Raw genomic sequence first — 72,089 nt, 5'->3', positions numbered from 1 at the left:
TTTTGGCGAGGGAGATGGTACTCAAAATCAAAGCAGACATCCCACTTGAAGCTTATTTAATTCACTTCAACGTCGTAACTGAAGCTTGAAATTCCCTTTACCCAACGTTCTTCTCCTTCCAGCCTCCTGCTGATAAACCACTGTACCCCTTTTGAACTGTACTCTGACTGTTTGCTTGGCAAATAAATGCTGTTCCGCCCTATTAAACCTTTTAGGTAGTTTCATCTTCGGATTTCTCAAATACAGAGCTAATAAGGAGGTGCTTTGATGCTGTCTTACTTTCAAACTATAGCCTTGAGGCGTTGAAACGCGCAAAAGGTAACCGAAAAAGTAAATTGCCACGAGCAAGGCGCACCCTCCCTTTCAAAATCGCTCCGACCCTCTGCAGTGCACCGCGTGGCAGCCGAAAATCCCCTGTTCCCGTGCAGAACTGTGTCCCGTTGGCAGCCCCTGGGGTTCTGAACCCGTGCCACTTAACCAGGAGGATGGGGAGAGGGGAAGCACTTTTAAGTTTAAAAGCCCTGGGATCCCTTGAGGGAGGGGAAAGACGGGAGGCAGAGAAGGCAAAGCTTCCCAAAAGTTGATTCTAGACAAACAAATATCAGATGGGAAGCAAGAAAGGCAACTTGCTTAAGCACGCAGTAATAAAACTTTTGCATAAGGCGTGGCGACAGTGCGCGAGAGCCTGCTCATAGGCGCGAAGGCTGATTTCAAACCTCGGACTCAGATTACACTTTGGAAGGAAGACCCCGGCGCGCACTAACGCCTCTCACACACTTGATTCCACTACACACACACACACACACACAAAAGCGTGCACATACATAGACACACAAGACCTCTTAGTTGAATATAAGCAAATGAAACAATTGAAACCATATCTTTTTCTTTAAAACTGCGATAAAAGATACTCCCGCTCAAAGGCGTCACGGTTCCTCTCACTTAGGTATCTTTTCAGAAGAAATGAAAGCCCCCGGGAGATACCTCTGCCCAGAGTCAAATGGATCCTACCTGCTTTTTAAAATGCCTGTTTTTCCATTGCTAACTCATAAAACACATTTTAAGCAGGATAGCTGAGCTCCAATCTCAGCCTCAGAGCTCCTTGTCACGTTCTGGTTCTCTTGCTTTCCCTTTCTTTCATCACAACGCTTTGGTAAAGTCGCATAAGTGATCAAAATTAACATAAATCATTATTAGTTATTAGGATTCGCTCTAAATTACACTGTGACTATCGCACCAGCCCCATCTGCCGCCCCTGCTCTAGCAGCAATAGATTGCAGATAAAATAAATGTCCTTACCCCATTAGAAGGTTCCTGTCTCTGTAGCCAAAAGCCAAACAAAAGCAATAAATACCGGGCTTTCTCTCTCCACTATTCAGCTGTGACTCTTTTCATCAGCTCTTCTTCTAGAAAAGCTCGATAGCTGCCTGAAAATATTGCATTTTATATTACCAAAGGGCGATTAATATTGCATTAACTGTATTTAACAGTTTTTTAAGCGCGAGTACTCTACAATGCGTTGGTTTCTGTTAATATGTACAGGGGGTATCAGAACTACTGCACACCACTTAAGATATTCGTATAAACATACTATTTGTCTCACACTTTGTGTATGTATATATATATATATATATATATATATATTAATGTTAGAGTGTAGCGCGCGATGTTTGAAGTGGAAGAAGACGTGCCAATGGTCTGCTTAAAGTATTCAGACACTGGCTGGAGACAGCCAGGTCCCAGCCTTCATTAAATGTTTACTGTCAACACTTGGCGGGGGCGGGGCGGGGGGAGGGAAAGACTGGTGTAATAGAATTTCCGCGGCTGGAAATTGTCAACACTTTGTTCTATTCTGATCCATGCCTACAAAAGTTTGTGTGCATTATGCTTCACTGAAGCCAGGCGTCAAGAGTTACGAAACTTTGGTTTGTAATTTGCTTTACCTAATCAATGCAAGGAGTCTGCCTCTCTTCCTTCTCCATCCCTCCTTTTGCCACTTCTCTCCACGCTTCTTTAGTTTTTCTTCTTTTTTCCCATTCTCTTCGCTTTCTAAATCGGAAAGAAGCGACCTCCGGGGCCCTCGGGCTTGGGGCAAGGGATGGGAGACGGGCGCTCCTAGCCCCACCCCAGGGGCTGCAGGAGCAGGACACTGGTCCCCTGGCTTGAGCTTTGCCAGCTTCTTTCGAAACCGAGATATTCATCCTCCGTTTTGCGATCCAGGACTCTACGGAATTCCCCGGGACTAACGCCCAGCGGCCAGCCTTCCTCCCGCGCCAGGTATAAGGTCAAATTCGTAGCAGGGCTTTGCTGGTGTGCACCCTAACAACAAAACAAAAGCCGAGACCTTATTGCTCCCATTTCTTGCCAAAAAATGTCAACCAGTTTTGTAAGTTTTGTGGTGTTTAGGACGTCTGCTGACGTGGGCAAACTGTGGGGAGGGGAGTATTTTTAACCTCTGCGAGATACTGGCCCATTCCCTTTTCTCGCAGGACGCCCTCAGAAGCCCTTACAGGGTGGGAAAGAACATTCGGGAGCACTTAATTACCAGCTGCGGAACTCCAGCTCAACTCTCCGAGGTGACGCCACACACACAACGCGCATGCGCGAGCTCGGCGCGCACTGTGCGCACTCAGAGCGCGCCCCGTCCGCGCGGCGCTCCCAGCGGTGCGCACCCCGCCGGTCACGCCTGCGCACGCGCGCCGGACGCTGGGCACTCGGGCGTTTGACCGCTCCGGTCATCCACGGCCTGGCTAAGCCCCGGCCAGGGCCGGTAGGCGGTAGCTGTCCCACCGTCCGAGAGGAGCTGAGGCCCCCCGGCAGCTGGAAGCTTCCGGGCCGCGAGTCGCGGCAGGCGGCGGAGGGTCACAGAGCCAGCGTACCTGGTCGCTGGGCCGCGGCTCGCACGCCTACGGCGCTAGGATTTCCCCGCGCGGGCTCCCAGGGTTGGGTGGGTGTTTCCAGGGGGTCAGGAACCTTGCCTGGGTCGGGGGAGGGCGGTTCCCCTCCTGACTGCAGATTCTGACCCAGTCAGCTCTGCCTGTGGTTTGAAACGGCACCCGCTCCTAAGTCTGAAGTCTAGCCTGCGAGACTGGAGGGGAAGGAGCCGCACGACGAGGCCGCCTCTGAAATCACTCCGGGAACCGGAGGAGTGTTCGGCCGCTCCAGTTTCAAGGCCCTTCCGGGCCCGCGCCCCGCCCTACGGAGCCACCGGATTTCGGGGAGGGGGAGAGGGAGGGCTGCCCAATCTCTTCACCAGGCTGACTTGACAACAATTACGAAAGTTTTTAATTAGCTTCTTGTTATCATTCATTTTATTAATTTCCAGAGTCCTCAGGCCATGAATTATACAAAGGGCAAGCCAACCCGAGCGGGGCGGCTGCGCGGCCCCGCCGCACGTGCCCGGTCCGGCTCGGGCCGAGCCGCTTGCCCGCTGCCCCCGGAGGGCGTGAGGCGGCCCGGCCCCTCCCGCCGCGGTGGCACAAAGGTTTGATCAAATATTAAATAACGTAATTATTGCGACAAGGCTTATCTCGCAGGTGGGAAAGAGGCCCCCCGTGAGACTTAGAGTTCGGCTGCTATTTTTTAAAAATCAATTAAGCTTGCGTTCTCCTCTGGAACCGCTCGCGAGGACTGGGGCTAAGACTGCAGCGGCAGTAACACCCATCAGCAAAACCACACCAGAGAACAATTGTGGTCGTCACCTTTATCACCTCGCTGGCCACCAAGGCCATTCGAATGGGGTGGGGAACGCTGCTTTCAGCCAGGTCAGAAGTCACAATTCCTACCTCACGGATTCGACTATGAAAGCCCATCCAAGTGAAAGATGGGGTACGGATGCTTCAGGCAAGGTTGGCGGAAAGACCGGGGAGACGGGGCAAGGGGCTGAGGGCGGGAGCTGGCCGGGTGAGTCCTCGGCCAAGGGCGCCCTGTCCTCTCTTGGCGCGGCCAAGTGTAGGAACCGGACCGAAGTCATCTTAATACGACAAAAAATTAAAAGTCGATACAATCACGGCAGTGGGTGCCTACGGTTTATTTATGAGGGTGTAATCGAAGTTGAGAGCAATTTCAGAACACGCATTAAACAAAAATCTATTAAGAAGTTAGTTGAAGCGTCTTGAGGACATCATTTCCTAGACCTACAGAAGTAGTGGGACCCGGAGCTAGGACTGGGGAAAAGAGAAAATTTAAAACGAATGGGTGGCTTAAACGTGGTAGATGCATTTTATGCTTACTTTTCTTTTGCCTTTCCTACTCCACCACCGCCTGCATTTCCTGAGAAGCTGAAATGCAAACAGAACACAATTTTCCCACTCCAACTTATTTTGAGATTATTTAAAAGGACCGGAGCCACGCTATTTCCACCCACTGACTAGTGCCAGAATTCACTTGAAGTTCCGTTCTTCAGAACCAGAAAACTTTGAAAGGTTAACTACCACTGAGTAGCAAGCCTTAGCACTCTCTCCAGGAGGACGTTTGTTAGCTTGTTTATTTGTTTGTTTGTTCATGAATTGACAGTTAAAGGTATCCTAGAATAGTCTTAATATTCCTTCAGGCAGTACACAGATTCAGTCACTAGATAGCAAGGCATTTCCTGTTTTGCACAGCTTCCTACTACGTAAAATAGGAAACTCTGCAAAGCATGTATTTTCATAATCTGTTTTATTAACATAATATTGTCTTCTCTTTATTTGGTAAGGATTTTACTTAATACAAAACAAATGCTTAGGTTCTTATTACATACATTAGTCATCATTATATAATACAAATATATTTGCCTGCAACATTTCCGTTCGGGGCAGATTTTTTTTAAAAAACAGCCTTTGTAAATCTGTTTATTTGTTCATTCCTGGTTCTCCAACAATGAAATCCGGTCATACTTTTCTATAAAATAACGTGGGTATTTTTTTTAAACAAATGTATTTTATTTAAAACTTTGATGACATTTCAAGTTAATAACAACAGAAACAAATCAATTTTGATGGAAGAGATCTATTTTAAAAATACCTCTAGTGCTTTTTTTTAAACATTAACAATTGTTTAAAATCACAGCTTTTTAAATGTACTCTTCTTTTTTGAACATCAAGCATTTTGTTTCACAGATTTGCCGGTGAAATTAAAAAGATTTGGCTAAAGTAGGATGACTTCAGAAGATATAATCCCAGCTATTAAGAAACTTTTTACATTTGGCATCTGATCTAGTCCCGGGTCACCAACAGAGAATCTCTGGTCCCTCTGGAGCAGTAGGTGGCACACTAAAGTTCCAAATGAACAGACGCATTTGACACCATGGCTGGACAGATCAGTGGATGGTTTTTGTTAACCTCCAAATAAAAGTCATTTAGTTACAACATTTTCTTAGAAACGTTTTTAGGCTAGAACACCACATACAAACCTCCAGATGCCTCTGCACCGAACCTTGATTTAAGTATTTTGAGAGTGCGTGGTTATTTATTACCTTCCACCACTCTGAAGCGAGGGCTGTGCTTGAAGGGTTTCTGCAGTTAAAAAAAAGAAAACTTTGATAAACACAGGCAACTAATAGAGAATTCATTTTATTCAGAGCACCGCTTTCACATGAGTTATCTGAAAGTGAATTCTGATTCAGCAGAAAAATACATCATTCTCATCCTTTCCCCTCTTTTCACCTCCCTTTCAACATCCTCCCCTTCCCAGTATTTTTGGTTGAATTGAGTCTCATTTGTTGACCGGCTCTACCAGGACTTTGGCCCAGTATAAACACAAAAATGCACCCAGATCATAAAACTGCTCTTCTTTCAGTTATGTTTTATTTGTAAGTGTACTGGGACATATCCCCCTGTTGTATTTTGGCGCACAGAAGTGGTTCTGATAGAAGTGGGGAGGAGGGAAAGATAATAGAGCAAAGACATAACCAAGGAAAGAGCTCAGCAGACATACATGGGCAGGTAGATCAATCCGTGAGGCATTTCAGTGTTAACACTGGCAGTTCGTAACCGCTGTGTGAGTGTGTGCATTAAAGAAAATATTTACAGTAATCTTCCTTTTTTCCTTTTCCTCTAAATACAAGAATATGACAAGAATGTTGTGTTTTCGGTGAAAACAGGCAGTAGACTGTGATATCACACTATCCACAAAACGGTCTATCAGAAAGCTAGCCCAGTTTAGTGCTCAGTTTCAAATGCATAGAATGTTTGCGCTGCAAACAATGATATACAATGTAATTAAATAAATAATGCCTAACCAGAGTGAGACCTAGTTGTGTTTCTTTCTGCACCTTTCAGATCATGCATGATTTCAGTCTTGTTAAATGGCAGGTTTTTTCTTTTCTCATCTGTTCTGTTTCCAATTTTTTAGTTCTTATTAAAGAATGGTAATAAACCATCTCCACCCGAGATCAAAAGAGTGTCTTGTGCACCAAGCAGGCATTTTACCTAACCACCTTCAATTTTTTTTTCTCTCTCTTTTTTAATCCATCAGTAGTTCATAAAGTACCTTGATTATTACTATGAAATACTATACATGATTTTCTATTTGGGAGACTGATAGTGCAAATTAAAGGTCTTGCTACCCAACATTTATCCCCAGCAATAAATTACTTTTGGATAATAATAATAATAATTTAATAATAATAATAATGAAACAGTTGTTCTGCTTCCCCCCGCTCCCAACATGCAGACCCTTTTGAAATAAATGGAGGGCTTTAAACCTGTCTTCCTCTCATCTGGGATTTAGTTGATTTTCTCGCAGCCAAGTCCTGCTCCAAGTGAAAGCAGAAACTTCTCAATATTTCAATGATTTCATGTTCTCCAAGAGAGAAGAAAGGGGACCTAGAAGAGCAAGATGGGTCCTGTTCTGTGGAGAAAATGGGACAGCGTATCTCTCCTACTGTCTGCCACCCCATCAATCTATTTGAATCAACAGGGGAAAAAAAGTAGATAGTTTAAAATAAGCCACTCAGAAAAATAAATGAAAGGGCAAGCAAGTTCTATGAGTGGGGGTGGGGGGGAAAGCTTATTTTGAAATGGTCTGTTTTCTAGATATTAGATATAAGAGCAAAAATGGAAAGAGTAAAAAACTGGTTAAAATTGTTCTGTTTTCCTAGAATAAAATATTTATTTCGGAGGCTCTAAATTCTGCTTTTTAGTCAGCCCAAAGACTATGCCTCTCTCTCCCTAAAGACCCCCATCTGACCTATCAGGCCACAGGAGCATAGGCTGGGTCACTGGAAAACTTGGACTTCACCTAAACAAGTAGCCACCCACCGCCCCTTTCAGCTGTGCCCCTACTCACTTTCTGGCAATGGAGAGCAGCCATCGGAGTCTCATTGGAAAAGAGAAAATAAATCAAAGAGGACTTGGATGGGGTGTAGGTGAGACTTAGAGGAAAGATTAAATTAAACACGCAAACAGAACAACTAGCTTTGCTACCCAGAATTTCACCTTCCGGTTAGTCTGGTGTTCGGTCTTTGACTCAGTTCCTGTGTGTGGGGCTGGGCGATGGTAATAATGTGGTGCCCTTTTTTCTCTTCCTTGTGGGGGGGGGGAGGGGGGAATGAAGCTGCAGAACACGACTCTCCGGAGTTAAATTTCTAAAGCATTTTTTTCTTTGCTTTTGTTCTGTTTTGTTTTCGTTTGTCTTTATTTGTCTAGTTTTTGGTGGTTGGTAGGTTTTTTTGTACATAGCTCCTTGGTCCCCAGGAGATTTTGATAAGTGTCTCTGGTCAAAAACAGTCAATTTCCCTACGCTTCCCGAGTCTCCCCCCACCCTCACCCCCAGAGCCATCCTGCTCCTCACAACCCCTCCTCCAGTCTCCGCTTTCCTTCCCCCGACTCCCCATTCTCACAAATGCTCCCTCTTCTCCCCCGCCCTTCTCTCCGGTGTCCACACCCGGCACCCCAGTCCTCTAGGCTGGGGAGGGTAAGGGCAGGGAGAGCAGAGAGGAGGTGGAGGCGAGCGCTCAAGGAGGGACTCCCCAGACGCAAGCAGGACAACGGACACTCTAAATCCGGGGGGAAACAGGCCCGGGGAAAGCCCCCCGAAATGCCCCTTCGGCTCCCCGCTCTGCCCCGCCCGGTACCTCCCATCCCCCTCAGTAAGTGGCGGAGAATTTCATCCGCTTCTGCTTCTGTCTCTGGTTGCAAAACCACACCCGCACCACGTTCTTTTTGAGGTCCAGTTTCTCGGCGATGGCGGCGATCTTCTCGGACGAGGGCCGGGGCTGTACGGCGAAGTAGGCCTCGAGCGAGCGCTTCTCGGGCGCGGCGATGGAAGTCCGCTTGCGCTTCTTCTCGCCACCGTTGAAGAGCTCGGGCTTGTTCATTTTCTCGCGCTGCGCGCCCTCGGCTTCCTCCAGCCACGCCTGCAGGATGGGCTTGAGCGCGATCATGTTGTTGTGCGAGAGCGTGAGCGACTCGAACCTGCAGATGGTGCTCTGGCTGAGCGAGCCCACGCCCGGGATCTTGAGGTTGGCCAGCGCCGAGCCCACGTCGGCCTGCGTCACACCCAGCTTGATGCGCCGCTGCTTGAAGCGCTCGGCGAACGCCTCGAGCTCGCGCGGGTCCGTGTCCGAGTCGCAGATGGACGCCAGGCCCGCCGCGCCCACCACTGCCGCCGCCGCCGACGCCGCCGCCACCTGCCCGGCCGCCGCCGCCGCCGCCGCCGCCGCTGCCGCGCCGTGGTGCGCCGCCGCCGCCACCAGCCCGGGGTGCGGCAGCCCCGACGGCATGTTCATGGCGGCCGCCGCCGCCGGGTGCGACAGGTGGCCCAGGCCGTGCATGTGCGGATGCGGATGCGCCGAGCCGCCCAGCAGCCCGCCGCCCGGGCCCCCGCCGCCGCCCCCCGGGCCGCCGCCGCCCGGGCCGCCGCCGCCCCCGGGGCCGCCACCGCCTGGGCCGCCGCCGCCCCCCGGGCCGCCTCCGCCCCCCGGGCCGTCGTGGGCGCCGCCGCCGCCGCCCGCCGCGCCCGCGCCTCCCGCGCCGGCCATGAGCGCGAGCGAGGGCGACGAGATGTGGTCCAGCAGGTCACCGGGCTCGAGCGCCTGGTGGTGATGGTGGTGGTGGTGGTGATGCGCCAGCGGCACGGTGGACGTGGACGTGCATGGCACGCTGTTCATCGTGTGGTACGTGGCATCCGGCTTGAACGGGTGGCTCTTGCCCTGGGACACGGCGATGTCCACCGCCGCCAGCGCCTCGGCCCGCGCCAGCAGCGTTTCGTCTAGGCTGGCGAAGAGGTTGCTCTGCAGCTGCAGGCGACACAAACCAAACCAAAAAAAAAAAAAAACAAACCACAAAACCAAAAAAAGCAAAAACACAGAACCACCACACACAAGCCGGAAAGCACGACAAGCAAAAGGCAAACACAAAGCAAGCAAAATAATAACGACGAGGGTGGGGATAGTGGAGACCGGGAAAGACAGAATAGGGACACATTGGGGACGAGACGGGGGGTCAGATGAGAAGGGACGGGAGTGTGAGGAGAGGGGCAGATGCGGAGGAGAGGGGGACACAGGAACACATTCCGGGGACGGGCGTGGGAGACGGAAAAGGAAGGGGAAAGAAGAAGAAGTGCAGATGTAACTCGCAGCTGGGGACCCGTGTCACGCACCCAAACACGCACAGAGACCGCCTTTCCAAGGCATGAAATTAACAGGAAAGAGTGGAGGGAAGTCGAGACTCATGGCCCCAGCGCTCCCCGCTCCGATCGCCGGCGCCCGACCCGGAGGCAGAGGCGACGGGAACACGACACTAAGCGCCACTGTACAAAGCCTGCCTCGCAGCGGGACTCTTCTAAAACTCCCTGCCCGCAAATCCCCGCACCGGGACCTGTACACACATCAGCACCCGACATGCAGCGTCTCGGAGACGGGGAGGGGGCAGGCGCGCGGGCCGGGTCGGCGGGCATGGGGCGCTTACCGGCGGCGTGGGCAGGCAGGCCCGCCGGATGGCCTCGGAGCTGGAGTGCAGCGACGGGTACTTGTGCTCAGGGAGGGTGGGATGCATGGCAAAGTGAGGCTGCTTGCTGTTCATGGACATCATCTTGATGGCTTGGCATGTAAATCCACAAACACTCCGAAAGTCCGCGGGAAAGTGCGCACGCCGGCTCCCCCGGCCTCCCTTCGGAGGCTGCAGCCGCGGTGGCTGGCGGCGCGGAGGCGGCGGACGCGCCGGGGGCCGCTGCTGCTTCTGCTGCCGCCGCTGCCGCCCGGCGCTCCTTTGACCGCGCAGACCGCCGCGCACCGGCCTCGCGATCCCACTTCTCCGAGAGCTCTAGCCCCGTGCGCCGACGGGATGCACTCCTCTTACACCTGAGCCCCAATTCTCGCGGCCGGTCCGGGGAGCTCTCGCGAGAGCTCGCGGGCCCGCCGCGCTGACAGGCATCAGCTGTCTCCGTCTATCTGACGCGCGCTCTCCCTCTCGGCGGCGCCGTGCGTCTGCGCGCGCGCGCGCGCGCTCTCCCGGCCGCGACCCGCGCGTGGGAGCCGCTCTTATACTGACCACCAGCAAGGACAGCGCAGGTGATGCACCTGTAGCTACCCGGACATGCGCACTGCACTTCTCACCTTTCCCATCGCGGGTCTGGAAAGATCAAAAGGGCCAGCTATTGTCTGAGGGTAGGCATCTTTTAGGGGAAGAAAGACAAGATGCTCGCCAGCCCCTGGGTGGTTTCCCTCCCTCCCCCACACCCTCACCCTGATCGCAAGCCCTGAATATATGCGCATTACTTAGGCACACCTCCTCTCCGGGACGTCTAACAAGCTGTTATATAATGTATACAGCTAGGCATTTGTATGTTAAATTATGCCCGCGCATTCTTCTGTATGCAGTATAAATAACACAGAAATGCAGAAGGTGCTGTCTTTTGCGGCAAGAACCTGTTTCTTTCATGGTTTATAAATAGGTTCCTGGAGAATGAATAATCGCGGTGACAGACGTTTGTTTGAAGCAGTCAGATGCTATTGATTTCCATATGATTTAATTTCCTCCGCATACTTTGTTGTTGTTGTTGTTGTTGCGACTATAAGTGTGTCAGGCACCGACAGTGACAGCCACTTAGGAGCCACAAGGAGCGTGTGCTTTCTACTAGGGAACGGCTGGTTGTTGAAATGAAGTTGTGCATTTCTCTTATTGTTTGTCTCCTTTAACCGTGTACAAACCCACATTTCAAACGAGCTCCGGGTGATCTGAGGCTTCTTGTAATCAAAAGGAAAAATAGTTAACAGGGTGTAGCTGGGATCCTTACCTCTCTTCAGCGTACAACACACACACACACACACGCTTTATGTTGGAAACTCCAGGAAAAGGAAATAGCTTCAGAGAAAAGGGAATAAGATGTTGAAGAGAACTTTATTTTCCCTTCCATCGTTTTGGCTTGTTTGCCGACCACCCGCCCCCCAGCCCCCCAGATACAGATATACATACAGATGTATAGATGTGTATATATATACACACACATATTTTTTTTTCTTCAGTAGGGAACAGAATCAAGCCAATTTATAGGAAAGCGTGATTAAAATATTAATTCAAACCAACTTAAAAGAACGGGGCGCAACTCTGGTCCAGCTTTTTTTTTTCTTATTATTGTGAAATCAAAACGTAAGAAGAATAAATCAATTAGCCAACCTGCTATGTGGCCCTTATGTGGCAGGCAGATCAAGGGCCTACCGGATAGTTCAGGTGCCCGAGTCCCCAGGGACTCAGCCCTTGCCCGGGGTGATAACAGCCCAGATGTTATCACATCTGCAGCGAGAGAGCTGGCGAACGGCAAGGGGCTGCTTATGGGAGGCAGAGATCAGATAAATAATCTTTCTGGCCTCTCCCACAGCCAGGAGGTCTGTATTTCCGCCAAAGATTAGATCTCATTTCTATAAACCTAAATTTGCGTTCGCTTGGATCTTTTCTTTGGATAAACGCGTGCGTATTTAGCGGACACGCTCCCTACTCAAATTCTAAGAGCCCAGAGGCGTCACCACGGCTTTTTCTTTTTTCTTTCTGTCTTTTCTTTTCTCTCTACCTTTCCCCCTCCCCCTACCCCCTTGCAGCCCGAGAGGGGAGTAAGAAGGATGTTCACTTGCTAGTGTGAGAAGGAGCCTCGTTTCCATCCATTACGCGGTCCCTTGGGAGTGCTAAGTGCAACTTTATCTCTACAGGGAATGAACCACGAGCAGGACATCGCTGGAGGGAGCGAATGAGTCCTACGGTCTTCGCACCGGGTGTCCAGGCTTAACTTAATCCTTCCTGACACCCACCGCGGCGGTTCCCTGAGCTCGCCTGCGTTAGGGGAGAGGGGGGTCGGGGTGGGGGGGAAGGAAGGGCCCCGCAGAGGATGAGCGCCTAGATCCTGTCTCCCCCTCCCCCCAGGGAAACGCTGGCTTTTAGGGACCCCAAAGAGTGCAGGGGAAACAAACGCAAATAGCACAGTTTTGGGGCCACATGGACTCTGAGAGAGAGAGGTGAGCCCCTGAGTACCCGAAGCTCATCTCGGTTTACCCTCCAACACTGAGAGAGCGCCAATTAACCCAGCGGGGAGGTCCCTGGCCTGAGGTCAAGACTTCACCTCCTTGTCCAGACTCCTCTCCTAGTTCACTTCTTTTTGGACAACCAGAGTCCCTGCCCAGCTTAGGGTGGGCTCAGACCTTTGCTCAGAATGTCTCACTTTCCCCCAGGGCTAGAAATAGGGCCCTGGGTACAATTCCCATCTCACTACCCCACCTCACCCCACTAATGGATTGGAAGCCCATTTAGGGCACATCTGTGTCCACCCTGGCACTTAGGAAGGGTGCTTGTCACAGAGTGAAAATACCCCATAGAACAATACACGTGTGTAGGAAGGAAGAGAAGGCAGACGGCGAGGGCCGGGAGAAAAACAAAGAGAGTTTAGCAAGCCAGGACCAATGGGGAGTGGGGGGAAAGCAGGAAGATCACCGAAGGGGTCTCCTCTCTCCCTGAAAAGGAGATGCAGATTGGAACAGAAGGGCGTGCTGTCCCCACGCGGAGCTGTCTATCTTGATTCCAGCCAGCAATTTTTCCAAAGTCATTTATCTCATCCTTCCCTCATTTACTTTCTACCCTACCTCCCTTCCTCAAATGCTTGCTGAGCACCAGTCTGGGCCAGGGCAAGACACTGGAGATAAAATGAGGTATAAAATACAGGCATCTGCCTTCGGGCGGTGGCAGTCTATGAGAGTGGGGTAGCTACAGGTGAAGGGGGTGTTTTTGTGGTACAGGTGTGACAGGTGCGGTGAGAGGGAATTGTATAGAAATACCGGGTGGGGTAGGGGATGCTGCTTGGAGAATTATCCTGTCACATCCCTGCTGGGCCTCAGCCCCAGGCTAGAAAGTGGAACACGGTGGTAGATCTGCCGGTAGTTCCTTGGACCTTATCAAGCGTTTCCCTACTCTCCCCAGGGCAGTGAAAGGGAAGGGTGGTGGACTGGGGCTCAGTCCATCAATGTCACTGCTTTGTTTTCTGGGTTTGGCAAGTGCAGTTACTAGATGGCCCCTGCCAGAGCTAGTGATGCCCACGTGGGGTCTGAGCCTTGGCATAGAATCCTGGGCAGGTTGGGGTTTGTTTTTTTCTTTTTTTCTTTTCCTTCCTGTTTAATGACCAACACAGATTCCCTCCTCACCCGATCTCATAGCTTTGCATTTTATCAAGAGGGAGATAATGAATGCACAGCTATTGATTTCCAAGGAATTTCCGCCCCCAGGGATAGGGAGTCTATCATCTGGATCAGAAACACATTTCTTTCCCTCATTAATTAATTTTCTCCTCCTTCGTTGGCAGGCCCCGCTTCACATTTCCTTTCGCAGCGCCTCTTTCCCGGGCTTAGGGAGAAGACGTTGGTAGGCAGCAGTGAAGACCCGCGGGAGAGGCGCAGCGCAAGGGCGGGACCGGCTGGGGGTGAATGCTGCTCGCCTTTAAGCACCCCGCCCCCTCCACAGCTGCCACTGGCTGGGCAGCCTTTCTTCTTCCGAAGCGACGCGGGGAAAGTTAGCTCTGGACTCAGCAGCCCCTACCTGCACGCCTCCCTCTCCCCAGCCCCACCTCTGGGCTTGAACCTGATTTATTTATCCGCATTCGGGGACGCCGGGGGGCGGGGGAGGGGGGGGAGCTGTGGTCCTGAGGAATGTGCACTGAAGTGAGTGGAGATTGTGCGAGTACAAGAGAAGGGGATCGGGCCTCACGTTCTTGCCCAAACGCGGAGATCTGGAACAACCTGCAAACCCGGGCGGCCCAAGACGAAGCTCTGCTCGTCGCAGATGCGGGGCGCCACGTTTCCTCCCGGCTGCCGCCCAGAAACTCGGCCCGTTCACCGCGCAGCCAGAGCCCTGCGCGGGGGAAGTCGCCAGAGCGTAGAGTCGGCCGGCTTCCGAGGCCGCTTGGGTTGTTTTAAGCGGTGGGAATGAACTGGCCAGCAGAGGACTAGGAGGCCTAGAATTGGGAGGGGGCGGGGGGGGTGTCGGTTCTCGGAAGAGGGGCGGCACTTGGGAGGTCCAGCTCCCTTCCGCTCAGACACCCTCTGTCCGAAGGGTGGGACAGAGGAGGGACTAGTGCCGTGCTTTCGCTTCCCCTCCTGGCGGCCTTGCCAGCGTCAAACCTGGGCAGCTTTGATCCTGGGTCTCTCTAAGCACTGACCCTTGCGCATTCCGGCCCCGTCCCTCCCGCGGTGTGGGCACTGGGCTCCTCGCCCGCCCAGCCCGCAAGGCCGTCCTGGGAGGTCGCCCTGCCATGTGCCACCGCTCAGCCCAAGGCACGAGTTCACAGCCACGCTCTCGTTGGCGAGAGCTGGGAGAGTTCCCACAGGCCACTGTCCTTCCTTTCTACCCCGCTCTGCCCGCACCCGCGGCCGCTTGTCTCCCTCGGTCCCAAAGGCCGGGGTGGGTGAGTTATTGAGGCCGGTGGTGATCAGCTCCTGTGAGGCTCCCAGCTGGGACCTGCGGAGGAGGTTCTCGAGTAAGCCGCTGGAAAACCCAGTGTTTTCGTTCTTCTAGCCGTTTAATTCAAATGCCACTTCCGTTGGGAACGTTTTCCTGGATGTCGAGCACCCCACTCCGAGATGTCCCTAATACACACACTTGGGATCCGAATGATGCGGCAGTAAAGTTCACTGCCGGTCATTATCTCTCTTGGCGTTACATCTGCAGAGATCTAGGTGAATATATATATATATATAATCTCCACCCTAACCCCTCGGTGGACTTAAACCCACCTACCTTGTGAAAGCCCTAGGGATGATGTAGGACTACGTCTCCGTCCTAACAGGCGCACGGCCTCCCTCGCCCGCTAGTTGCCAGAACAAGTTTCACTGTCCAAGTGACAATGCTGGACCGCTAACGCTTGGCCACGGGCCCCTGTGGTTTAGGTCCCAAGGGAAGCAGAGCTGCTCCCGCCCCGCCCAGGCCCTTTCCAAAAAGGGAGAGCGCGCTGGTCAGAGAAGGGGCTTCGAGGTCTCCTGGTTAAGAACAACAGCGAACAAACCAACTCTGCAACAGACACGCCCGCCCCTGACCCCACGCGACGAGATGGAAGTTGTGTCGCCTTCCTCTCCCCGGAGAGCCGCGGGCCCGCCGCTCCCACTCGGCCACACGCGCGCGTTGGAGGGAGGCAGCTCCGCTGGCGCAAAAGGACCGCAGAGGACCCCCAGGCCCCCGTGAGCGCAGTTCCGGGAACCGAGAGGCGAGCGCCCGTCGCCCTCCGCAGGCTCGGCTCGGCCTGCAGGAGCGGGATCCCCAGGAGGGTCCAGACACCCCGAGGACAGCGCGAAGCCTCGAGTCCACACGCCGAGGTGCGGGGCTGGGTCCTGTCGCCCGGCTCCGAAGCTCGCAGGCGCCGCCGCCAGCCGCCCCTCCTCCCCGCCGCCTGCACAAATCAAAGCCCCTTGCGAGGGACTGGGAAATAGTTGCCTTGTCATGTAACACATTGCCCTGATTTATTATAAAATTTTAACGAAATCATGCATATTTTAACAGCCTTTAATCACTGCATGAAAATTTAATTCATGGACTGTAGCGCGTTTAAATAAATGAAGTGTTAATTCATTAGGATTAATTAATTTGTTAAAGGATTGTGTGCAAGGTTAAGGTGGAAAGAAAACTCTTTGTTGGTTTCGCGTCTTAATCGCCAGGTTTCGCGAGTAGTAATGAAAGGAAAGGAAACCGCAGAGCTGGTCCTTTCTTTGGGCGGGGCCTTGGCGGGAGCAGCTCAGAGCGCCCTCAAGAGCGCGGGAAACTCCGACCAGAGGGGCACCGGCAGATCTGTCCTCCCGGGAGAAGGGGCAGCGGCACTGGCTTCGAGAATCCGGGAAGGAAGGGTTCGCCGGAATCAGAGGAAGGAAAGCGGGACCGTAGCCGAGGCGGGCGGGCCAGACCTCACCTCCCCACCGCCAGCACAAAGATGACCCAGTGAGTGAAGCGAGGTCGCGCCTTCCGGTCCTCGGAGCGCCAAGCCTCGGCTTAATGGACAGATGATGGGCCAGCCCTGCCACCTCCTGAGCCTTCTAGCCTTCTGGGAATCACAGTCTCGCCAGCAGGCCGCCGGTCCTGGCGGCGCGGCTGAGCCTAGAGTCTCAGGGGATGCTCAGAGAGAGGAGGCGGACCAAAGCCACACTTGCCAGCTCAGGCTGGGGCAGTCGGGAAACCTTTTCATCAGGAGCCCTGATGTTAGGGAATGGTTCCTTCAGCACCTCTTCTGAGACATCTGATGAATAGGCACCCCTTGCAAGAGAGCGGACATAGGTGCAGAAGAGATGTCCTCTTCCGCATCAAACTCTTATTCATCCTTAAAGACCCAATACAAACAGCACTTCCGTGAAGCAGCCTGGTTTCCTTTCTGCTCCACGCTATCCCGAATACAGACACGTTTCTACTCACCAGTGTTATAAGAATTAAAATGGTCCAGAACTAGGTCCTCCTTCCTCACAGAAAGTCTCAGTAAATGCCTAAGTCAAATCTTTGCCCTAGGGTACTGGATGTTCACATCCCCAAATTATGTGTCACACTAGGCGCACACCTCTACACACTTGGTTAATGCAACTAACATTTATTAGAGGGGGTCTGCTCCCTGTTAAGACACAGCAGACCTAGAAATCTACCTTGTTTCAAGAAATGGAGCTTCAATCGAACTTATTCTAGGCTGCCTCTGTCATGTCAAACTGAAGATCATCCAAGCCTAAGCTTCAGATGGGTTCTTAAAAGGAAGCTGCAGCTTCCTCCCTGAGTGGGGTTCCGAGAATTAGGCAATAAATGTTCACTATGCACTCTGAGATCACTGCTTAAAAGGTTTTCTCTCTGCCAAGTATTATTAAAAGGATCGGGTTACATCATGATAGGCAAAGACTGTTGTAGGACTCCCGAGAATAGGAATGAAAGACCTTCTTATGAGGCCTTGGGAAACCCTTCTCAATAGGCCACACTCCATGAAACTAAACTGTTCTCTACAAATATCATTCACAGGTACAAAAGTGAGGGGGGGGAAAGTCTAGTGCATGTATTACACTTTGAATTGAAAACCATTCAAGTATATAGAAACAGGTTCCTGAAACATCTTAAGAATCAAGACTGAAGTTCTTCCCTTGTTCAGGGGTACCTTTAGAGGTTTCAAACCAGCGTAAATACAAACGAACTTATAAGAAAACAGAGCAGATTTGAAATTAAGGGACTATATATCTTCAAGTCTGACATTTTCAGTTTAAGTATCAGTTGATCCATTAGAACAGGAAAAAGACTTGTCATTTTGGATGGGATGAAGATTTTAAAAATTAAAAGATAAACACTAAAGGTCATGTCAAAATAATATCTAACATCATGTCACATTCTCTTAGCCACAGCATTTTAAAAAGATGAGCAGTCAGAAGATACTGTTTTTATAAAGACATGAACTGATGTGTCTTTTCCCTTTATCACTAGCGCATCTTTTTCTAACATAGCCTTAGTGTTATTTTGAAATTCATCTAAATGTCAGAGTTAATGTGAATCTTTATCAACTTAAAAGTGGCACACACACAACTCCCATCACTGAGCTCCCACTTAGTGGTAGACTTAGATCGAGGACACAGTCAGGAATTAAATGCTACTTGAAAAGAAACATGCTAATACTTCCAAAATACGACTTTGAAAAGAATCCTTGGAAACTTCAAACCCATTCATCCTTTGGCCTATAAATGTGAACTCCCACGCATCCCATGCATGAGGGAGGAAGAGTACAAGGTCTGGAGTCAGAGGCCCAGCTCCAAGACAGGGTTCTAAACCCATTCTAGCTGTGTGACAACTAATTCTCAATTCACTTATTTGTAAACTGGGGAAAATTAATTCTTGGCTCACAGAGTTTGAAAAGAAGATTACATGAGATAGAGGTTAGCAAAGTACTTGGTTTCAATAAAAAGTATTTGTCTTGCTTTAGGGTGTGTATATATAATAGATATATTTTAAAATGAGACCACCATATTTGTCATGACATTTCAGATTATGGTAAAGAGATTAGGAGTACAAATGAGAACGTGTCATTAAAATCAGATCCTGCACAGATTATTTCCTTCAACTGAGGAATGTCACAGTTTTTTTTTAATTTAATAATGAAATATTGTTTTGGAGAGAATGGAGCAGTGTTTCGGAAGCAGCTAGGAAATACTCTGGCCCAATAGAGACACCCTCACCCGGTTAGGCACTAGTAAATCAGGTTACACACTCTGCATTTCCATGGCACAGTGTCAGTTTGTATTAAAAACTAACACACTCATGGTAAAAAAAAAAGAGTTACAGACAGAATTAGAGTGAGGTTTACCCCCAAATTTACTCTATTCAGAAAAATGTTATATTTCTACATTTAATAGAATTTCAAATGCATATCCACATTGTCAAAGATATTTAAACTGCAATATCTCTGAAAGTATCCATTAGCTTAAACATTATCAGAAAGACAAAGTAATGCATAAATACTTATTGGAAAAAATATGATAGAACAAAAATTACGCTTTATATTAAGCCTTTTTGGGGGGAGGAGGCTCTTATTACTTCTAAAAGTAGAGGTCATGATTCTCCAAATCATAAAAGTGACTTTTTATACTTTTATGGTTTTGTTGAATCCTGAGTCTATTATAACAGAGGTCAGCAAATTTTTCTGTAAAAGGCCAAACAGTAAATACTTTAGGCTTTGTGGGCCATATGGTCTCTGTTAAGACTATTCAACTCTGCTGTTTCAGTGCAAAAGCAGTCCTAGATAAAATGTAAACAAGTAAGTGCAGCCGTGTTCTAACAAGACTTTATTTAAAAGCACTGAAATTTGAATTTCATATCATTTTCCTGTGTTGTGAAATATTCTTTGGATTTTTAAAAGCCATTAAAAATCTATAAACCATTTTTGGTTTACAGGCCTTTCACAAAAACAGGTACAGGCCAGAATTTGGACCACAGGCCATAGTCCACCAACCCCTATATTAAAAGATCAATAAAAAATGGTAAGTTTTACTGGTCTTTATAGGCTAATTCAACATGAGACAACATCAAGGATTACAGTGCTTATGACATCCTTTATTCAATTCACATAGAAAAGCATGCAGTATTACTGTAAAACAGTACAGTATTAATGTAAAATGTTCAGTGCACATTAGATAAACAAGTCATTAACATACAAACCATTTTTAGAGGCCTATATGGGCATACCAAACATGTTCAGAATAATATACCTTTTCAGAGTCTAAATTAAAAATTGTGCTTAGCTCACCTATTCTCACCCCCTTTACACTCTTCATGAAAAAGTTTTTTAGGGCCTACATAAAAGATAATCTTTTAGCCAACTGAAACTTCTTTTTCTTAAGTAAGGAAAACAGTGCAAGCAAGAATGCTACCATGCATACAGTTTCCATGAAGAACAGCAACATGCAAACAAGAACTTTACCACTCCAAAGAAAGTTCCCCTGGGACATAAGTGGATCAAGAACTTGGCAATGAGTGCTTCTGCACCTGTATATCTGAAACGATGAAGCTACCATGTTTAGGTTCCTCCAAACACAACTGTTCCATGACTTCTTGCTAAAGTAGGCTCAATTTCTGATTTTCAACACACACAAAAAGATGAGCGAATGAAAGCTACCTGACATAAAACAAGTATTTTCATACAGAAAATGTATTCTTTCATACTAGCAACACATTTTCACAAAAACTGGACAGAACACAATGTTAAAAATGCAAACATATACATAAAACCTAAAAAAAAAAGTAGATGAGTATTGGACTAAGATTCGAGTGCTATTTCCCCATCATGGCCTTGAATAAAAGTTAGGCTATCACTAAACATAAATAAAAAGGGACAGGCAAAATAATTTCCACCCTAGGAAAAGCTTTAAAGAAACTCAAGTGTCTTATGAGCAGTATGTGGACAACACCAAAAGTTTTATTTAAAAAATCCAAGTTCTGAAGATAACTGATGCTTACTAATAGACCATTGTACCTGAAGAGTTAAATCAAGATTCAAGAAAACAAAATATACCCAAACCAGATACGTATAATATTCATTAAAAGGAAACTCTCACCCTAGCTTTTCTGGTCAAAAAGATCCCCAATGAAAATGAAAAAGACTAAACTCTTCAAAGTGAACAAAAGTATCCTGGGTACAGGCTAATCCACCATTCTGACTTGACACCTGACGAAAGATTATCAATTCAAAATGGTATAGAGCTTTTATGAGGGGAAAAAGTAAATTTAAAATCTTAGATTCCTCTCAGGACAAAAACATACATGACACCTTTCTAATGAGTCAACTTTTAGTTGCTTTTGATGGGCTGGCATTGGAAAGGCTGCTCTGGATTTTTCTTTTTGTTGATTGATTCACATTTTTATTCCTCTTTTCGGGCACAAAGGAAGCAGACCAAGGAGACTGAAGGTGGTTGTGAAGACCATGCATCTCTGAGGACATCTTAAACAAAGATGACCCAAACCTTTGATCTTCAAATAGCCTGTGTGAACTGCTTAACAAAACACCCTGGGAAAACTCAGTCTGAAACAAACAGCTTGGGGGTTTGATTTCATTGGTTCCTGGGTTAGAACTGGGATGGAGTGAAAAATCTTCATTCATTTCCTGGTCAGATGGAGAGAGGAGAAAAAAAGAATTGGGTTTCCATTCATTTCCATTTTCTAACTGATCAGTAGTTAGAGAACCTTTAGAAAGGTTTGGTTTAGTTCTTTCCTCCAGCTTATCTGGTTCCTCAAGGAATTCACTGCATTGAGATGACTTTGCTAAGCCATCCAAATCCAATGACTTAAAACCGTTATTACAAGGGCTCTTGCTGTTGTCTGACTCTGACATCATTGAATCCAACTCCGAGATTTTGTCAAGGTAAGCTGCGTCCATTGATGCTTCGCTGGATGTTCTTGTCCGATTCATTTCAACGGAGCGGAGAGAATTCAACCTCTTGGATAAACATGAGCCTGATTTCTCACTCAATTTTGAAGAAATTTCTCCAACACAATTTGCTATCGTGTTCTCTTCTGAGCTTTCAAAATCCAAGCTGGGGGCATAGCTAGTGGAACAACAATCCCAAAACCCTGTCTTTGGGGAAGTAAAACATTCTGATTTCTTTTCACTTTCACTTCTATCATCTTCTGAAGAATCTTTATTACAAACATTCGGAGAATCACAAAAATCATCAAACACCAATTTTCTGAGATGGTTTGAGTGCTTTCTGGAACCTCCTGCTTTGACCACAGAGCTCTCTCGATTTTCTGGCGTATTGAGCTGAAGGCAACTAAGGGACAAAGGAGTACAGGGAGCTGGAAGATCATAGAGTTCTTCATCTTTGTAGGATACACAATCACTTGGCTTATTACCCCATTCTCTTTCCAAATAAGTATCCATACTTGTATCTGTCACATCTAACATTATTTCCACCCGTTTGTGATATAAGTCTTTGTTCTTAGAACAATTTGGTTCTGTTTTGCTGGTGCTTTCCTGTCTGACAGAACTGCTAGAAGGTTTTGCCAGGTGTGAATTCAAGGTTGATGAGCCAAGCTGCTTTCTGGCACCATCACCTTGATTCTTGGATGCCATATCCTCCTCGGTGCCTTTGCTCCCCTTGCCATCTGTAGAAAGTGCTCTCTGGCAAATGGAATTCATAGCTTCCTTCTCATCACTTGAATTTTTTAGCTGTGTAATTTGAGATTCTAGTTCCTCTATATATTTGTCACTTCGTTCCAGGGCTTTCTTGAGGCGATTGGTTTCACGTTCATACTGTTCTACTTTGGACTGAAGAGCAGCTACTGTAAACCTTCCAAACCTGCAAAGAATGGAAGGATCGTTACCCTTATAGTTCAAGATTTTTTCTTTCCTTTTCGAAGTTTAAGAGTGCAAATTGTCTCCGCCCATTCTAATTTCACATAACAGTGACATTTCAGACCACTCAATGAACAGGATAAGAGCAATGACAGATGTAGTACCTTCAAAAGAGGGTTTCCCCATTTATGTACTAATGAGCATATGATAATAATGACAAAGACCTAATAGGATACTTCTGTGGTCAAATCATACTAGTAGTAGCAGCGAGGCAGAAACTCGCTGATAATTTCCCTCCTAAGAGCTGGCGCTATCAGTTCAGCTCATATATGCATGAAGAGTTATACCCTAAAACAATGGCAAAGATTTATGATAACATTTGAACAGTGGTCCACATCTTGAAATATTTACATTCAATCATTTTCCTATCGTACAGCACTGTTTTACAATACATTCCTTACACAATGTCACCCTGTCAAACATAAAATGCCAATTTGAAATTCAGAAATCTTAGCAGTTCCAGCAGGAGTGGGTTTAAACACTTATTTGGACCCTTTCAATTATAGCTACCCTTGATCTGAAGTTTTCACTTGGCCTTTCTGAATACTGGGCTTTAATTCATTTCAGCTCTATTTATTTTTGGCATTTCACAACTGTGTGGGACATCAATTTCATTTCTTCCAACTTTGAGATACAAAGTCAATGCTTGTGCTTCCAATATATTACACATAAAAACATTTTCACATTTTCTGAAAAGGAACATTTTGAAGAAGAAATGAAAAAGAACACAACAAAAATTCACTCCTCTCACTTGGGATTATCTTGTTTCCACTATTCCCTTAAGAATGGGTACTGGTGTTCAGCTAAGAAAACAATTTTTGAGCACCTAGTATGGCTCGTGGTATATTTGGAGCTGATGATAAAAGGATCAATAAGACTGTCCCAGCTCCAAGGGACATAAAGCATCTATCTTAAATTCTATCTGATCTGACTACCAAAGGAAATTTCATCTTTCAGGAAACTGCTTCTTATGAGTCAATAAACATAAGTCTTACATTCTAACCCCATGAAAAATAACTTCTCTCCACAAAAGTTCTCTTAAAAAGCTTTTTCTTAATCATCTTTTTGATGACTTAAATATAGGCCCATCTTGAAGAATTCAGGGATTGTCAGTTTTGAGCAAGGTACTTGAGAAGGTGACTTCTAAAAATTGTTTTAATCTATGGGTTTATCTTTTTCTTTCTTTTTTCCCTAATTACAAAAGAATAATTACAATTAAGAAAATGTACTAAGTATTAAAAAATTAAAACGGAGAAGGAGCCAACAGTAACTGTACCTCTTTGCGTCAACAACTATATGTTGTATGACTCTCACTCAACGCCCATCACCTCCTCCTAAACTGTAGCCCAGTTCACTCTCCAGCTCTCCCCTACATGATCCCTGCTCTTGTCACTAAGGGATAAAAGCAGGGACAAAGGTAAATGTAGATTCATAAAATCTCAGGGTTAGAAAGGGCCTTAAAAGATGTGTTGCCAAATACTGACCTACTCACTGCAATTAACTGATCTCCCAGGAAGAGCACACTCCCTTCAACCTCTAAAAATCAAAGCAAACACCAGAGGTATAACAAAAACAAAAGCGACTTCAGTAACAAGCCTCCTTGTTTTAAAGACAAAGTTTACTGCTATGAGTATTTGGTTAAATGAATGATGGGAGTTTTTCCTTTTTCACCAAAGAAAAATGTTTTGTTTTGTAAATGTAGTATTTGACAGAGTGGTAGTTTCTGCAAGAGAATTTTAAAAGGTGGACAAAGATCTTTAAGTTCATTCAGCAAAAATATCTGTGAATTCTTGGGACTTCCCTGGCGGTCCAGTGGTTAAGACTCACCCACTTCCAATGCAGGGGGTTCGGGTTCAGTCCCTGGTCAGGGAACTAAGACCCCACATACCGTGCAGTGTGGCCAAAAAGTAAAAAAAAGTGAAAAGTAAATATTTGTGGGTTATTGACTGTAACTACTCTGGCATAATCAAATAACCCCATATTTTTAAATGGAAAAACTATGTAGCATGTTTATTTAATGCAAACAGCAAAAGTGACAGCCTTAAATTTGCTTGCCAAGACAAAATTTGCTTTTTCTTAAGTGCAATTTTTATAATAAAACTATCCTCAGACGAAAAATAAAATCAAATGGTTTAAAATCAAATAATGTTACTAGATAGTAAGTCAGCTGTTACCAAAGGATGTCCTTGGGAACTCAAAGGCCTACATAAGAAGTAGTGACAAATAAGGAATGTTTCCCAAAATATTAGCAGCTTCTTATTCTAGATTTTAGTCTGGAATTTCAGACATAATGTCATTTTATGATGCTATATTTGCCCCTAATTTGTTTATTATTATGTTTTTAAAAGAAGTTAGTTAACAAATGTTCTGAGCTGAAGTCAAAATGATAGCCTAAGTATATTTTTTGTATTACTTCAGAGAGAAAGCTGAAGTGCCATGAGAACTAACAACAGAGGCCAGCAACTAAGCACATGTGAGAGGGACAAGCAAGGAGGAGTCACTGATGGAGCCGGCTGTTTTCTAAAAGGTCAAAGCCCTCAATTCCCCTAAGTTCTATTTCAATACTCTGCAAGTCTATAACACTTCGAATAGTCAGACCTTTTTACCATTCTAATAAGGGAACTGTGCTGGTGGGCAAACTAAAAGAAATATATAGTGAAACCCAATGAACTGATCAATTAATTTATCAGTCCATGTAGCTTATCTGTTTTCTGTCTCTCTCTACCCCCATTAGAGTATAAGCTCCAGGAAAGCAGGAATTATGGTTAGCTCCCTAGAACAATTCTCAGTACACAGTAGTTTCTCATTAAATATTTTTTGAATAGATGTTATTTTCTTACTTTAAGATACATCAATGCCTTACATCAAGACAGAGCCAACACCACAGGATAATCCAAAGGTCCCTGGGCCTCTTTCACATGTAAGTATTATAAGTCACTATATTACTAAACTAAACGTTTCATACGTTTGACTGCTTATTTTCTTTTTTTCACTGACACCAAGGAAAGCAACAGAGAATGACATACATACACAGTATAGTTCTTTTTATTGTACAGGCTTGCTGTTCTACACTCTACTCCATCCAAAAAAACTTTCCACTTTCACCTTAGCAAGAGAATGCAAACAGATGAGACTTCTGACATATTTTTAGCTTACCCTAGATACCAGTATTAGAGACAATTTACTTGATCATATAGAAATAACAATTAGAGATGCACACCTGATGCTATACTTCCACGGATGAAAACAATGAGGATAAGAGCTTACTTAACTTTGGGTATTAATTCCCTCTTATTCACACTAATTCCAGATATTTCCAGACTACATAACATTAAATGAATCAATGCCAAGGCAAGCCAGAGGGATTTCTAATATCATTTACCATACTTCCTTTTCCTGTGCAAATTTCAAAATGGAGTATTTTTATAAACATTCCATTAGAGACCAGAAGGCTTTGATTTTCAAAGCAGTAGTGATGGCCAAGGGCTTCATTATGTCAGAGAAAACATAAAGCAGTTTGGGGGCTGCATCTGATATCAGAAGTGTGTTTTGCTAAAATCTAAGGAGAAGCTTAAAGGATTTTTCATCTTGCAACGTTAACTGATGTACACATTCTGGCTGAGAGCTCCCCTGTTCAAAAAGCTACATAGGTACAAGATTGGTCCTGTCCCTACTAGAAGTAAGAGAAATGAAAAGTCCTATTGGTTTGACCTCTGAGGTATTATAACTAGAGTAAGGGCATCTCTAATAATGAAAAGTTCCCAAGACCACATTTTCTCATAGCTCATCACATAGGAGGAACAGGACGTGTTTGAAGGGTGTCAGAAGAAAGCAAATGTGGTAAAAGAATAAATGCCAGAACCAAGTATCAAAAGAATTAACCTCTAGTGCTATGCAGCCATTAACTAGCTGTGAAACTTGAGTAATTTACTTTGCCCCTCTAGTTCTCAATGGCAGCCCCAACAAAAGGGATTAATGCAGCAAAGCCCAGTGGGTTGCTGAGACCACCAAACTTCAGAAACATCTTCTTGAGGAACAAGAGGGGCTCTGGGGAAGTGAGCCCCTCTGCCTTCCATGTACCTTTGATTTTATATCTTTTCCTAACTTACTACCTGAGGTAAGAGTGAAACAAAGTGAAAGCAATCTTTGGATCTGGACCAGCTTTTGTGATCCAGCCTATCTGATAGGTCTTCAGTATCGAGGTCCTTGATGGTTTCGATATGCACAAATTTCAGTTACCGCCGTTTAGTTAAATACCACCAGTCACTGAACAACATGGTTCAAATTTACCACATTATATTAACTGTGAGTAGCTGCATAAAGTAAAACTTCACTGCCAGCTTTTCAGTTCACAAAACACTATATAAACAACAGACCGTGCATCATGAACCATGACCAATCAGGTCACTTCTCTCAAAGTCTGAAAGTGACTGTGCACCTGTTCTTCACTTCACACACAGACAATAAAACATACAGTTGTGCTGCCACATGACATTTTACAAAAATGGATAATCAAAAGACAACTAGCCAACAAAGATGAGGTACAGCAAAGAAATGGAAAAGTGATTAATGCCAGTAGTAAAGTTAGAATCAAATGTAAATGTAGAGAAGAATAGCTGACTGTGGGAATGTTGAAATTGTCACTATTTGAGAGACCCTAGGTAAGCCAGAGGAACTTGGGAAAGGTGAACTTGTTGACATAAATGAAAGAAGTGGCTGTGATGAAAAGGATAAAGATGTCTAGAGGAAGTGACAGGCTGGCAAAAAACTTCACATTAAAGCAACATGGAGCTATTTCACAATATTGAAAGCACAAAAGGATTAAATGTAAAGCTGATGCAAACTTAGGAATAGTTGTTGAAGCATTAGAAAAGTTGCTGCCTTCATATCATAAGCTATACGCTAAGAAGGCAAGTACTATTCAAATTATTCTCCGTAAGTTTTTTATAAAGAAATAAAACATTTCAATTCTCAATGTTTCTAATGTTTTAAGTTGTACTATTAAAATATTAATGTACTAAATAAGTATCAGTTTTACTATTTTTTCATCTTCATATACATTTCTAACTGACAGTAAGAGATTTAATGTTTTGATAAAAATTATTAAAGTTTATAGAACAATTTGATTTTTCTCACTGATTATTGAGAGTGCTTTGCATGGTTTTAGGTTGAATGGTCATTTTTATGATTCTATACAACCATGCAAAGTGAGGATTACCTGTACTAAAGTAATGCTTGGTATGTGGGAAAACCAAGTAAACTTAAGTGAGTCTCAACAATTGTTTTTAAAAGAACTGTTACATTTATCTAAGAAAAGAATGACCCAGGCACACAGTAAATTTTACTGCAGAGTTGCCTGGCTATATAGCTGCAGTTGCATATCTTCTCATTCCCTGACTTATGGAGATACTAGGAAAGTATCTTCTTTACTTAAAACATGGAAGAGAGATAAAAGTTTTAGGGGAAAATTTTTTCTATTGTTCCTTTCCCTTTCCTAACTATTTTCTCCTACAGCATAATGTGTGGGTTAAAGATTTCTTAAGTTTTTGATGACACAGAACTTAAGTGAGTAGTTTGTAATATGAGCTCTTTAGGATCTGAGTTTGGGTGGGACTGGGAAGGAAAGCGGGAGGTCCAGCGCTGTGCTCTGCTGTACGCATATGTGTACAGAATGCGGAGGAGGCGTATTCCAGGGAAAGAATACAGGGAGGACGGCACTGCCGGCAGCTCAGAACTGTATTTGGTGGAGGGGGCCTTTCTCTCACCTGCTCCCAGTGAGCTGTCTGTGCGTTACTCATATCTATTCTCATCCTTGTGTGAGTATCAGGAGGATGGGGGAGAGCGTTCTGTCCTTAAAACTACTAGAGAAGCTTTGGAAAGTGCCCTATACATTTTCATCCACTGCTGAACCTGATGACTTGCCAGTGTTTCTTCAAGAGAGTTTTCTCTGTTTAAAATGAAACAGTTATAAAAATGTTACATTCCTAGAGAATTTGTTAATCATAAAAGTACTGTCTACGGCCAATCCCTGTCACACTAGTTGAGTCCACAAAACTATATGAAACAACATGAGGCGAACCAAAAGAGAACAGGAAAACCTCTTCCCTCCTGGAGACTCAAGACAATGTTTCTATTCCCTAGCCCAACATCCGAATAAATAAATAAATAAAGGCAAGTGAACTCTGCGGATGGAAATTACCAAAAGTAAATGTAACAGATAAATCTCTCACAATGCTGTAAGTGACTACTAACGACAATGCTGGTGACAATAACAGCAGCAGCCACAACTCACTGAAAGTTTACTTGTGTCAAGGACATTGCTATGTGCTTGATATATATTAACTTACCTAATTTAATTGTCATGTTAACTTTATGAAGCCAGATCTATTATTCTTATTTTAAAGATGAAAAATGAGACGCTTAAGAAGGTTGTCTCTTCTTCCAGGTTATGCAGAAAGGAAGCAGCAAGAAGCCAAGTCTGTCTGAGTCCAAACACCATGTATGAAGCCATATGAGATGCTTGAACATGAGATCCCTTCTTAAGTAATGTCAGCACCTATTTATACTATGACATAGTACAAAATGCAAGCATGTCTACTGAGTGCCAAGTCTGTATACATGGTCAAGGGACTAGAATTGTTGTAGTATTTATTAATACATACATTTGCTATTAGAAATATGGAGAGGAAATAACAAGATGTAGGAATACATTCAGATATGTATGCACAAAGCCAATAAATATTTATCAAACACCTATTATGTTCTAGATATAAGTTCAAGAGTATTTTCAAACTTCCAAAGATCATTTATTAAAATGGCCTTGCAGGAAACTATAGCACAGACAGATCAACCTGGCAAATGCCGACCCAAAAAGGGTGACTATTTTAACCAGAGATATGAATACTACATCGGAACCAGAACCATAAACTGGAAGCTCCATCTTTAATTGTGCTATGTATAAAAAGCATACATGGCTTCCCTGGTGGCGCAGTGGTTGAGAATCTGCCTGCTAATGCAGAGGATACGGGTTCCAGCCCTGGTCTGGAAGGATCCCACATGCCGCGGAGCAACTAGGCCCGTGATCCACAACTACTGAGCCTGCACGTCTGGAGCCTGTGCTCCGCAACGGGAGAGGCCACGATAGTGAGAGGCCCGCGCACCGCGATGAAGAGTGGCCCCCGCTTGCCGCAACTAGAGAAAGCCCTCGCACAGAAACGAAGACCCAACACAGCCAAAAATAAATAAATAAATTAATTAATTAATTAAAAAAAAAAAGCATACATGATCTTCTTGTCTACCTCATGCACAATCAGCAGGCATCTTCAACTACAAGGAAACAAAGCTACCAATGTGAAATGAGCAAAATTTTAAATATATAATTTTAGGACCTAAATATCACATAGGTACTTACTTATCTAGGGTTCTAATAGGAATAAAAAACACAAGCTATGTTATATTGCATCTTATATTGTTATATTTATCACAAAACAGAAAGTGCTCCAATATTTGGAAGAATAAAAAAAAAGCCACAATTTCCCCCTAAAGACAAAGGTCACATGGACAGTGGAACTAGACAAAGAATTTAGGCCCTTGCAGCCATTCCTTCTTCCTCCACCTCCCAAAAGTCCTGTTTAAAAATTAAGGTAGAGTCTGATTGGCAAGCTTTCAAACGGAGAACAGAGTTTAAAAGTAATAGCTCAGGGACTTCCCTGGTGGCACACTGGTTAAGAATCTGCCTGCCAATGCAGGGGACAGGGGTTTGAGTCCTGGTCCGGGAAGATCCCACATACCACGGAGCAACTAAGCCCGTTCACCACAACTACTGAGCCCACACGCCACAGCTACTGAAGCCCGTGCACTCTAGGGCCCGTGTGCCACAACTACTGAGCCCGTATGCTGCAACTACTGAAGCCTGCATGCCTAGAGCCCGTGCTCCACAACAAGAGAAGCTACAGCAATGAGAAGCCTGTGCACCGCAACGAAGAGTAGCTCCCGCTCACAACTAGAGAAAGCCCGCATGCAGCAACAAAGACTCAACACAGCCAAAAAAAAAAGCTCGTATTATTAACACAATTTTAAAGAAAGGTTTTTTGTGTGTGTTTATTTTATTGAACTAACCATGCATTTGTATTTAAAAATTGTGGTGAAAATTCTTGCTGCGATACCTAGAAATTCTTAATAGAAAATACCCAAGTGCTGGGCAGCATATGTAAATTGAAGAGGAACAGGTTCTTTTTTGTGATAAGTCTCTAAAAAGGGCTAACCCACATCTATATTCACTGCCTGAAGATGGACTACTCTTTTTACTGTGGAATAAATTCCATTCTATTTGATAAATATATCTCATTTCAATTCCATGCAGAAATGCCCTAATTTTCTGCCCTAAAAGATCAGCCTCAAAGTTGACATGACATAAATGGCGATCCTAATCTTTCATGGAAGGAGAGAACCTTGAGACACGCTAGACATGCTATTTCATATCTTTTTACAGTTCTCAGAGGAATAAAGGATTTATACCTTTTCCCAAAATATACTAACCTTAACAACAACAATAAAATCTCAATAGTATAAAAGAATGCAACTGTTGTTGGGTGAAAAAAGGCATACTTAAAAATCTCTGAACTAATAGTATCTATACATTTTTCACTATAGTTAAATCAATCTCTCTCTCTCAGCATGAAGAACAACACAAAACAAAAAACTGTGATCCAGCCACTCTGTAATTATTGCTCAGATGATAGTTATAGAGGACTAATGTATGCTGAGAGGTGATGAGGAAGGAAAACAAAAGGCGTAGAAGACATTATCCTTGTTCTCACGCAGTTCATAATCTTTCTGACAACCTTACCGCTTAGTCATTAGCATGCACTACAGGCTCCTAAAATATCTTATCAATACAATAAAGGCAAGTTGACAGAAAACTGCAGTAACTGTCCACCTCCAATTAGCTGAATACCCAGAGAAGGGCCCCTCAGGCAGCTGAGGGGCCCGAGCACACCCAGCTGTCACAGTCTGGCCCCAGGGTATCGTCAGGCTCCCCTGACAGTCTACAAGTTCCCCTTCCGGGAAAACCAAAGGGCACAGCAGAATCAGTCAACGGATCAGGCTGGGGTCAAATACCAGGAATCATGGCATTTGTCAGAGCAGAACCGTGAGAAACAAAAAAGGCCAGAAAAGGTCAAGAAGAGAGAACAGCCAAGGCTAGCAAGAGCAGAGGTGCTGCTGAGGAAGCTGAAAGCCAGGTGTAGTACTGGCACATCTTGAGACACAGTTCAGGAAGAGCAGACCTGTGAACCAGCAAGGGGCACAGCTCACTGTCAGCATGGAGACAGGGAAGGGCAGGAAACTTGGTTCAGGTAAGGCGACTCAGACCAGAAACATCATCCTGGAGCTAGGCAAGCCCTGACACTGCCTCCTTTTTTCCTCTTCCTATCTCTCAATCTCTAGTACAATTTTGGAAAACTTCAGGAAATCCCCCTGCTCTCCTCATTTGGAGAATGCCAGGAATCTCTGACTTTCTGCCCTCTTAAACCCTATATACCTTAAGCTTCAAGAAAGCTCAAGATCTTAATTCCCTGGTCAGTTCCCTCTAAGCAGCAGTATAAAGTATTAGAGTGTAAGGACTCCTTCCTTCTGCCATGTCCCAGAGGAAAAATACACACACACACACAAACACTCACACTTCATACAGATACACACTGAGTTCATTAAAAAAAAAATGTCTTGGGCATTCCCTGGCAGTCCAGTGGTTAGAACTCTGCGCTTCCATCACAGGGGGCATGGGTTTGATCCCCGGTTGGGGAAATAAGATCCCGCAAGCCGTGTGGTACGGCCAAAAAAAAAAAAAAGTATTAGTTCCAAGGAGCTGGTAGATTAACTGAGCATAACAGTCAGAGCGGGTCAGAATACGATGTAATCCTTAAAACAGTATGATAAAAGAACCATCTTGGAAATCTCGGAGAGTCTCATAGATAAACTGACAACTGGGCTCGATCTCAAAGGATGGGTAGGGATTAACCAGGTAGAATAAAAACAAAGAGGCTAATGGAGAGGACCAGGGAAGGCAAAGGAAAAGACATCAGCAAAGGTACATGTCATAACATGGCAAATCTCGGCCCAGGGAGAAATTCAGCATGGCCACAGCAGAGTATAAGAAGGAGGTTGGAGAGGTGCTAAGAAGGCTAAGCTGAAGTCATATCAGTAAAGAGGCTCCCATACTATACTAAGAAATTTGGGCTTCAACTTGTGAGCAATGGGAAATCACCAAAGGTTATTAAGCAAGGCAGTGAGATGATCAAAGTTATATTTTAGAATTCAGGCAACAATAAAGCATATGCTCCAGGGTTGAGAGAGGAAAAGAAGAGCAATCAGTCGGAAGGTTGTTAAAATCGGCTAAGCACGAAATCATGTGGATCTAAACTAGTGGGAACAAGAAGAAGATGCGTTACCGAGGCATTTAATAGGTAGGATAGAATATACTGAACAGTTAGGTGTGGGGTGAGGACAAGGGGTGGAGAAACACAGGAAGACTGAAGTTTTTATCTCAGGCAACCGGACAAGTAGTAAAGCCATGAAGGAGGATAGGAACAAAGCAAGAGGATAAACAATCTTTTGTGTGGGATACAGTTATTTAGACACAAATCTCTACCGGTTCTTTGTGCTACATGCTGTGCCAAGGACATACAATTATTTCCTTTAATCCTCAAAGCAGTACATTATCCACATTTTATATAAAGAAAGCAATGGTCCCAACAGGTCAAGTAATTTATCGAATGTTATTTATCTACTTATTTAATTATTCAGCAAGTATTTATCAGGTGCCTCTCAGGTGCTGGGGTTTTGCAAGTGAAGGACATAGGCAGCAAGGCTGGACTCAAGTCATCATCTGCTTTCAGTTTTCATGTCACCTCAGAAGAGTTATTTGAGAACAAGCCTTCTGCACTTCAAGTTAGTTGATTTGAAATACTTAAGAATTGCTAACAATGTATTTGCAAACATTAATGTGAAGTACATTGAATTTAATGTTGAATACTTTCAAGCATTCACCTCATAAAGCCACCGTTAAACATTAAAGAAAGAGAAGGGAGGGAGGGAGGAAGCAGCCCTTTGCTTCTGCACCTTCTACTTCCTTCCTCTTTTTTTTTTTTTTAACATCTTTATTGGAGTATAATTGCTTTACAATGGTGTGTTAGTTTCTGCTGTATAACAAAGTGAATCAGCTATACATATACATATATCCCCATATCCCCTCCCTCTTGCATCTCCCTCCCACCCTCCCTATCCCACCCCTCTAGGTGGACACAAAGCACCGAGATGATCTCCCTGTGCTATGCGGCTGCTTCCCACTAGCTATCTATTTTACATTTGGTAGTGTATATATGTTCATGCTACTCTCTCACTTCATCCCAGCTTACCCTTCCCCCTCCCTGTGTCCTCAAGCCCATTCTCTACGTCTGTGTCTTTATTCCTGTCCTGCCCCTAGGTTCTTCAGAACCATTTTTTTCTTTTTTTTAGATTCCATATATATGTGTTAGCATACAGTATTTGTTTTTCTCTTTCTGACTTACTTCACTCTGTATGACAGTCTCTAGGCCCATCCACCTCATTATAAATAACTCAATTTCGTTTCTTTTTATGGCCGAGTAATAATCCATTGTATATATGTGCCACATCTTCTTTATCCATTCATCTGTCAATGGACACTTAGGTTGCTTCCATGTCCTGGCTATTGTAAATAGAGCTGCAATGAACATTGTGGTACATGACTCTTTTTGAATTATGGTTTTCTCAGGGTATATGCCCAGTAGTGGGATTGCTGGGTCATATGGTAGTTCTATTTTTAGTTTTTTAAGGAACCTCCATACTGTTCTCCATAGTGGCTGTATCAATTTACATTCCCACCAATAGGGCAAGAGTGTTCCCTTTTCTCCACACCCTCTCCAGCATTTATTGTTTGTAGATTGTTTGATGATGGCCATTCTGACTGGTGTGAGGTGATACCTCATTGTAGTTTTGATTTGCATTTCTCTAATGATCAGTGATGTTGAGCATCCTTTCATGTGTTTGTTGGCAATCTGTATATCTTCTTTGGAGAAATGTCTATTTAGGTCTTCTGCCCATTTTTGGATTGGGTTGTTTGCTTTTTTGATATTGAGCTGCATGAGCTGCCTGTATATTTTGGAGATTAATCCTTTGTCAGTTGCTTTATCTGCAAATATTTTCTCCCATTCTGAGGGTTGTCTTTTCGTCTTACTTATGGTTTCCTTTGCTGTGCAAAAGCTTTTAAGTTTCATTAGGTCCCATTTGTTTATTTTTGTTTTTATTTCCATTTCTCTAGGAGGTGGGTCAAAGAGGATCTTGCTGTGATTTACGTCATAGAGCGTTCTGCCTATGTTTTCTTAACTGTAGTGATAAAATCATGGCATGGCGAAGCAATATAGCATGTGATTATGAGCACAGGCTCCAGAGCCAGACTCTCTAGAACTGAACTCTGGCTTTGTCTACTTACTAGCACTGTGATTTGGGGGAAGATATTTAAACTTTTTGTATCTCAGTTTTTATCTTTTGTGAAATGTGGTCAGTAGTAGTACCAATCTTATAGGTTCCGGTGAGGTTTAAATGAGTTAAAACTTGAGATGTACTTATAACAGAGCCCATAGTTAATGCACAACCAATGTTACAGTATTACTGTCTTAGCCTTTATCACTGAAATTACCATGTTTGTTTAGTTGCTTGACCTCTTGTTCTGTCTTCTCCATTCTAAACTCCACAAGAGTAAGGTCACAAGGACAACCTCAAAGGGCTGCTTTAGATTGAATGGTCAGGAAAAGCCTCTCTGACTCTGATGACAAAAGGAGATGGCCACATAACGATGCGGAAGCAAAACATTCTAAGCAGAGGGAAAAAGTTCAGCATGTTTTAGAAACAGAAGAAGACCAGTATGGCTAGAGCAGGATTAGCTGGGGGAATAAGAATGAGATGAAGTGGAATAAGCAAGCATAGACTAGTTGGTGAAGAGTCTGGATTTTATTTTAGGAAAACACTGGATAGTTTCAGATAGGAGATTTAATAGTGTGATTTATACTTTATAAAACGCAATTTTTAGCATGGTGAAAATGAACTGGGTAGGGAAAAGAGAGACAGAGTGGAAGCAGGGAAACTTGAATCCAGGTACTGTTGTCTCCAGAACTAAGCATTTATTTAACTACTGTGCTTTGTGGTGAATTTAAGGTATAGGATCTTGAGTGGAAGTATAAAATAGATAGATGGAAACACTAATCTACAGTTTAGGAGAAAAGGCAAGGCCAAAGATTTAGATTTTATTTTGTAATCTCTGACATATAAGTAGATGATTATTAAAGCCATGGGAGTTGATAAGACGGCTCAAGGAACACAAATACAGCAAGAAGGGAAGAACGTGCAGGTTATGACTTATGAAGTCTATTCTTTCCTCCTCAGAGCACTTTTTTCATGTACTAATAATAGGAAATAATGCTCACCATCTAGAGAGTATCTGGAGCCTTTATCTTCCCCCAGAAGGAGCTGAGGCATGGGTGAAGACTGGTCCATAATGATAAGCCTTGGGGCTGCTGGGCAGTGAAAATGATGCTTAACACTACCATACTATCAAACCCACAGATCTCACTAAAGATACAATGACATTCCCAAACACATATTTATAGAAAGGAAAGCCATTAATCCAATTATAACCAGGTTTGATTTAAATGACCTATGGAATTTTGTATATGGAGCTTTATACCCTACGCTTTAAGGTAAGTTAGAAGCTAAGGGCGTGGACATCTGCTCTGCTAAAGCCTCATAATAGGCGGCAACGTGGCACAAACTCTGCCTAGTGTGACTAGAGCAAAAAAATGTCACAACTGAACAGAGGGATCTCAGAGAGAGGGCATGGGACTCTCAAATGCTTTACAAATCAATTCTTCATACCCCTTCGAGCGAAAAAATCACTAAGGAACTCCTCTCTCTATCATGGACAAATATATCACACTTCCTGGCACAGTTTAGGAATAGAGAAATGCAATTCTAAAGTCCTCCCTTCAGCTTCTTATTCTTGTTTCTTATCATGTGGAGGTGTGACACTTGGCATTCCCCATTAAACAGGAGACTGAGAACAGGCCTTTCTGCTTAGAGCAGAATGTAGTGGAGTACTAGATGTAGTGGGATTGTGCTAACCAGCTGTTTAAGTGGGATGATGACGGTCACAATGGAGAGATGTGCAAATTACACAGAGGACCTCTGCTCCGCTGAGTTTGAGAAGGAAGCCACCGAGTTTCTTGAGCATGACTTGTGGCTGCTCTGGAGACAAGGAACTAGAGCTGAAGGGACCTCTTAATACTCCTAACCGCTCAAGCTGTTTCCTCTTGCTCAGAATGCCTTCCTCTTCACTGAAATCTCCATCTTTCAAAGCTGGGCTCAAGTCCTGCCCCTTAGATAAAGACTCTCGTCACTGCAACCAACTGGCCATTCTCTGAACTCATATTGCTGTCTCTGCTATTTGACTTAGTAACTATTTAGTATTTAATTGTTTCATGTATTTTTTCTCTTGTCTTCATTAGATTATGAACTTCCTGGAGGCAAGGATTATGTTTTGTTGGTTTTAATCAGAGAACAGTAATAACTCCATATACTCATCACCCACATTCAAGAATTATCAAGATTTTACCTCATTTCACACATATATGTATATATATCCCTTTTTTTGTTAAAATATACTATAGTTCATATTTTAGTATGCATTTCTAAAGAAAACATGGACATTTTGATAAGGAACCATAAGACCTAAACAAAATTAACAGTAATTCCTTGGTATCGTCTAAAATCTAGTTCGTATTCAAATATATTCAATTGGCTCAAAAATGTCTTCTGACATTTGTTATTAATCAATATCCAAACAAAATCCAGGTACTGCGTTTGGTTATTATATCTCTTAGTCCTCTTTTATTGTAAATCAGGCTTCCCCTCCCATTTTGCCAATGATTTAATGAAGAAATCTGGTCATTTTTCCAATTGACTATACCATATTCTGGATTTGTCTGTCTGTTTTCTCATAGTCTTTGGAGCTACGTTTTTATTCATTTACTCAACAAATATATACTAGGAGCAGAATATTAGCCAGAACGCTATAAAATGCAGGGCTACAACAGTGAATAAAACTATAGTCCTCACTCAAACAGAAGTACATGAAACAAATAATTACACAAAACATTAATTATTAGTAATTGGGATATGTGCTAAAAAGGGAAAGTACAAGGTAGTAAGAGAAATTACAGCAAGGGAACCTAACCTACTTTAGGTGTCAGAAAGAGTATTTATTTTGTATAGTTCAAAGCACCTAGGATACTGTCAAGTAAATAAACTTTTAGTATTTCTGGGTTGGCTGGGAGAGTAAGTTTTCTTTGCATAACAGTCTTGTAAACTAAAGGACATTACCACCACCTCTTGAGTTCTGAATATCAAATCTGATTCTCTTAGGAGTCCGTGTTAGAGAAAACTGAAAGGGCAAACAGACGGCTTTCTCCAGGTGAAACAAATTAAAAGACAGACAAATTCAGGAAGTCTTTGGCTACATCAAGTCAAAGAAAAAGATCGCATTTTTCTGGACCACCAGTTTAGATATCGAGACAACGAATTTTTGACAAGGAATAGAATGGATATTATTGAAACCTAGAAGAGTATGATAAGTAGGATATCTGCCACACTGCTCAAGAGGGCTTTTAAGTTAAAGTTGAGAAAGGAAAAATATCCAGGTACACTTTAAGACTGGATACAATGGAGGGTAAAATATAGACTAGAAAAACAATAGCAGAGGAGATAAATGATAATCCAGATTTCATTTTAAAGATTATAGCACTGTTTTTAAAAATTATAAAATATATTACTTTTATACAATACTATCTACTTGGGACCAAGGTAAATGTCTAAGTCCCCCTTGTTGACACCAGATGTTAGTCTAGTTTTGGGGCAATAGCATGATATTTGCTTGAGTGTCCTAAAAAGAAATACCTTCTGCTATGGACTGAATTGTGTTCCCAACTTCCCCACCAAATTCATTTGTTGAAGCCCTAAACACCAATGTGACTATATTCAGAGATAGGGTCTTCAGGAGGTAATTCAGGTTAAATGAGACTATAAAGATGAGGCCCTAATCCAACAGGACTGGCATCCTCATAAGAAGAAGAAGAGAGACCTGAGCGTGCGTGCTCTCTCTCTGACATGTGAAGACATAGTGAGAAGGCAGCTGTCTGCAAGCCAAAAAGAGAGCCCTTGCCAGAAACCGAAATTGCTGAACCTTGATCTGGGATTTCTAGCCTCCAGAACTGCAAGAAAATAAATACCCAATGTTTAAGCCACCCTGTCTATAGTATTTTGTTATGGCAGTCCAAGCTAACAAATATACCTTCCTAATTTTTCTCCTCTCTAGTATCTAAATTTTAAAGCTCTCTCTTCTGCATGATTTGTAGAATGTCTGCACAACCTGAAAGATACATCAGAAACTAAGGTCATGTGTATAAAAAGTGTATCTTGACACCTAACCAAGTAGACAAGATAAAAATAATTTGTCAAGGCACTTCCTAATCAAGGGAATGAAATGGAATAGATGGTTTTTATTTGCTTGCATTTACTTTTAAACTCTTGAAATTTCACATTCTTTTCAGTACGAATAGGAGCTCTCTTCAGGTGAACCAGATCTGGGTATTTTCAGCTGTGGTCAGCTTCTCTCTGAATCCCGCTAGGGTTTGGTGATGCAGAGTAAACAAGGCTATAAATCAAAAGCCATGCTTTTAATACCTCAATGCATTGCAAATTGATCAGGAATAAGGGTCAGTTCAAATCGTTTTTTAAGTGAAACTGTTCCCTTCCCCTGAAGGGAAGGAATGGAAGTTAAAGACAGCAAATCCCAAAGTTATATGGGATTCAGAAGTGTGGTTGCTTGTTAGAATAGACAGCGGTGAGGTTTCTTTAGATAAGATTCTTCAATTGTTTATCAGGTAGGAGTCATGGCTATTTAAAAACACACATCCTGGTGGCTAGTATTAAATCTGAGATCTGGTGGGCAACTTTTCAAGAAATAAAAGCTACAAACAAAATGGCTTTCGTTCCATTCAGCCTGCCGTGGGAAATGGCTAATGGACAAGCATTACTATGACCGGCAAGGCGAGCTGCCAATAAATGAGAAGAGCAGAGATTCAAACCGCCATATAATAATGGCAACACTTCTTAAGTTTATTTCACTAGTTCATCAAAGTAGGACATTATCTGAAGTGAAAGAAAAATGAGGTTGGAGAGCACAGCAGAAGGAACTATTTAAAAGTAAAAGCTATGCTTCTTTCTCTATTGGTTAGTTATCTCTGCTTTGAGTAATTATGGTTTATTTCTACCATTTCCTGATACTACACTTGTTTTACTGAAGGCAATATTTTCTCCTTTTCAAATGACAAGCAGAGAACTACCTCTGGTAGGATAAATTTCCACTGTTTGTTTATGTCTGTCTTTGTCTTTTTCCATTAGGAAAAAATGAAGTCTAATGGTTGGATGGGAAGAAAGTGTGGAGTTCTGATATGCCACTCCTCAGAGGGATGGGGGCCATATTCTCTTTTCACTTGTCATTTTTTTTCCTAGAAGAATAACAACCTTAAGCACTGTCTCCCATCTTTTCTCAATCTTCAAGTCTTAACTCTCAATGGTTTCTTATCATTTTAAACTAACTGTTAAGTGGGTCAATAGTTCCAACTGCTTACCTTCTGGAACGGAGTGAAAACTATCCCATCATAAAAGAATGAATTCATTTAATTGTATAGTTCAAATCAGTCCAAAATTCAACAAATGATGCCTTAAAATTCTATTTCAGATAGGCTTTTTAGTGTAATGGGTAGTGTAATAGTTTTCAATGTAATGTAACAGAACACAGATTCCGGGGCTGGACTACATTGGTTCAAATCCTATTTCCACCACTTACTAGCAGTGCAGATTTAGAAAAATTAATTTGATCTCTATGCCTCCATTTCATCATCTGTAAATGGAGAATAATAATAGTTCTACATCACAGGTTGTTGTACCTGGCAAAGAGAAAGCACTATATGAATTTTAACTACGATTATTTCAGAAAACGTCTAAAGGGCATTATGTTACTCTCCCTACTCTTTGTTAGGACCACTAAACAGTTACATGTAAAACCAAGTGAAGGCTCACCTATCTTAGGTCACATAAAACAATCCTCTTGCTAATCAGACAAGGAAAAAGGATAAGAGGGAAATCTTTTCTTCAACACTAGCCTTAACTGAGACTAAGATTTTACCAGTAACATAAGTATACACTTGATGTTTAGAGGTAAGACACTCTATTTAAACTTGCATGCTTCAATGAAAAGAGTCAAATGACAAACACAAACTATAACAGCAGCTTATTCTAAAACATTGACATAACCTGAAACATTGCTCTGTTAGCAAAATACATACTTCTGGGGTGATCTGTTATCAACTTCAGCTTTCAGTCGTAAATTCTCCCTCACCAGGCCACCATTTTCCAATTTCAATTTTTTATTTGCCTTAGAAAAAAAAAAAGTGTTGAAAATAATTAAGCACAAGTTAAAACAAAAGTGCCTTGTAAAAATAATGACATGAGCCATCTGTATTTTTTAGAACAACAATATCAGAAAACTGAATACTAGAACATGTCTTCAGAAACTTTAAATCACCGTTGAGAATGACTTGTGAAACTGTGAACACAACCAAGCATTTTTAATCCATATTCCCCAAGCACTCTGCAAATCCCCTATCCAGGGAAATAAACGGAACTACGTTAGTCAGCTTAGAGTCATTAAGGGACTAAACTAATGGCAAATATGTTTTTTTCTTTTCCTTTTTCACATAACTGAATACTCTAAGCATGATAACATTATACCACATGCAATTATTCACAAAACTAATGCTAAGAATCTTGAGCTGTGAGATTGATTTTTGGTTGCTATTTAAAAATAGTTTTTAGTGATAACATAGCTTGCTTTCTTCAAAATGGCTTTCTCAAATGCTCTGGCTCACAACTTCTGGGACTCTTAGAATTGAATCAATGTTTTCTAATAAATTCTATGGATTCTCTTTTGATTTAAAAAAAAAATCCCAAGTATGATTTTCTTTTTTGAGTTCTATGATACCTAAAAACTGCCTGACAAAACATTAATTGCTAGAAAATCTAGAAGCTCAATATTGATTCTTGACAGCCCAAAAAGTAGTGTGTCTATTGTAGTCTTCTTAAAAGCTACTTCATTTAAACCCCCTAGTCATTGTGTTTTTCAATTCCAACAAAAAATAAGACTTCCTAGACTAGGAACCAATCTTACCAACCTGGCAAGAGAAATTCATTGTCTGACTAGAACATTAACATTCAAAGTGAAGGGGTCACAAGAACATTTGTCAACAAACAGGTTTAAACCAAGAAAACTTGAAAACAGATTTTAAAAATCTGACCAATAATTTCTAGAACTTTTGACTATATTATTTGCCCATCAACACACAAATGCCCTAAGAGGATGACAAGAGAAGCAGGACAGAGGACACTCTTCTGGGCAACAAGCCTAACTCTCTCACTTAGACTCATCTAGGTTCCTTTTGAGCTCGAGCACCTGCTTATCTTCGTGGGTGCAAACCATCCAGGATTGTGGAGGGTTAATTCTTTAAGTGATTGATAAATACCATTACTGCCCCTCTGAAGACACAGGAAAAGTAATTTACTTCCTCATACACACAAACAATGAATTAGGCCCTCATAAGAGGAGGCACTTAGTGAATGCTTTTTGATGATGAATGACAGGCTTAAATTAGAACCTCATTTGATTTATTTTCCCCATCCCCTCTGTCAAGGTCTCTCACCAGTCCTGTGGCTCTCTAAGATTCTCTTTATGGGCTGGCTAGTTCCTCAACTATTAGAGACAGTTTCAAGTTCAGGAGAATCAGGTGGGTAAAGTTACAAAGGGGAGAGTTCTGCCTATTTGTTGCACCTAAAAGAGTAATGAAGACTTCAGCTAACTATTATATTTTGCATTCTCAACACTGGCTTCATAATTGTTCAAAACTCACTTAGCCCTGGAAACATTAGAAAAAAAGTCCAGGACTGGTTCAAGATGGAGGAGTAGAAGGACATGCTCTCACTCCCTTCTGCGAGAACACTGGAATTACAACTAACTGCTGAACAATCATTGACAGGAAGACACTGGAACTCACCAAAAAAGATACCCCACATCCAAAGACAAAGGAGAAGCCACAATGAGATGGTAGGAGGGGCACAATCACAATAAAATCAAATCCCATAACCACTGGGTAGGTGACTCACAAACTGGAGAACAATTATATCACAGAAGTCCACCCACTGGAGTGAAGGTTCTGAGCCCCACGTCAGGCTTCCGAAGCTGGGGGTCCAGCAACAGGAAGAGGAATTCCTAGAGAATCAGACTTTGAAGGCTAGTGGGATTTGACTGCAGGACTTCGACAGGACTGGGGGAAACAGAGACCCCACTCTTGGAGGGCACACACAAAGTAGTGTGTGCATCGGGACCCAGGGGAAGGAGCAGTAACCCCATAGGAGACTGAACCAGACCTACCTGCTAGTGTTGGAGGGTCTCCTGCAGAGGCGGGGGGTAGCTGGGGCTCACCGTGAGGACAAGGACACCGGCAGCAGAAGTTCCGGGAAGTACTCCTTGGCGTGAGCCCTCCCAGAGTCCGCCATTAGCCCTACCAAACAGCCCAGGTAGGCTCCAGTGCTGGGTCGCCTCAGGCAAAACAACCAACAGGGAGGGGACTCAGCCCCACCCATCAGCAGACAAGCGGATTAAAGTTTTATGAGCTCTGCCCACCAGAGCAACAGTCAGCTCTACCCACCACCAGTCCCTCCCATCAGGAAACTTGCACAAGCCTCTTAGATAGACTCATCCACCAGAGGGCAGAGAGCAGAAGCAAGAAGAACTACAATCCTGCAGCCTATGAACAAAAAGCACATTCACAGAAAGACAGACAAGATGAAAAGGCAGAGGGCTATGTACCAGATGAAGGAACAAGATAAAACCCCAGAAAAACAACTAAATGAAGTGGAGATAGGCAACCTTCCAGAAAAAGAATTCAGAATAATGATAGTAAAGATGATCCAGGACCTCGAAAAAAGAATGGAGGCAAAGATCGAGAAGATGCAAGAAATGTTCAACAAAGATCTAGAAGAATTAAAGAACAAACAAACAGAGATGAACAATACAATAACTGAAATGAAAAATACACTAGAAGGAATCAATAGCAGAATAAGTAAGGCAGAAGAACGGATAAGTGACCTGGAAGACAGAATGGTGGAATTCACTGCTGCGGAACAGAATAAAGAAAAAAGAATGGAAAGAAATGAAGACAGCCTAAGAGACCTCTGGGACAACATTAAACACAACAACATTCCCATTATAGGGGTCCCAGAAGGAGAAGAGAGAGAGAAAGGACCCGAGAAAATATTTGAAGAGATTATAGTCGAAAACTTCCCTAACATGGGAAACAAAATAGCCACCCAAGTCCAGGAAGCGCAGAGAGTCCCATACAGGAGAAACACGCCGAGACACATAGTAATCAAATTGGCAAAAACTAAAGACAAAGAAAAATTATTGAAAGCAGCAAGGGAAAAATGACAAATAACATACAAGGGAACTCCCATAAGGTTAACAGCTGATTTCTCAGCAGAAACTCTACAACCCAGAAGGGAGTGGCATGATATACTTAAAGTGATGAAAGGGAAGAACCTACAACCAAGATTACTCTACCCAGCAAGGATCTCATTCAGATTCGATGGAGAAATCAAAAGCTTTACAGACAAGCAAAAGCTAAGACAATTCAGAACCACCAAACCAGCTCTACAACAAATGCAAACGGAACTTCTCTAAGTGGGAAACACAAAAGAAGAAAAGGACCTACAAAAACAAACCCAAAACAATTAAGAAAATGATAATAGGAACATACATATCGATAATTACCTTAAACGTGAATGGATTAAATGCCCCAACCAAAAGACACAGGCTTGCTGAATGGATACCAAAACAAGACCCATATATATGCTGTCTACAAGAGACCCACTTCAGACCTAGGAACACATACAGACTGAAAGGGAGGGGATGGGTAAAGATATGCCAAGCAAATGGAAATCAAAAGAAAGCTGGAGTAGCAATACTCATATCAGATAAAATAGACTTTAAAATAAAGAATGTTACAAGAGACAAGGAAGGACACTACATAATGATCAAGGGATCAATCCAAGAAGAAGATATAACAATTATAAATATATATGCACCCAACATAGGAGCACCTCAATACATAAGGCAAATGCTAACAGCTATAAAAGAGGAAATCGACAGTAACACAATAATAGTGGGGGACTTAAACACCTCACTTACACCGATGGACAGATCATCCAAACAGAAAATTAATAAGGATACACAAGCTTTAAATGACACAACAGACCAGATAGATTTAATTGATATTTAGAGGACATTCCATCCCAAAACAGCAGATTACACTTTCTTCTCAAGTGCACGTGGAACATTCTCCAGGATAGATCACATCTTGGGTCACAAATCAAACCTCAGTAAATTTAAGAAAACTGAAATCATAATCAAGCATCTTTTCTGACCAGCCACTATGAAGAACAGTATAGAGGTTCCTTAAAAATCTAAAAATAGAATTACCATATGACCCAGCAATCCCACTACTGGGCATATACCCAGAGAAAACCATAATTCAAAAGGACACATGCACCCCAATGTTCATTGCAGCACTATTTACAATAGCCAGGACATGGAAGCAACCTAAATGCCCATCGACAGATGAATGGATAAAGAAGATGTGGTATATATATACAATGGAGTATTACTCAGCCATAAAAAGGAATGAAATTGGGTCATATGTAGAGACATGGAGGGATCTAGAGACTGTCATACAGAGTGAAGTAAGTCAGAAAGAGAAAAACAAATATCGTATATTAACACATATATGTGGAACCTAGAAAAATGGTACAGATAAACCGGTTTGCAGGGCAGAAATTGAGACACAGATGTAGAGAACAAACGTATGGACACCAAGGGGGGAAAGTGGCGCAGGGTGGTGGTGGGGGTGGTGTGATGAATTGGGTGATTGGGATTGACATGTATACACTGATGTGTATAAAATGGATGACTAATAAGAACCTGCTGTATAAAAAAATTAATAAAATTCAAAAATTCAAAAAAAAAGAAAAAAAGTCCATTTCACTCGTTCTAGGTAGTCCTTTATTCTGAATGTTTAGTACTCCTGTATTTGATTTACACTATGTTATTATTTTGTACTTTACATTCAAGTTTTGCCTCTGCAGTCCATGTTTTTAAATTTATTTATGTCCCAGCTTATTGCCTAATTCTACCTAATACCTTCACTGGGCAACCAAAATGGGCTTATTAAATATCCCAGATAATTGTGAGGTCTCAAGGTAGCTCTGGGTATTGAATTTAACATGTGACCTTTAAAAGAACAAACAAAAACTGTATTTTATGTAGTTCTCTTTTACATACATCTCTTATACCCCTCTTTTTTTTTTTTTCCCTATACCACTCTTATAAACCCAGAGTAAAGTTTTCATACACATCTTCATGCTCTAAGAAACATTTATTGCCAAAAATTTAAATGCAATTCAATAACTATAAAAGAGACCCTATAGAACTTAGTGATCGTTCAGGAAGAAGAAAAGTTAAAGGGGACATGGCTGATTGATAAATACTGTGACTTCCCAGCTGTATTTCCTTTTCATGTCCTCTTCTCTTCTTAAACAAAATGCTAATGTTGGCTATCGAAAACCAAAGAAATTACACACTTCCCCTAAACTTGTAACAAACTCGGTGTAATTATGTCTGCAGTTTCTTTATTCTCTAAAAGCACTAAGTTCTCTTCTTTGTCTCATCTTGGCCTTTTCTGAGCCTAAATGGCATTTATTTTACACGTGGGTATGCAATTTGACTTAGTTTTCACACTAAGTTGCAGATACTTCTCTGCTACTTAACCTCACTGAAGATCAGTATGTGGTAGCACATCTTTAAAATATCATATGGAGCATTAATGATTTCAGGAGGCAGGATTTAGTAATTCAGCACAGTAACAGTATTTTAAGAGAATGCAGATGGGCTGAATGGGTGGTTGTGGACCTGGATACCACAAAACCATCTCTATTCAGCACAAGACTCCACTGTGGATAAACTTGAAGCCAAGCTAAAGGCTAGTCCCTTTGGCCAGCAAAGCTCTACAGCACTTATTACCTCGAGTGCTGACAGCATGGATCTCATCTCCTTTCCTAGACTGGAAAATCCTAGAGGTTTGCCCTTTTCACCTATGCTTTCTTTATCTTGTTGTATGGATGGAAGAATAATTGGAAAAAATGAACCTGCCTCATAAGGCAAATATTCTTTTGCATGAAGTAGTCTAAAGCAGCTACTCACAGCTCTCTTGGAATTAGTCATTAAATCTTTAACTATTTACAATATTTAAAAAATCAGAGAATGGTAGTGCTAGAAAAGATATGGTCTAAACCTTTCATTCTATAGGTAGGGAAATGGACAGGTGTTTGTCTTTATGCATACAGGGCAGTCACTAACATAAGCTTAAAAAACAAATTCAGCCAAACCACAAGAGGAATAGAAATACATCCTTTAAATTGATGTCACTCTTGCACAAGAAGATGCAAACTCATATAGAGGCACTACAGAGTCTCTAATTATAGTCACAAATGGAACCACCTGATATTTCTTGGCAGCTAATAACATTTAAGGAGAAAAAGTTTTCCAATTCCTTATAAATGCTCATCCAGGGATTTCTGTCCTTTCCCCCCAAATCATCTAATGATGACTCAAAATAATATGGTGACTTATACTTTTGAAGGTACTTAAAATACTACAGAATTTTAAAAACAACCACAACTTACCTCCTTCAACTTTTCCACATCATCTTTCACTTTTTCATAGATTTCATTAGCTGTTCTAAGTTTTTTCTTCCACTCTGCTACAGTTTCTGGGTCAATTTTACTTGGATTATCTGCAACTGGATGTTTGTCTTCATTTTGGTTGCCCTGCATCAAGGTTAAAGGATCCAGAATAGTCTTGATCTGTGACTCCAAGCTGAGATTTTTACTCTTAAGCTCTTCTACCTCTTTCTGTAGACAATCTATTTCATCCTGAAAAACCATTGCATAGCCATCAGGTAGACAGAGACACTAAACACATACATATGCTACAGTGAGGCCAATGTGCTTTTAAATTTTATACTCAAAATTCTGTACATACATAGATTCTTTATGCATCAGAATAGCTTTGCAGACAGAAAGTCACATATAGTTGAAATTCTCAAAATGTATTTTGACTCTGATAAAAATAGGCATTTCCATTGCTTTTATTTTAATTCAATGATAGTTTGTGATTTTAAAAAATTTAAACGTCGAATCTTTGATTATATTTTAGATATCCAGAAAACCCGAAAAGGCACATGAATTCAACAAGGAAGTAGATTCCTCAGAAGAAAATTCTGAGGCATGTTTAATTGCCTTACTGAGGGCAATTTAAAAATACAGTTTTGATCAAGATTTATAGTTTTGTTTGATGTCTATATTTTTGCTTCTATATTTGAAGTAGGAGTAAAACCATATACCATGTCCTTTCACTTTCCACTTCAGAATAGTACCTGTAGTTAATTTTTAACTCTTCTACATTCTGGATCTTTAATTACTGCTAAGACTATTCCAAGTATTAGTTTTCCCCATGTGGAACTGCTTGCTACCTTAAATCCAGTAACTAAACATTTGGGGCTAGAACTCTTTTCTGTGATACAATTTATTCATCTATAATGGATATTTCATCTTAAACTAAGATTGTCAGAAATTCTGTTGTTAGAAAATAAACTTCAATATGCCAGTGATCTTCTAAAGGATTAATTTGATTAGTATCTAAGTGTGATAAATATTAAGTAAATAAGAATACGTTTCAGAGCTAACACAGATAGTGCTATTTACTATTTTACATTACAATACATTTCAAGTTAAATGGCATTATAAAATGAGAAAATCGCTTTACTTGTTTGAATTAATATGTTAATGAATAAACAAATATAAACAGGAAAACATATATGAATGAACATTTATTCAGTCATTTATTTATGTCCCACTTTATTTCAAAATGAAGTAGTTTCCATTTACATAGTATAACTTAAAGATATTTTGTGTCGAAGGAAGAGAGCAATAATATCCCTCATTTAGTCGATATAAAATGACAACTGGGCTTAATGTTTATTCAAAAGTATATGTATTCCATTAACATGAAGCTAATTTAGAAAAAATTCCATCACCATGTCAAATCACCTTCACAGGAAGAAAACCACTGCATGATCTCACATATATGTGGAATCTAAAAGAGTCAAACACATAGAAGCAGAGTTAAACAGTGGTTACCAAGCGTGCAAGGTGGAGGAAATGGAGAGGTGGGAGAAATAGGGAGCTGGTTCAAGGAGTGCTAAGTTGCAGTTATACAGGATAGAAACAGTCTAGAGATTTACTGTATAACATGATGACTACAGTTAATAATACTGTACTGTATACTGGAAATCTGCGAAGAGAGTAGATTTCAGGTACTCTCACCCCACACACAAAGTAACTATGTGAGGAGACAGCTATGTTAATTAGCTTGATTGATGTAATCACTTCACCATGTATATGTATATCAAAACATGTTATACACCTTAAATATACACAATTTTTATTAAAAAAAAAAAAACCACTGTTTTACATGGGGAAAAAAAAAAGAATTAGGAAATAGCATATCTCACACCAAAAATCTCTTTGCTGGCAGCTGACATAAGTATATTTTCTTCACCAGAACTGATCAGACTTATAATTAGCAGTGAATTTATAGGTAGAAACAAAAACAGAATGATGGTTCTAGTTCCTGTTTGCCAGACCATTCACAATGCCTCATGGCGGCTGGAAGACTGACTTTTACAAGGGAGTTTCCTTTATCTCCCACCCCTTACAAAACAATGTTTCTGTTGAGGACAAATTTAAAATTAAAAGAAAGAAAAAAAGGAAATGTTTCTGTCTGTTCCCTTTCCTCTATTTGAAATAGGAAAGGGAAAAAGAAAAAGAATTTATCAAATAAGATATTTTTAAACTGGCATTTAAACTAAGATTTCATTAGATGCTTACTCTAAGAAGTCCAGGGACTGATAGCTCAGTTTTACCTTGAATTCAGTGCTGTCATCATTTAACATTTTAATTATTATTTACCTCATATTCTTTGTGGAGTAATTCAAGTCTAGTTTTCCGAAGGTGCTTCCTGACTGTATGGCTTAGTATAGGTTCACTTTCACTTGTTCCTCCTATAGGGAAAAAAAGCGCTAACTTTTCATTCTGATTTGGGTAGAATGACAATTAAAATGAACTCTTTTCTTATTGTTCTATATAGTTCTCTAGCTTAATTTCTACCCTTTTCCTTATAACCACGTGGGCTGCCATCTAGGCCTCTTCTGTACTTTAATCCTGAGAAAAGATAAATAACACCATAAGAAACATCTTCAAAAAATATCATGTTGTGTTTACTTACCTATGTATCTTATTATATTAAACTCAATGAAGGCAAAGGCTATATTTTATTAATGATCACATTTGGACGACTGTAAATTTTGAGTACCAGACAACTGTTAATGATAAAATCAATGATTATATTTCCAGCTAACCAATAAGTTGTATAAATAATATATTATCAATATTATCTGTACATGATATAATTATCAAATACATATTATCTGTATATATCACATATATGATACATATATTATGATATATACTATTATAACCAATGTATTCATTCAAACATATGTGGTTACACAACTGAAAATATTAATGTGTCTTTTCACTGATTCTAACAACCCAGTTATGATGGATTATAAATCACAGCACTAACTGTCTGCCCATAATAACTCACACAAACACATTCAAAATGTTTTCTTCCTGAGAGCTCTTCACTTATGCTGTGGTTACCTTCTCTGTACTTCTTAGCATCATGATAGCAAAGGCATTTACAGATATTCTTTTTCCGGATGTTCTATCCAAATGGCAGGATGGATGGCCCATTTTACTTGAGAGAATTTATGAAATATCACTTAGATGTGAATGAATAAAGGAGGGAGAAGGGATGTGAAAAGAAGCTGGGGAAAAAACATTCAAATTATTTTAATCAACAAAACTCATATTCTGCAAGGAAAGACCTGACTCCTGGTAAAGGTCAGTGCAGGTAAAAAAGTAGAGGCTAAGGTTGACACTACAGTTTCCAGCACAGCAGAGAAATATTCCTCTAGCAGACTTCATCCAGGTACTCAAGAAGGAAACCTTGGAGCCACCTCTGATTCCCCTTTCAGATCGCTTAGTTCCAAAGTTCCACTGGTTGTTGTTCTAGCATATATACCTCCCTTTCCATTATAAAAATTTTAGTTAAGTCCATTTTGCCTAACTTGGGACTATTATGATGACTTCTTAAGTTTTCTGAAAGGTTTTTTTCTATGATTCATGCTATCATGAATTCACTTTCAATTTTTCCTAAAGCAAAACCAAATAAAAATCATTTAATTTTAACAATCTAAGAGAAATAACACTAAAAAAGCTCTTTAAATGTTTTATTTTTCAAGAATCTTCTAGTTCAAGTTTTATCCCCCCTCTTACCTACACTACTGTAGCACTGAATGTTCTTTTTTAACCCCTTAATCCAGACTCACATTCTCCTTCACCTGGGCAAGAGCGTCCAACCTGACGTACTCACGTCCTGTTTCTCCCCTAGAGCCCAACCTGCATACCATCCCCTGAGTGACACTCCTTACACACATTTTGGATTGTGCCATCTCCTTGCTCAGACCATCATGCCCACCTCGCCCTTCTCACCCACACAGCAGTTCCCCGATTTAGTCTGTCACTCAAGATGCTCTGCACTGATACACTACCAAACGTAAAACAGATAGCTAGTGGGAAGCAGCCTCAAAGCACAAGGACATCAGCTCGGTGCTTTGTGACCATCTAGAGGGGTGGGATAGGGAGGGTGGGAGGGAGGGAGATGCAAGAGGGAAGAGATATGGGGACATATGTATATGTATAACTGATTCACTTTGTTATAAAGCAGAAATTGACACACCATTGTAAAGCAATTATATGCCAATAAAGATGTTAAAAAAAATAAAAATAAAGTCTCAATTTACATTTTCAGTCTTATTTCAATAGTCAGACCCAAACTAGACTACTGATTATTTCCAAAAACATGCCTTACTTTCCTACTTCTAAACTGTAGTGCATGCTATTCCCTCTGCAGGAAAGGCCCTCCCTAACCTTTACCAATTGAAAACTTATCCATCCTTAAATCTCCATCTTAAAGGCCACCTGTGTCATGGATCCCTTCTCAAGGTTCCTAGCTGAACTTCCTTGTTTAAACTCTGTGGACCTTTCTGTTTGTTTGTTTTTGGCTGTTAGCATCTGCTGCTTTAAACCATTAATATTTTGGTCCACATGCACAGCATCTACCAGAATGAAAGTTCCAGGAGGCTCTGAGACTTCTCATATTGCTCTGTGCTCCTCAGTTGCTCCACTTACAGATTATGCCAAATGACCAATCCATCCAGTAGGATATTGGCAAAATAACATCACTGAAAATTGTCTATTTCAGTCTTCCTCCAAATAGACACTATTTAAGATTGTTTCAAATCTATTTCTATGTGTTTATAAAATAGACCCTTACCAATAATCTCTTTGCAAGGATTTTCAGGAGTGATGGGGACTCTGCAGGCTGGACATTGGCTATTATTCTTCAACCACAAATCGATACAAACTGAACAAAATACATGGTTGTTGATGCATATGACAGGCTGGCGTACCTTTGAAAAAAGAAACATTACTTTTAGTACAGGGCAACAGTCATAACGAGAATCTCAATAGTTTTAGCTTAGAGCAAATCTCTTCTCTAGAGTACAGCAGTAGGTGCTTTAAGAGGAAGTATAATATCTAGGATTCGTAAAAACGCTGCTTGTGCTACCACATTGTTTCTTACACATGTATAATACAGATACTAGCTTAGATATCTGGTCATAGAGACTGAAACTTTGAACACATCATGAAATGGTTTTATTTTGTTCCAAACCACACTTATTGCCAAAAAGAAAATGCACTTTGTTCCACTAAGACTGGGGCAATTTTCCTTCAACTATTCTATTTTCGGATCACGAAATGTCAGAATTAGAAGGTTCTTTAAAGATTATTTAGTCCAACCACCCATATGACATTCAATACTTGAAATCCTTCCCTCAAGTCATTCCACTATATTACAGAGCAATAGCAATCAACAATTTAGCACTGATTCTTACTAGAAAGTCCCCAAAACCAGAGGCATGAAAGCTACAACAATCCTAAAAGACATGACATACACTCATGTGGTTTACAATCTAAATAGCAAACAATGCTGACAGAAATACTGAAATACACCAAATACACAAATCTTTGACTCAGTGTAATCAAATACAAATAACAATACTTTACATTTATATTGTCTTATATTTTACAATGGGTTTTCCATGCATTCTCTCTCTCTCTCAATAACCCTGTGAGATAAACAGTAAATATACTTTACTAATAAGGAAACCAAGGTGTGAGGATATTAGGTGGCCTGCTCAGGGTTAACGACGTAGGCGTTCTGACTGTGTGTAGCTGTTTTATGAGAGAAAATGGAAGAGAAGCTGTTTTAGTTTTCTACTTATTTGTTTACATATTTATTGTAAATTTATATTTACCTCCCCTTTTAGACTGGAAACTCCATAAGAGCAAGAACTTCTTTTGTTTCATTCATTTCTGAATCCCTGGTACCTAGAAGACAGCCTAGTACACAGTAGGTACTCAATAAAGGCTTGTTGAATGAAGTAATTGCTATTAGGACAGTACTTAAAATTCAATTTATTGGGGAACTTGCCAGAGGGAATAGGCAATTCTTTCACATTTTGCTGTAAAGAAGAGAGCATAAAAATATGGTCATCATAAGAAATGATAACAGGAATGACACAGTAAAAAGGGGATATTAATTAATGATGGAGGAAGAGAGGGAGGGATTAGAGCCATAGATAGCAAAGTCCCTAAGAAGTCAAGAGGGGAATGAGATCCAAAGCACAAGGGGGCAGATTTTGGCTTATATGGAGTGAGGATCTGTCTTCCATTTTAACAAAAGGGAAAACCGAGGGTACAAGTACAAATACAAAGTGGATGGAAGATCTGTTGATGGAAAGATGAGGGAATTCATGTTCCAACTGCTTATTCTTTGTGATTAAATATGAGGTGAGGTTACCAGCTGCAAGTGAGAAGAAGGGGGGAATATCGACTTGAGAAAATAGGAGAATAAAGCAGTTGTTTTGAAAGGTAAGAAAGTAAATTTACTAGGGTTATGTACAGAGCTGGATTGCCAAACACTGTTGAGTATGTGAATGGCAACCAACTGATAGAGTCACAGAGTCAACCAATGGATCTTGAAAAGGCTGAAGTAATATTGGAAGAGTAGGTGTGATGAGAAGAGGAGCAGATGCTCACAGTCAAAGTACAGGAGGTGGTACAGCTGCTTTCCCTAATGTTTTGTCCTGGGACACCTTACCTGACAAAGTTCTATCTTCTCTCTCAATCTCATGTATCACATAGTGTTAACATCTTTTCTATGGTAACAGTTCCTGAGAATCCTCTGTAACTGGACCTTAGTAAGTGGCAGAGCTTAGGCTTCTAGAGACAAACCTGAGGCCGACTTCAGCTCTGCTACTTATTGAACTGTTTGACCTTGGGTTAACCCTTTAGTTACAGTGGCATCTGTTTCCTCTTCTGAAAACTATGGTTTAACCTAGTAAACTTTTCATTCAGATGTTGCTTAAGATTTAATAATATAAAGATGTGAGCACAGAGACTTCCACATAGCAAACCCTGGGGAGGGGAGGGGAAAGGAGAAAAGGACTATATCCACGTGCCCAGGAGCCAACTCCATGTAGGCATCTTAAAGCTGCCCCAACCATAATATGTTCAAAGCCAAACCTGGCCTCCACACGTTCACTCCCTCTCCTGCACTTCTTGTCTAAGTTACTGGCACCACCACCTCACCACTCAGGCTAGAATACTCAGAGCTGTCTCTGACTCACCCTTTTTACTTATCCTCACCATCCAATCAATCATCAAATGCTGGTATCATATATCAGTCTAAGAAGCCAGAGATTTTAAGATATATCCATATTTTATGTACCACTAAGAAAAAAGAAAGAATGAAAAATGCTGCCAATTACAACTGCAAGATGCTACCGCTTGTAAAATAGAACCAGATTTCAGAGATGTTATAACGTGGAAAAAAAAGTATATCCCAAAATAGTCAAAATGTGGCAAACCTACCTCTAAATGTTCTTTTCCACCTTCACCTCAGTGAGTTCAGGTTCTCATTCTCTTAACCCAGTCTGTTGCAATGACCTCCTCCCAAGCGTCCTTGCTTCCACATGTTCACTACCGTCCACCTTTCACACTGATGCCAGAGCTAGCCATCTAAAATACGGGGCAGCAGCTTTCACTGCTCTCCTGCAAAACAACGTTTTTTTCCCTGCTCATACTTTTAAGTACAGCATCCAAAGAACAACGTAATCTGGTTCTTAAATAGCCATATCTTTGATCTGCTATTTCAATACTTGACAAAACCTATACTTCAACCACACAGATATACCTAATGTTCATTAAAAAGAATAATAGAGTCTCCTTGTTCACTGGGCTCTCATTTTTTAGCTTAATATGTTCTGCTGGCCTCCCAACTTCCCCAATCAAAATAAAATCCTTCCCATCTTTTAAGATGGAAATCAAAGGTTACCTCTTCTGTAAGGCCTTCACTAATCCTTTTTTTTTTTTTTTTCACTAATCCTTTTTAGAATTAACTGGATCTTTGTCTGATTCTTATAAGGGCACTTCTTATGCATTGATTTAATGTTCACTGGACTTGGAAAATTGTTTACATCCTGCCTTCCCTATTAGATTTCAGGCTCCCTGGGGGCAGGGGCACTGTCCTGTGCATCTTTATGTCCACCTACAACAACTTATACAATGTATACTCTAAGATTAATAGAAGTGAATTTTGATGTATTAAAATGAAAGGCTGAGATAATGCTGCTAAAAGCATCTCAAGAAGCAAAAGGTCAATGGCCACTGCCAAATTTTGAAAAAGTGAAAGTTTAACCTTTCCATTTAATCTGCCAAAATGATACAGAAGAACAACCACAGGCAGACTACTTGGCTCTGTCTGCTAACAGCCATTGGCAATGTCACCCAAAGGAGAATCGTTTTCACTGTTCAATACCTGGCATTATCACTGTCATTGTGTTGGATTTTGAAACGGTTGACTAATTCATTTCTTTGGACCACGTACTTATCAGATGATGATTTCTAGACAATGGTTTAAATTTACTTAGGAGGACAGAAACCTATAAAGGAGAAAGAACTACTAAAACAAATTACTTGTTATTTATTTGACCATAACCTACAGAAGCAAAATACAAAGAATCTAGCCCTCCTTCAGTTCCTGTCCACCCATCTCCTCTGCCCAGATCCTGCTATGTACAACACCAAAACACATACACAAATAATTTTCTTTAATAAGATCTTCTTAAGATACAGAAACAGTCATAATTTGCCTATGTTATTAGACTTTATATCCAATATACTCTCAAATGAGATCTGTGGCAATAACACAATAAGCATCCTACAAAATAAAAATGCAAGAAGACAATGGCAAAGCTAAGTGGCATGTACAATTCCAAACTCATCTGGAGTAAGCATGTTGAAGTGATATCCTAGGGTAATGCCCCATGAGGCTGGTGAGGAGGAGGAAGAGGAGGAAGAGAAGACAAAGCAAGGTAGGAAAAGTGGGCTCTTCTCACTGGAATGGGCCTGAGGAAGCAGTCCTAGGTACAAAAAACATTAACCCTATAATATATAATTCTACTATGTAGTTTCTTTTATCTGAAGATGTTTCAGTTTTAAGAGACTTTACCACCAAAACCCCTTTCACAAAAAGCAAACGTACCGGGAGGAGTCATGCCTAAAGGTGTCGTCCATTAATATCCATTCTAGACTTAGCTAATAGGAGTTATACATTGGTTTAGGGCAGGGTCTGTCACCTTTGACACTACTGACATTTTGGAACAAGAAGTTTTCGTTGTGGGAGGCTGTCCTGTATATTGTAGGATGTTTACTAGCAGCACCCTGGCCTCTATCCACTGGATGTGAGTAGCACCCCCCGAAGACAATCAGAAATAGACATTGCTAAATGTCTCTGTGGAACGAAATGTACTCCCATCCCACTGAGAACCACTGGGCTGGGATACTCACATGAATTTCCCTAACAACCTAATGGGGTTGATAGTATCAAATTCATTTTCAGCTGTAGAAACTGAGACTCAAGGAAATAATGATACAGGTTCTAAGTGGCAGAGTCAGCATTCAACCACCATTACACGTGCAAATTGAATGATCTCTCAACTAAGAAATAGTTCTTTCTTCCTTAGAGCAGGTTTAGTAAATAATAATCTGGGAGTAAGAAATAGAGGACACATGCCTGAAAGGATCAAGACACCAGGATCAGTAGGGACTGCAGAAAAGAGGTACTGAACTGATGGAGGTGGCTGGAGGGAAAAGGCAGTAGATAAACTTTACCAACTGGCCTGGCAATTTCACTTAAAATCAACTTCTCTGCTCTTGTCGCCTTTACAAGAGACTAGAGCTAATCCTTCTTCTCCGAAGAATATCCTTCTGGCACCTATGTCAAAATTTTATGGGTTTCACTAGTGGAGACCTAGAAAGACTGAAAAACAAAGCTGAGGTAGAAATGATGAGGGAGTAGGGGCCCGCCTACTCAACCTTAGAAATTTGGAAACTTTTAAAAATAAAATTCCTGGATTGCTCTTGCTATGTTTCAAGAAATCTTTGGCTCTGGGCCAGAATTTACGACCTAGAACTTTAAAACTGTGTGATCCCAAGAACTAAGTTATTATAATTAATGCCTATTGGTCTGGGTCCCCACTTCTATCTACATAAAAAGAGAGATAATACATTTCCCCTCTCCCACCTTTATCCCTACCTAGAACGCCTTAAGGATAAACTGGAATCTTATTTGTGAAGTAAATATGTCAGCTATTATATGCCAACCTTGAAAATTATTAGGATATATCAACACTTTTTTGAGTTAATTTTTATTATACTCCATGTTAAGACACAACATTGTTATACTTTTCTGAAAGTGTCTGCATTCTTCAAGCTTATTTTAATCTAGAAAAGAGAAAATGCAAAACTTATATACTCCATATGACTTTTTTTCAAAGCAAATTACTTGTGACAATTATGTACAAGGCTGGTTCTTAAATCCACTCTTGGGAACTGAGAGACAATCAGGACTCAAACATGGGCTCAATGTACTGAGGTGGATGGCTTGCTGGCCAATCAACAGCCCCTAAAGAACACTGATTAATGAATTTAGTCAACCTAGAGTTAGGATGCTAAGTTGCTAAGGCTTTGTCTCTAGCCCTACCTTTGCAACATTTTAAATCAACTATATGGGTGGAAAGCAAAGCAAGAAGTCCTCCCTGAAAGAAGGGTTCTTTTCCACAGTGTTCCTAGTGGGAAACAGTCCATGCTATTACTGGACATTTCAAGAGACGGACACTCCACATCCTAAGAAAGCTAATTTCATTTCTGATTATTTCAGCCAGAAAGCTTGCATTATATTAAGTACAAATCTTAATATCGTGGAGCTACCCAAAGCTTGATTCCCTTCCAAATGAAAATACTTTATTTAATGATTCACTATCATGTTCATTCACTCCAACACTATTCCATTGCATCTATATTCCAACCTCAATTTCAATTCCTTTCCAAATGATTTCAAATACTCTAGTTTATTTATATTTATCTTAAAGCGTGGTGCCCCAAACTGGATCCATACTCAAGTGAGGAATAATTGGATATGATATATTAATGTTAAACAGCATTAGAAGCCTAGCTGCTTGGCACTTCTCTTGAGAACCACCTTTGTCCTTTGATAAAACTAACTGTGGGCCACATTTGGCTGTCACTCATGGCAAGATGCTGACTCGGTCAATAAAAGTATTACCTGCAACAGTTTCGTTTCATAGCTTGAATCCTAACTGAAGAGATAAAAGCCTGGAATTATCTAGAGATAAACTGGTCTGTAGCATTCTGGCAGTACTAAATGTCACTGAACAGATATCCTGGGCTAGATCATCTCTGTACTTTGGCCTGCTGGCCTATTAGCCCAAGGCATGGGAAAAAATTAAAGAGGAATAGGCAAGAAAATGTTATATATAAATTGTCCCACAGGATGTACCCAACTTCTTCATACCACACAGAGCTCTTACTTACAATATTGGCAAGGTTGCTAAACATTACTGGGCAGAGAGAATCCACCTTTAAGGCTGAGGTAGAGTCAGAGGTAGGAAATGCAAAATGTTTAAACTTTTCAATTTTAAGCACATTTGTATTCAAAAGACAGAGCATTAACCACTTACATACTTGGACTGTCTCCACTACTGCTCCCCCCGCATTCTTCCCCACCTCCACCCCCATTCCAATCAGCATCTACCTTATCTCTTCAGATTTAAGGTCTCTCCCACCCCTATCTTAAGTAATATGCAAATTTTTTTTTTTTTACAGTAAACCTCCAGGAATAATGGCCCCTAATTCTGTGGAAAAATCAAAAATGAAGACTGCTAATTCTATATGGTACAAATGGTGAGGGCAGCAAAAGGATGATTATACAGAAGAGGGCTAGTCGGGAAGGACCTTAGGCAGATCTCAGAGGTGGCCGGACATGCTGCGTGTCGGGGAGATGGAAGTAACATTAGGAACGCGCTGCTACTCCAGGCCATGCCATCTCCAGTACCCCACAAGTACAGCTGTGTGCGGGCGGGTGAGTAGCACAAGCAGATCAGATTTGCTTTAACTATACAAAAGGCAACAGGGATAGGGAACCAGCTAAAACCTCTGGACGTACTGTGGCAATTTCCTGGACAAACAGGTCCCACTCTGTTGGGAATGTAAATCTTCATCGAGTGAGTGTACTGGTCTCATGAAGCAACTGGGAAGAACATTTACTGGGAAAGGCTGGCTTCCTCATTTTGAGGGTCTGCCTCAGTGCCCATAGTAAAGGTTAACATTTATTAAGTGCCAAACTTCATGCTAAGCACTGCATATGAATTACTTCATTTAATCCTCCCCAAAAGGCAAGGATGAATGTTAATACTATTATCATTCCCATTGTACAGATAAGGAAACTGCTCTGAGGGAGGTTAAGTAATGTGTATAAGGTCGTATAACTAGTAAGTGGAAGACCTGGATTAGAACTTAGTCTGAACACAGTACTCAGGGCCCTCAACCACTACGCCTTTCTGCCTCTATGTAGTAGACATAAACAAATGCCTACTTACAAATCATTAACCTTTAATTAATTAATCACATTTAATTCTAGAATACAGTTAACCAGTACATGGCAGAAAAAAGACACCAAAAGTGTCTGCTGTTATGCATGAGTTCTAGTGAGTTTTTAGGAAGTAACTTACTGAAGACACAAATGGTAACAGAGGTTCAAACGCTGGAGACTCTAAACCTTAGTTTTCTTATTTGAAAAATGGGGAAACCAGCCCTATCTATCTCACAGCACTGGTGAGAGCGGTAAATGAAATAATTAAATGTATACAAAAGCATTCTGTAATCTGCAAAGCACTATATTCTATTAGCTATCAGTTTTGTTAAACACAGGAAGCATAGGTAGGCAAAATCAACCAGGCAAAACACATTTTCAACATTAGTTTCTAAGAACTAATGGAAACTAGATATAATGTGTACAACTACAACCAAGTGAAAATTATTTCCGAAGGATATTTTATCAGCCCTTTACCAGGCTACTGTTGGGAGTAAATTCACTCAGAACTTAACTTGTGGGAACTTCAAGTCAGGAGCCAAATGTAGACTGTAGCAAATTGAAACACCTTCCCCTCCTCTCAGCTATGTATGCAGACAGAGGTAGCAAGTGCCAGCTCAAATAACCACCCTCCACTGGCCATCCTTGATCTCGCCAGTCAGAATGGATCAAGCCATCTATATCCTCTCACAGCACATCTGCTATTTCCTTGGCATTTCATTCTGATGGATATCAAGAGTTATCAGTTTCTTGCAAGCCTGACTTCCTACTACTTCTTGAACTCAGGAAATTCACGTAGACTTAAAGCAGATGATCAGATGATCATATTGGCTGGCACTCAAATGTTTGCTCTTAATTGCATTTCTCAATCCTAAGCCTGTGGCTACAGTTTCAGTGTGGGGGGGGGGTGTAAACACACACACACGCACAAACACACCACAAACGTAAAAACAATTCAGCGTGAGAAAAAAAAGTCTCCCTTCTGAACCTACGTAGTAAAACAAAATGTTCTTTTAAACCGAATGGGAGGCACAAACGGAAATGAAAGAGGAGACAAATGCATTAGAACCTTCAAAACTCCGTTTCTGATTCTGAACTACAATCTCCACCTGGTTTCACAAACACCTTAGGCACCTCTTGCATCACAAAAAGACGGTATTCTACCTCGTGACTGATCCGTTCTTGGAATTAAAGACCGTATCTCTCATTCTAAACGTCATTCAGGGGCACGTACTATTTACTCTTCAAACTCTGAACCCAGAGCAAAGGCCACTCTCAACGCCGGGTTAAGTAAAGGAAATGATCTTGGAAATGGAAAAGACTTTCCAACCAGCACTGGAGGCCCAAGAACAAAACACTCTAATTTGTGCAGAGGACGAAGGAACCGTAGCGAGGCTCCCAGGAAACGTGCTTTCAGGCTTTGATGGGGATGCACAGGGGCGTAAATTGCTGGGATTCGTTTCTAGCCAGGCCTCCTTCGACGTCGGAGTCGCCCGGGTGAGGCCGCCCTCCCTCCACACCCCAGACCGCTGTCATCTTCCTCCGAAAGGCACAGAGATGACCCCACGAATCGCAGCGCGCTCCCTCCGTCGCCCGGGACGTGGCCTCCCCAGGCTCAGGAGAACGCGGGTCGGCGTCCTCACCCAGCCCGGCGCCTGGCACCGCGTCCCCGCCACACACAGAGACCGGCCTCAACTCTGGCGGGCCACTGCACACCCGACCCCGATTCGTAGCCGTGCCCGGAATCACCCCTTACCTTCCCCAAGCAGATGTGGCACGTGATGGGCAGAGTTAGCGACAATGTAACGTTCTGCACGGTCTGAGCCATGGCAGCGTTCAGAATCCCGCCAACACGGAAGTCCCGCCGACCGCGGCTCCTCGCCGCGACTGAGGCCGCGCGAGGCCGGCTACGGTGGCCCAGCAGGGCCACGCCGCGCCGGTCGAAGCAACGGAAATGCGCTTTCCCAACGCGCGGCCGCCGGAGCTGTTCCCTTCCTTCTTTCCTTGCTTTTCAATTTGAAAAAAACTCTCCCCGGTTCGGGAGCTACAGGATTCCTGAGAATGGGAAGGAAGGAGGTTTACTACGGGCATCGAGGATCTTGAAAGTTTAAATGAAAGAGTAATGGTGGAGAGAGGAGAGGAAGATGCAGAAAGGCGATTTAAAATCCCAGGATCTTTCCTGAAGAGTGGGGAGGAGGGAAGAGTTTTCCGCCTAAAGATTAAACCCGACACAGAAAACACGGTGCAGTCAAAACGGGAAGAGGAAAGACGTTATCTCTACATTTTAACTTTTCCAAGCAACTTTCTGCCGCGCTCAGGTCTTTTTACATTCTTAAATGCTGTAATGTCACTTAAAAACGACAGTGATTGTCTCCTTGTTTGTTTCAGAGACGTTTTGCGTACATTAATAGCAGCCTTCCATGAAGACACGCTTTCACTGTTGGTCCTTCTGTGATTTCTATCTGAAAGAGACTTAAGGATCGAAGCCGTTGACTCTGATTTACACCCACATGTGAGAAAGCTGCAAAGCGCGTGAACCATCCACACTCCCCGACAGCACTCGCACAGGCGTTTAAAGCCTTCATTTCAGGCGCCTGGTTGGATATGAAATGTACTACTGTGCTGCTGAACTCTGAAGAAGGATGTGTGATGTTATAAGTTAGCACTTCCTACCAATAAAAAAGATAAACTCTGAAAGTTCCTAAATGAATCTTTGAGTATAACGGATTTGGAATTTAACTGCAATTTACTTTAAGTGAGGAAGAGCCAATGTGATCAATTTATGCAAACAAATACAATCTGTGAGTAGGGAGATTTAGAAACAAAACCAGTGCAACTACTTCTACTAATCTTTTTTGTGGGAGAGAGCATTATAATTACAAGAAGCAGCCTCATGGTTAAAAGAAAGGGGTCTGGACCTGGGCTGCAGGGTAGAAATCCCTGCCTGAACAAATTCCTGGCTCTACTGGCTTCAGACTATTTGTTTAACCTCTCTGCTTCTTAGCTTCCTCATTGGTAAAGTGTGTGTGTGTGTGTGTGTGTGTATTGAATGAGGTCAATGTATGTTTACTATCACGTCTACAAAAGGAACAGACAATTATGAGATTGGAGCAGCTAGTAATTCGCCTGAAGTAGCCCAATTCCAGTTCAAAATCGGCTCACAGGTGATAGTGAGAATTCTTCCAAACAGCTCAGTAACTTAACTTCCTAGGAATTGGAGACCATCACGTGCTTGGGATAGGAGATCTGGGCAAAATAGTCATATTGAGTGTCTGTTTAATGGCCACTTTTTTTCTGAATGACTGGCCTAAAAGTCATCTGGTTTGGCTATTTCCTGGCTGTTTGGAGTCATATTAAATGGGGTCTCGGCGTCACATGTTTTGCTAAATGCATCTTTCATCTTCCTGGCTGTAGATCTCAGGCTTCAGAATGCGAAAGCTCCAAGTCATTAGCCACTGTCGTTCAAGGTTTGTCTTTTCCCCATCTTACTGTGTTCTTCCCTGTTCTCACCTTGTTCTCACCTTTTTTATACCTAATGTGGTATTTTAGGACCTGTCATTCCCACCCTCTGAGGGGGATGTAGGACTGAAACTGTTCTGCCTCTCACACCAATCCCTGGAGACAGTGCAATAGGAAGACACGTTGAAGACAGTTTTTTTTAAAAAAGACTTCCAAAGCTACTAGGGAAAGTTCATTTCTTGTTAATCATCCTGATGATTGGTGTTAATACTCAGTCACAAAAATATATTTAAAAAATCATAACCAACATTTTAAGTAGAATGTTTAAATCTAGACTATTTCGAACATCCCTCGTTTGCTGTCATTGTCACAGCTTCTCAGTGCTGTTCTAGTGCTCTGTCCATATAGCTCTTTCTGCACTAGGCTGATAACATTCTATTATAGTTGATTGTTTATGTGTTTGCCCCTACAACAGACTGTTTCTTGAGGCCCGGGATTGTATTTGATTTATCTAGTATCTGGTACTGAGTGACTAGTCCACAGACCGTGATATTTTCTTTAGCCACAAACTACCTTTATTACAGACCCAGGCTGCTTTACACATTGTGTTTACTTGTTTTTCACTTCAAAATGGAAGACTGTATTGCCTTTTGCTAATTATAAAAATATCAATAGTAAGAGTCATCTTGAAAATTAAGCCATTTATAAATATATAAAATAATAAGCAAAAGTTCCTCTAGGCTTATGCCTCACCTCTCGATCCTGACTGGTAATCACTATCAACATTCTGGAGCATATCCTTACAAACATTTCCATTCATATATTATTGTGTGCATAAGCACAAATAGGATCATACCATAACATACCTGCTCTGCTCACTAATGCTTTGTGAATAAGTACACACACACACACACACACACACACACCCCTGAGTAATATCGTTAGCAATACAGACTGACTAGGACTCTCTCTAGGTCCAGATTGATTCCAGGCCAATTCCCAGGCTTTGCTTTAAATAATTCAAATGCTTTAAGGCCAGGAACTCTCTCTTCCCTCTACCCTATGAAGGGCATTTCTCTTTTTTGGTGATGCACAAAATTAACTCTTTATTTCACTTCTTAATACATGCACATTCTCCCAACACTCTGGAAGCTGGAGGCTTCCAAAATACGCTGACGTTGTCCTTGCTTTGAGTTTCACTGAATTCCCACCAGAATTCTGGGCATTGCTAACACTATATGCAAAGGGGTGGCAAGGAATAGCAGTGAACACACACACTGCAAGTATCTTCTCTGCTCACCTGTGTACTCCATGGTTCCTACTGACTTCACTTTCGAAAGTCCAAAGATAAAATGATTAAGAATATCACCATGGCAACATCAAAGCTTTAAACCAAGTACAGGACTCTTCTGAATGTAGGGCCCTGAGTGACTACACAGCTACATGCCCATGAAGCTGTCCCTGTATGACCAATAGAGTATGGTAGAAGTGACATGTATGACTGCCAAGGCTAGGTCATAAAAGTCACGGTAGCTTCTGCTTTGATCTCTTGGATTGCTTGCCCTGTGGAAGTGCCTCAAATAGCACTCAGACAGCATTGTGGAAATGCCTACTTGGGGAAGATCTGAAGCCTTTTGCCAACAGCCAACACAAACTTGCCAGTCATGTGACTAAGCCACCTTGGAAATGGATCCTCTGGCCCCATTCACACCTTCAGATGACTACAGCCCCAGTGAACATCTTGACTGCAACCTTCTGAAAGAACCCAAGCTAGAATTTTCCAGCTTAGTCACTTCTGAATTCCTACCTACAAAAACTATCAGAGATAATTAATATTTATTGTTGTTTTGAGTCACTAAGCTTTGGGGTGAATTGTCCCACAGCAATAGATAACCAAAGCAATGCTTTAATTCACATTTGCTTTAATTTTAATAAGACATGGCATCTTGACAAATCATATTCTAAACAGACATTATTTGGCCCAAATCATTAAATAATGCTGCCATTACTTTAATAGGAAAACAAAGGTTACATGGCTCGTTGACTTTCTGCTAAATTTCTTTCTCAGCTTCTTCGTAGCCCCATGAGGAGTCCTGTGACCTGAGGAGTTTGATCAGATACATACAGCACCTGGGATGGGCTAAAGCCTCCTAAATCCTTAGAGTTATAAACTTTTAGAACTAGGAAGGATCTTAGGGGGTTTTATGCAGGCCTTTCCTTTCGCAAATGAGGAAATTGAGGCCTAGATAAGGTAAATCACCAGATAATGGTAGAATTGGAGCTAAATCCTAGATCTCACTTAGACTCTTTGAGATTGTTGGCTAAATGCCTTCATGTAAGTGCAAGATGTATTATTATTAATAAAGTAGTTCAGTAATAAAAAGTCAGTTACAATTGAATATCTTTGCTAAGAAAACCATCAAATAGCCATGGAACACCTTTTACTCCTTGTTTAAATCGGATTCATTTTTATGATAAATTATTTAAAAGCAAGTTTAAAAAAATATAAAATCTTAAGTGCTATTAAAAATTGATTAGGAATGCATTATTCTTTCATTGACCCAGTTCAGATTGTTTTTTAATTTTTTTGGTCAAAGCTAATAAATTTGAGTAGATGTTTCAGGCAGACGTTTTGTAATCATTTGGTCATCAGTCAATTAATCACAATTTCATAAATATTGATTTCAGATTACGTTTATTTTTCATTCCTGAAAGACAGTCTTTTTTTTCTTTTTTTTGGTTTTAAATTTATACACCCCCAATTGGATTGTGGTTAACACTGAGAAAACTCATAAAAGTTGGATTAAAAATTAATCAGAGGTGCTGGTCCAGTCGTATGGATGGTACCATCTTCTCACAGGCTGGGAATTTTGAGCTAAAATGTCTCAAGATGTCATCATGAAAGATGCTTCTTACTACAGCAGAAGGAAGAACTTGGGTTTTTCTTGCACAGTGGTTTTTTGTTGTTATCTTTTTGTTGTTTTTCTTTCTAGAATAGACTATTGGAAGTTAGCATTTATTCATTTAATGTATTTTTATTAAAAACATTAAGGAAAACTAACTCAGACAGTTCATTTCATGGAGCTTACATTCTAGTAGAAAAGTTACACTTACGCTGTATTGGCTTGGAACCAAATCCTGGCCTCTTGAGTAGCAGTTGAGGTTTTAATACTGAATCTACACCCCAAATTTTTATGTAATCACAATATAAGTGATTGCAGAATGAATAAATAAATGTAATTAGTTATTTATTATTCCACCAATCTTTAAATTTTTTTATGTGCCAGTCACTGGTCTAAGAGCTGGGTAGACAGCTGTAAATCAGATAATGTCCCTGCCTGCGTTTATTCATTCAAAAAATGTTTTATTGATTATCAGTGATGTGCCAGCCCCTGTACTGTTTATGAGTCACTTTATAAATGGAAGTACTGAGCCCAAGTCTCCTATTCCACCATAAAATGTCTATTTTGACAGTGATTTCTCTTCCGGATGGATGTTCTGATTGTTGGTTAGCCCCAGGCATTATGACACAGCAAGTTATAATTTTTAATATTTTAAAATGTTGCAAATTGGGTGATTGTTTTAAACTAGGTAATTTTTTAAAGAATATTTTAGTTCCACCTAAAGCTAAGAGGTACTTCACAAATGTTTGTTGAATGCTAGAGAATGAATGTAGGAAACATTACGTCCAGGAATATCGTAACAGGAATCACAAAGACAGAGAGGTGCTAGGATTTGCCAGGGCAGCAGAATAGGAACCCCAGCTCTGAGATCCTGACTGCTTTGTCTTTAAGATGCCCGACAGGGGCTTCACTGGTTTGATCCCTGGTCCCTGGTCAGGGAACTAAGATCCACATGCCAAGTGGTGCGGCCGAAAAATAAATTAATAAATACTTTAAAAAAACTTTTAAAAATATTGAAAAAAAAAAACCTGTTAAAAAAAAAAAAGATGCCCAACAAAGCACAATCCTTTTCTTCTTGCCCTTAGTTTAGGTGTGAGCAGCCCTTCCAAGGTGGGACCCTCCCATGGGAACTCAAAACCAGGCCTCTGTTCATCCTATTTACTGAAGCCCTATAATTAATTGCATTCCACCTCTGTGTACCTCTCTCACAAAGACATCCTGCACTTGGCCGTGGAGTCCTCGGCAGCTGGCTGGAGTCTTGCCAAGTGGCTTTACCTCTTTTAGGTAAAGCATCAACACTCCTTTACACACTCAACACTCCCAGTCATTGTTTTAACAATTGAATCATTTATTACAAGTGTTATTTAAAATATGGCTTCCTTTCCCCATCGTTTCACCATCCTCAACTCTTTGATCTATGACTTTTCTTTCTTTTCCTCCTCACTCCATTCACTATGACCAAGTCTCAAATTTCATCTCTTTCATGATGCTTCTCCTGTCTGCTCCAGCCTACTCATAATCCCCTTGCCTTTCAAATTCTTGATCACTTATGATCTACATCCACCAGTTTTTGTACCTCATGCATTTATTCTCCGAGCTCTTATTTCACATCTACAGTGGATCAAGCACCATGACAAATGCTAAAGTTAAAAAGTTGAAAGACAAGACCAGCCCTGTCCTAGTGAAAGCTACATTCTAAATACAGGAAGGCAAACATATTAATAAGCCATCAATTATACAATGAGTTAATTCCTGCAGGAGTTGAGAGGGAGAGCATCCAACTGAACCATGTGCAGTGGCATATACGCCTCTGCTGGGCTCTACATTTTTGGAAAAATCTCTCCCTAACTAAACTGGAGGTCCCTGATCATGAGGAATCCTACATTATCCATGTGTGGCACAAAACACAGTGGGTCTCAGCAAATAATGGCTTACTGATTGGCAGTCTATCCCAGTTTTAGCTCTATGTCTCTCTATCTCTACTTGCACATCACCATTTTAAAATGTATATTAGTTAATTCAAGCAGTTGTTCTCAGGTTTAGAAAGAACGTGTGTGTGTGTGTGTGTGTGTGTGTGTGTGTGTATTTTTACCCAAGCATGATGTTTTCAAACCATCATACAAATTATTATTGTTTATTTATTTATTTATTTATTTATTTTTGGCTGCGTTGGGTCTTCGTTGTTGTGCACGGGCTTTCTTTAGTTGCGGCGAGCGGGGGCTACTCCTCATTGCAGTGTGCAGGCTTCTCATTGTGGTGGCTTCTCTTGTTGCGGAGCACGGGCTCTAGGCGCCTGGGGTTCAGTAGTTGTGGCACGCGGGCTCAGTAGTTGTGGCTCGAGGGCTCTAGAGCGTGGGCTCAGTAGTTGTGGTGCACGGGCTTAGTTGCTCTGTGGCATGTGGGATCTTCCTGGACCAGGGCTCGAACCTGTGTCCCCTGCATTGGCAGGCGGATTCTTAACCACTGTGCCACCAGGGAACTCCCTATCATACAAATAGTAGGATCTGTCCAGAAGTGCAAGTCCACGGGCAGGATCCCTGCATGGTAAGCTAGGGGAACGGCCTCTTCTGCTACACAGCATGTAAATTCAACTTAGAGGAAAAGGTGCAGCCACATCACAGAATAGGTCACGGATGCTATTTTCTCAGAAACAGCTGGGGGATCATAGCATAAAAGCGACTTTTTTTTTTTTTTTCCACTCTTACCCCACCAGCTGCTTCCACTGTCTTCATTACCCTCCCTTAGAAAGTGCTGTCCTACTTCCAGAAGCTTGAAGTGGCCTCCACAAGGACAGTGGACTCCTTCAAAGTAGCTAAATTTGATTGCCATTCAAAGAAGGCATGAAATTATATGATCCCTTTAGAACTGTCACATACACAAAACAGTTTTGAAGTTGTCATAATTTAATGATTAAATCACATTTCTCTGTGATCTCTTATCCACAGTCCTCAGCATGGCTTAATAATGAAGGCATGGCTATTTGATTAGAATTTAGCTCCTGTGACCGAAGAAGAGAATCTCCAATGGGAACAAGAGTATGAGCAAATAGGCACTCTCATTCACCATAAATTAACGATGTAACTGGATTTTTTTTTTTTTTTGACGTGAACAAGAGTTACTATGATAGCTGACTTTGTTTGCCAAGGCTGCCATAACAAAGTACCACAACGGGTGGCTTAACAATACAGATGTATTGTCTCACAGTTTGGAGGCCAGAAGTCGGAGACCAAGGTGTTGGCAGGGTTGTTTTTTTCTGAGGGTTGTGAGGAAGAATCTGTTCCATGCTCTGCCCTTGCTTCTGGTGGTTTTCTGGCTATCTGTGTAGGTCCTTTGCTTGTAGAAACACCCCTCTGATGTCTGCCTTCATCTTCCCATGGCTTTCTCCCTGAGTGCATGTCTGTCCAAGTTTCCCCATAAGGGCAACAGTCATGTTGGAATAGGGGCCTTCTTATTTCAGTATGACCTCATCTTAACTTTAATGAATTATACCTGTGTTGGATGTGGAAGCAACCTAAGTGTCCATTGACAGATGAATGGATAAAGAAGATGTGGCACATATATACAATGGAATATTACTCAGCCATAAAAAGAAACGAAATTAAGTTATTTGTAGTGAGGTGGATGGACCTAGAGTCTGTCATACAGAGTGAAGTAAGTCAGAAAGAGAAAAACAAATACCATATGCCCACACATATATATGGAATCTAAAAGAAAAATGGTTCTGAAGAACCTAGGGGCAGGACAGGAATAAAGACGCAGATGCAGAAAATGGACTTGAGGACATGGGGATGGGGAAGGGTAAGCTGGGACGAAGTGAGAGAGTGGCATGGACATATATACATTACCAAATGTAAAATAGATAGCTAGTGGGAAGCAGCCGCATAGCACAGGGAGATCATCTCGGTGCTTTGTGTCCACCTAGAGGGGTGGGATAGGGAGGGTGGGAGGGAGACGCAAGAGGGAGGGGATATGGGGATATATGTATACGTATAGCTGATTCACTTTGTTATACAGCAGAAACTAACACACCATTGTAAAGCAATTATACTCTAATAAAGATGTTAAAAAAAAAATCAACTAAAATCTCAGGATTCCATGAGATGAAAAGTAGTAAACACACAGATTAAATGGGAAAACCAGGGGTCCAGAGATATAATCAATATCAAATAAAGATAATCTGAAAAAAAAAATATACCTGTGATGACCTTGTCTTTGAAGAAGGTCACACTCTGAAGTAATAGGGTTGGGACTTCAGCATATGAATTTTGAGGGGACACAATTCAACCCATAACAGTAGCCATGAATACTGTTTACAGTGATGTCCAATTCCCTGCCTCCTGAGGGTGTGGTTGGTCTGCCCTGCCTGGCCCTCCTGTCTGTGGTGAAGTCTTTGGTCCAGTTTGGAGAGTAGGATGCAAGTACAGTTAGTGTGGTTACTTCTTTTTTTTTTTTTTTTTAATTTTATTTATTTATTTATTTATGGCTGTGTTGGGTCTTCGTTTCTGTGCGAGGGCTTTCTCTAGTTGCGGCAAGTGGGGGCCATTCTTCATCGCGGTGCGCGGGCCTCTCACTATCGCGGCCTCTCTTGTTGCGGAGCACAGGCTCCAGACGCGCAGGCTCAGTAGTTGTGGCTCACGGGCCTAGTTGCTCCGCGGCATGTGGGATCCCCCCAGACCAGGGCTCGAACCCGTGTCCCCTGCATTAGCAGGCAGACTCTCAACCACTGCGCCACCAGGGAAGCCCAGTGTGGTTACTTCTTGACTGGAGCCTTTCATTGCCTGTTTGAGGTTGTTGAGAGCTCTCTTTCTTTCTACCACGGTAACCAGGAACATTTAAAATGGTTTCTGCTCCATTAGTTTCAGTTCCAGAGTGAAGCAAAGAATATAGTCCCTGGCTGACTCTTGATAGAGTCAGATTTCAGGCAAATAGCCTGAAAGAGAACCTTTATTATCATAAGTGACTCTAAGATGTGTTACCAGAGCATAACCTAGTCTCTCCTGATATAATAACCTTGGGAGATTATTTTTATTTACAATTTTTGCTCTGGACTGAATTGTATCTCCCCAAAATGCATATATTATAACCCTAACCCTTAATATGACTGTACCTGGAGATGGGGTCCTTCAGAGGTAATTAAGGTTAAATGAGGTCATAAACGTAGGGCCTTAATCCAATAGGACGGTGGCCTTGTAAGAATAGGAAGATCTACCCCCTGCCACCAACTCTCTCTTACCACTCACAGCCCCCAAGTGGAGACACAGCAAAACAGAGGCTGTCTGAAAGCCAGGAAGAGAACTCTCACTAGAACCCAACTAGGGTGGCACCCTGATCTGGGACTTCCAGTCTCAGAACTCTGAGAAAGTAAATTTCTGTTGTTTAAGCGACCCTGTCTATAATATTTTGTTATGGCAACCTTAACTAAGACACATTTTTTTTCTTACTCGTATTTATTTATATGTTTTTCTTACTTATACTGATTTAGATTGTTTTCTTATTTATGATTTTTTCTTACTTATGCTTTTTTTAATTGTAAAAAATATTACTTTTATAACCACGAAAGTTTTAACATTAAAAAAATTCTTCAAAGCGTGCATCATTATGCCATGTATTTTAGTGGATGTGCTACCTAGGTTATCTTGAGGATGAACTAAATTCAAAAGAAGCCCACATGAAAACCTAAATTCAATTCAATTTCATAGAAATATACTGAAAGCCTATTGTGTCCAGATCCAGCTCTCATGGCTGCCATTCTCAGGAGCCTCCCACAAATCTCTTACCTCCCTCTCTGCAGTTACAGACTTTTAATGATCACACACACCATTTCTGTACTTCTTGAACTTAAATGGTGATTTGTAGAATTGTTCTTAGTC

General features: G+C 41.9%; 2 protein-coding genes across 6 annotated transcripts; both read right to left on the bottom strand.

The window, feature by feature from the left end:
- Positions 1-3,175: 3,175 nt before the first annotated feature.
- POU4F1 (POU class 4 homeobox 1) lies at positions 3,176-10,256 on the bottom strand. Its single transcript, XM_082435200.1, has 2 exons — positions 9,891-10,256; positions 3,176-9,220 (listed from the first exon to the last, which is right to left on the bottom strand). The coding sequence occupies exons 1-2, from the start codon at positions 10,011-10,013 to the stop codon at positions 8,069-8,071; spliced, it is 1,275 nt and encodes a 424-aa protein (XP_082291326.1). The 5' UTR covers positions 10,014-10,256; the 3' UTR covers positions 3,176-8,068.
- Positions 10,257-16,451: 6,195 nt separating this feature from the next.
- OBI1 (ORC ubiquitin ligase 1) lies at positions 16,452-61,793 on the bottom strand. Of its 5 annotated transcripts, none has more exons than XM_082434860.1 (7): positions 61,614-61,730; positions 52,115-52,204; positions 49,624-49,715; positions 48,703-48,748; positions 47,278-47,526; positions 40,776-40,864; positions 16,452-22,243 (listed from the first exon to the last, which is right to left on the bottom strand). In XM_082434860.1, exons 3-7 carry the CDS (start codon positions 49,626-49,628, stop codon positions 20,728-20,730), a joined length of 1,905 nt encoding a protein of 634 aa, XP_082290986.1. In that variant the 5' UTR covers positions 49,629-49,715; positions 52,115-52,204; positions 61,614-61,730; the 3' UTR covers positions 16,452-20,727. The 5 variants fall into 5 exon arrangements, with proteins under 5 accessions (XP_082290986.1, XP_082290988.1, XP_082290987.1 ...); XM_082434859.1 differs by lacking the exon at positions 48,703-48,748 and adding an exon at positions 55,724-57,690 and having other exon boundaries at positions 16,453-22,243; positions 61,614-61,705; XM_082434862.1 differs by lacking the exon at positions 52,115-52,204 and having other exon boundaries at positions 48,690-48,748; positions 61,614-61,731.
- Between the last annotated feature and the right edge of the window lie 10,296 nt (positions 61,794-72,089).

Source organism: Balaenoptera physalus (genome assembly GCF_965194825.1).
Source record: "Balaenoptera physalus genome assembly, chromosome: 18".
In the NCBI taxonomy this organism is placed as follows: Eukaryota; Metazoa; Chordata; class Mammalia; order Artiodactyla; family Balaenopteridae; genus Balaenoptera; species Balaenoptera physalus.
This window is presented reverse-complemented; position numbering and strand designations above follow the sequence as displayed.

Excerpts from the sequence above, each read along its gene's own strand:
- POU4F1 (XM_082435200.1), bottom strand. The coding sequence starts at position 10,013 with ATGATGTCCATGAACAGCAAGCAGCCTCACTTTGCCATGCATCCCACC. Across the intron at positions 9,221-9,890 it reads CCTGCCTGCCCACGCCGCCG|CTGCAGAGCAACCTCTTCGC; the intron begins GTAAGCGCCCCA and ends TGTCGCCTGCAG.
- OBI1 (XM_082434863.1), bottom strand. The coding sequence starts at position 61,685 with ATGGCTCAGACCGTGCAGAACGTTACATTGTCGCTAACTCTGCCCATC. Across the intron at positions 49,716-52,114 it reads TCCTTGCAAAGAGATTATTG|GAGGAACAAGTGAAAGTGAA; the intron begins GTAAGGGTCTAT and ends TTTTCCCTATAG. Across the intron at positions 47,527-49,623 it reads TACTCCACAAAGAATATGAG|GATGAAATAGATTGTCTACA; the intron begins GTAAATAATAAT and ends ATGGTTTTTCAG.